General features: G+C 45.4%; 1 protein-coding gene across 1 annotated transcript; it reads right to left on the reverse strand.

The window, feature by feature from the left end:
- Positions 1-10,067: 10,067 nt before the first annotated feature.
- On the reverse strand, positions 10,068-37,778 carry LOC120935550 (extracellular calcium-sensing receptor-like). Its single transcript, XM_040347600.1, has 7 exons — positions 37,564-37,778; positions 32,000-32,291; positions 24,781-25,655; positions 18,565-18,658; positions 16,177-16,404; positions 14,159-14,282; positions 10,068-10,975 (listed from the first exon to the last, which is right to left on the reverse strand). The coding sequence occupies exons 1-7, from the start codon at positions 37,776-37,778 to the stop codon at positions 10,068-10,070; spliced, it is 2,736 nt and encodes a 911-aa protein (XP_040203534.1).
- Positions 37,779-70,457: the final 32,679 nt, after the last annotated feature.

Below are 70,457 nucleotides of genomic sequence, written 5' to 3' on the forward strand. Positions count from 1 at the left end.
ACCCCAGGTGGGCACATCCACCAGACCTATGTCTCGTGTCCTCCAAACGCACCTGCAGCCTGCAGATTCGCCATAACCAGCCCTTAACCCCTCAATCACGAGACAATCCACACAGGTGTTGAGGGTTAAACATGCAGAGTATAAACTGTTTATTAAATACAAGACATACACTTTTACACACAGTTAGGGACACTCCCCTTAGCTTTGTCTTAGAGGGGAGGGGGTAGGGGACAAGAAACAACCAATGGGAAAGGAACACTTGTACATTGAGACTACAGATAAACATGAAGGGATTATGGTAAGGAGGCAGCTTCTCAATACACATCCCCTGCGGAGAGATGTCTCCAGTCCAGACCATTGAGTGAGTGAGTGAGTAACTTGTATAGCGCAACAAATGCGAACTAAATCGCCTCAAGGCGCTTCCCGTCCAGAGTCATTCCGGTCCTTCAGAAGAGGTGGGTCTTTAGTTTTTTCCTAAAGGCCTGATGGTTTTCTTCCAAGCGTATTGTAGAGGGTAGAGCATTCCAGAGCCGTGGTCCTTGGACCGAAAATCTACGTTCTCCCTTCGATTTGTAGCGGGATTTAGGAATTTGGAGAAGGTTTTGGTCGGTTGACCGGAGAACGCGCTTGGTGACGTAGGGTTTTATTTTCTCGCTTAAGTATTGGGGAGCGTTCCCCTGTATACATTTGTGGGTGAGGCAGAGTGTCTTGAATGTCACCCGGTCCTGTATGGGCAGCCAGTGGAGGGATCTCAAGGCCGGGGAGACTGATTCCCATGGCTTTTTACCTGTTACCAGTCTGGCTGCCGTGTTCTGGACGACTTGTAGACGTGAAATCTGGTATTTTGGTAGTCCTAAATAGAGGGAATTTGCGTAGTCGAGTCATGAGTTGATGATTGTTCCCACAACTACTGCCGTGTCCTTTTCTGGGATGAAGGGGATGAGTCTACGTAGCATTCGGAGCAGATGATGAGAACCGCTGACAACTGATCCTATTTGTGCATCCAACGTCATGTCAGAGTCAAAGGTGACTCCGAGACTTTTGGCTTTGTTGCTTGGTGCGATGGTTTGTCCGAGGATGGTGGGTGGTGTCCCGGTGGTCCTAGAAATGGATTTCCTATTTGCGTGAAGGGTGAGTAGTTCTGTTTTGGATCCGTTAAGTTTGAGGGAGTTTTCTGTCATCCAATTGTCAATCAGCGTAAGGCACTTTCCAAGTTCATGAAATTGGTCTTTTTTGTTGGTGATTCGAAGGTAAAGCTGCGTGTCGTCCGCATAGGAGTGGTAGCGCAGGTCCTGTTTGCTGATGATTTTGAGGAGCGGGCAGATGTAGATGTTGAAGAGTACAGGTGAAAGGGGCGATCCTTGCGGGACTCCGCATGTAGTGGTCCGTGATTCTGATGTAAACCCTCCAAGTTTCACGGTCTGAGTGCGATTTTCAAGGAAAGATGCGAACCACGGTAGGGCCGCGTCAGAGACTCCTGCTACTTCTTTGAGTCGTGCGATCAGTATGTTGTGGTCTACCGTGTCGAAGGCTGCACTGAGGTCCAGCAGCACTAGGAGACAGGATTCTCCGTCATCAGCTGCTTCGAGGGCGTCATCCCATATCTTAAGAAGAGCCATTTCTGTGCCGCGGCCTGGGCGAAAACCTGATTGTAGAGGATTTAGGAGTTTGTGCTCGTCCAGGTGGGGCTGAAGCTGTTGTACTACTGCATTCTCCATGATCTTGGAGATCGTGTTGAGGCTTGTTATCGGTCTGCGCTGGTTTGGGTCTTTCGGGTCAAGGTTGGGTTTCTTTAAGAGGGGTTTTATTATGCCTTGCTTGAGGTTGTTCGGAACAATCCCTTCCTTGAATGATTGGTTTATGATGTGCGTTATGATGGGTGCCAAGATGTCCGTGCATTCTTTTAAAAGTTTTGTAGGAATGATGTCATTGGGTGATGTGTTGTCTCGGAGGCTTCTGATGATGTTTTTTGTGGTGTCGATGATAATTGGGACCAGCTCGAAATTCGTTGTTCGTACATTCTTTGTGTTGATTGCTTCTTCTTGCTGTATCTGGGTGGGGTTGGTGTGTTTTTTCTGTTGAACTGTTGCCCGAATCTTTTCGATTTTGTCGTTAAAAAAGTCAGATAGTTCGTTACAGAATTCCTGTGTCTCACTTGCAGGGGCTCCAAGCAGGAGGGGTTCATGGCCTTAGCGACTAGTTTAAAAAGTTCCTGTGGACGGTTGAGGGCTTTGGAGATGGTGTTTGTGAAATGGTCTTTTTTGGCTTTAAAGATCGCTTTGTGGTAATTTTTGGTGAGGATTTTGTACTTTGTGAGGTTTTCTTTTGATGGGTTCCTCCTCCAGGCTCCTTCCGCTCTTCTGCGATCCTGTTTCAGTAGGGTGAGGGTGTCGTTGAACCAGCCTGAGTTATTTTTCCGGCTGAAAGCTCTGCTTTTTGGAGCGACTGTGTCTGCTGTTTGTAGTAACGCTTTGTTTAAAGCGTTGAGTGTTTGTTCCGTTGAGTGGTTCAGATTTGGTACTTCTATTTTTGTCGCTAGTGTGGTTTTGAAGAGCTCAGAGTGTAATTTCTTCTGTGATCTTGTCCAATGTATAGTTGTAGGGGGTTTAGGTTTTTGAAGGACGGTATCGGTGGTTAATATAAATTTGATGGCGTGGTGGTCGGTCCATGGTAAAGGTCTGTTGTCCAATTTGTTGATATTCACGTTTTGCTTGAAGATGAGGTCCAGAGTGTGACCTGACGTGTGCGTAGAAGTCTTTATCAGTTGCTGCAGACCACGTTCCTCGAGTTGGTCGATGCAGGCGGTAGCGATGGGATCCTGAGTTGAGTTAGCCCAGAGGTTGAAATCCCCAAGTAACAGCAGGTTTTTGGTTTTCAGGGTGTATGTAGAGAAGAATTCGGTGAAGGGTGTGAGGAGATGCGTCTTTGGTCCGGGTGGTCTGTAGCATAGTAGTATGTGGACGGTTTCCTCGGGTGTAGCTTGAAGTTGCAGGGTGAGTGTTTCCATAAAGGGCAGTGCGTTCTGTAGGGTAGGTTTGGTGAGAGCGAGGTGGGATTTGTAGATCACTGCAAGGCCTCCTCCTCTTTGACCTGTTCTATGCTCGGTTAGGATGCGATAGTTCTCGGGCACCAATTCTGCTAGGATAGGATTACAGCCGGGTGTAAGCCAACTTTCTGTGATAAAGAGGCAATCTGTGTTGTGTTGGATGATGAAGTCGTGGATTTCCTGTCTGTGCTTGACTGCAGATCTTGTGTTGATCAGGACGCATTCTAAGTGTTGTACTCGCTGCGGTGGCTTATTGTTTTTTGGGTTAGGCTGGCGGTAGATTCTTAGTAGTTGTTCTTTCAGTAGTGTTTTTTGAATGGAGGTTGGTAGCGGTGCGGCCGCCTTCCTTAAGTTGCGCAGGGTGTCCGCTGTGTACTTGAAGATGAGCATGGTGGGAGATGACTTGTTGGTCATATGCTGATACAGTGATCCGGTTGATCCAGCGATGATGAAAATGGTGATCATGGGGGGGGTGATGTTCCCGGAGGGTTTCGTTGAAATCGCTCAGTGCCGGTGATGCGGATCAGGTGAAATTGCTGCAAAAAAAGGTGGTGACCCGGCCTAAACCGCCCCCCTCAGTTGATCCAGAGGTAGGCAAAAATCCCTAGCCTAGCGGCCAATTGCTACAGCAAGGGAAAAAAATTCCTTCCTGACCCCAGAGGCGATCGGAGAACCCTGGATCAAGTGGCTAAATGGGCCCCGGTTTAGACTTACCTTGCCGATGTAGGCTGAACTGTAATGGGCGAGCTAGGGAAGAAAAGTGGGAAAAAAAAAATGGAGAGGGGGCCAAAGAATGGCCCTTACTTACCGGGTTGTAGCCCAGTGCTACTCTTCCAACTGTCTGTAGTACGTGGCCCCCGTGACTGTAGGTCAGTGCCTGAGGGTGGTGAGGAGTACTTGGCCAACGGCTGGGTGTACCAAGATGGCCGCCGGAGCCGAAACTAGGCCCGAGCCGGGGGCCTCTCCTACACTCTTCAGCCGAGATGCAGCTTTGAGGGCATCAGTGCCAGCCTCCGGGTGTTCCTGTGTCAGGGAGAACCCTGTCTGGCTGGAGGCGATGCTGTGGAGGAAGGAGACCAAAGATCTAGTGCGGATGGCTGGGGGTGGGCCGCAGCCGCAGTCTTTCCTGGAGCTCTGCGCCCGAGGACGTCAGGGAAGCCACAGGCAGAAGGCGGCGGCTGCGGAGGGGCAGGAGAGCAGAGGAGAGGGGGAGAAGCTGTCCACGGAGGGACTGAGTGTGCCGCTGAAGGTACTCAGCGGCGGATGACAGCTGGTGGCCGAGGAGGGGGGGTGGGGGCTGGACGGGGAACGCTGATCCTGGTCCCACGGCGCTCAGCTGGAGGGGGGTGCTCGGCAGTGAGGGGGGGGCGGGTGGACACCGAGCGGTGGATGGATGGATGCCGCTGAGGACGGGGCCCCGGAGAAGGAGAAGGGGAGAGAGAGAACCGGAGGTTCGGCACAGGAATCAGCTAAGACTCGGCTGATGTCTGCTGCAACACACGTCCGCACGTGTGATCTATGCTATGTGCCATTTGTCAACACAATTAGACTCAGCAACAAGAGGGGGGGATGGGGGAGAAGGGATGTAGCATTACATTACATTATCCCATAGTTTCTCAATTCCAGTCCTCAGGCCCCCCCAACAGGTCAGGTTTTCAGGATTTCCCTCAGATGAAAAGGCTGTGGTGATTACTAAGGCAGTGAAACTGATCAAATCACCTGTGCAAAATAATGGAAATCCTGAAAACCTGACCTGTTGGTGGGGCCTGAGGACTGGAATTGAGAAACACTGCATTATCCCAATGCCAGCTTGTCCCCGGGTCTCCAGTCTCTTCTGGGCCATAGTCTGTGGATAGGAGGCCCGCCCACAGTCCCTTCCAAAACACACAGTGACAGTGGGTTCTGTCACACAGTCTATGTACATATCCTGCCCCAAGCTCAGCTCTTGGGGCACCCATTGCTCTAGTATTGTGAAGATTCTCCATTGGTGGCCCTTGTATTATCACAGCTGCCAATTTGCTGCCTTTGCATTATCACAGTTGGCTATTAGTTTCGCTAGAATTATCCTGATTGTCTGTTGGTTGCCCTGCTATTGTTATGCTTGCCCATTTCTTGTCCTTGTATTGCCCCTTTTGATGCAAATGTATTGTAAGTATTGTCTATATTTATTGCCCTAATAGTGTCACAATTGCCCATTGGTTGCCCTATCAGTGTCACAATTGTACATCAGTTGCCCTAATATTGTTATACTTGCCCACTTGTTGTCCTTGTATTGTCATGATTGCCCCTTTGATGCCACTATATTGTCAGTATTGTCTATTGATTGCCCTAATAGTGTTGCAATTGTCTATTGGTTGGCCCAGCGGTGTTTTGATTATCCATCGGTTGCCCTGATATTGTCATGCTTGCCCAATTGTTGCCCTTATATTGACACTATTGCCTATTTGCTGCCTTTGTATTGTCATAATTGGCTATTTGTTCCCCTAGTTGTTGCCAGGATTGATCATTTATTGCCATTGTATTATCACGATTGCCTTTTTGTTGCCTTTGTATTGTCACAGTTGCCCTAGAATTGTCACGATTCTCTATCGGTTGCCCCAATATTGTCATGTTCCCCATTTATTGTTCTTTTATTGTCATGATTGTCCCGCCCGCATATGAAAGCATTGTTCAAACCACACATGTGAGGTGTCACCGCCAACGTCAGAGCGAGAGCAATAATTCCAGCCCTAGACCTCCTCTGTAACTCAAAACACGTAACCAGTAAAAAAAAATTAAGCGTTGCCTATGGGGATTTTTTAAGTGCCGAAGTTTGGCGCCATTCTATGAGCGTGTGCAATTTTGAGGCGTGACATGTTAGGTATCTATTTACTTGGCGTAACTTCATATTTCACATTATTTGAAGACATTGGGCTAACTTTACAGTTTCTTTTTTTTGAAAGCATTAAACCTTGTTTGAAAAATTGCTGCGCAAATGCCCGCCATTGTATTCTCTAGGGTCTCTGCTAAAAAAAAATTATAGTGTTTAGGGGTTCTATGTAATTTTCTAGCCCAAAAATTATGATTTTTACAGGCAATCTCATTGGATAACAGAATCAGAAAAAAGCAGGACTTAGTAATGAGGCACCAAATAAAGTGGGTGCACAGGGAAAGTCTTGTTGGTTACCAAAGAAAATAGTTTTCTAGTACTCTTAACTACTTGCCGACCAGCCGCCGCAGTTATACGGCGGCAGGTCGGCTCCCCTAGGCGAGAGCCCTTAGCTATATGTCAGCTCTCGAAGCGGCCACTAGGGGCATGTGCGCGCCCCCTGCTCGTCCCTGACTCCCGTGTGCGTGCCTGTCAGGCAGGATCGCCGCCGGACACCCGCGATTGCTCGTTACAGAGCGGGGACCGGGAGCTGTGTGTGTAAACACACAGCTCCCAGTCCTGTCAGGGGAGAAATGCCTGACCGTCTGTTCATACAATGTATGAACAGCGATCAGTCATTTCCCCTAGTAAGGCCACCCCCCTACAGTTAGAACACACCCAGGGAACATACTTAACCCCTTCCCTGCCCCCTAGTGTTAGCCCCTTCCCTGCCAGTGGCATTTTTATAGTAATCCAATGCATTTTTATAGCACTGATCGCTATAAAAATGCCAATGGTCCCAAAAATGTGTCAAAAGTGTCTGAAGTGTCCGCCATAATGTCGCAGTACCGAAAAAAAATCGCTGATCGCCGCCATTACTAGTAAAAATTTTTTTTTATAAAAATGCCATAAAACTACCCCCTATTTTGTAAACGCTATAACTTTTGCGCAAACCAATCAGAAAACGTTTATTGCGATTTTTTTTACAAAAAATATGTAGAAGAATACGTATCGGCCTAAACTGAGAATTTTTTTGATATATTTTTGGGGGATATTTATTATAGCTAAAAGTAAAAAATATTCATTTTTTTCAAAATTGTCGCTCTATTTTTGTTTATAGCGCAAAAACTAAAAACCGCAGAGGTGATCAAATACCACCAAAATAAAGCTCTATTTGTGGGAAAAAAAGGACGACAATTTTGTCCGGGGGTTAAGTGGTTAAACAACTATCAAAAGTTCCAGTTCGAGTATACTGGATTAGAGAAGTGCTTTTCAACCTCAGGCATCAAGTATCCCCAAAAGGCCATGTTTTTAAAAGTTCCCTTAGTTAAAATAAATTAGTGTCAGGCCTCGTACACAAGAAGCTTGCTGTTTTTTTTTTCTTGCCGAGGAAACCGGTCGTGTGTACATTTTTCAACGAGGAAACCGCCGAGGATCTCGTCGGCCCAAAAAGAGAACATGCTCTCTATTTCCTTGACGGGAATGGGAAAATTTGGCTCGCCGAGATCCTCGGCGGCTTCACAAGGAACTCAACGAGCAAAATGATGTTTTTCGCCCGTCGAGTTCCTCGGACGTGTGTACGAGGCTTCATAAATACAAACCATTGACATTGGTTTAAAGCATTGAGGTGAGGGAAATCTTGAAAACATCATGGAACTTAAAAACCTTGAGGACAGAGGTTGACAAACCACTGGATTAAATGAAACCTATCACTGACAAAGACATATAGGCCGTTCTTGTTTTTGTTTTATACTCAGCATGATTAGCACTTACCGGCGACGAAATAAAACGTTGTCACGTGGATAAATGCAGAAGGTTTCAATGATGTAAGTCTATGGTGTATCCATGTCACATGCTATTACATTGGTTGTATTACCTTCATAAATAGTTTATATAACATGTTGAAAACTCCAGTATCCATTGTGTTATGCCGGCTGAGAGGTAATATGTTATAATAGGCTTCTCTTGGCATTTTGAATTAAGACATAATATTATTAGTATATAGGATTTATATAGTTTGCCCAGCAATACATAATAAATATTGTCAATTTTTTGGGCATTAGGAGAGATACATACAGCATTCCACAATAAGTACTGAAATGTCCTCTGTGACTGTGCTTACATCTCTAAGTAGTGGAAGACGCACTGATATTTATATGGAACCAGTTGCAGGGAGCAGGTGAGAAACCAACACTCTGCGGACACCAATCTGATATAATTACTGGCTTGGTTTCCTCTTCTGAAGGTCTCTTTGGGGTCATCATGCCCAAAGACTTGCCTAGGTAAGCAGTAAGTGATAAAGTGAGATATTGTGTGATTACAGGTATTATGGTGCCATAATTACAGGTCCAGCTCTTCGGTAACTTGGAAAATTGGATGTGAAAAGACCAGGGATTGGGAGAATCAAATTACCGGCTGCATGGTTGCATTTGTCCTGTGACTGTAAGGAAAAGTCCTATTGTCAGCTGATAATTGTATATCTTCACCCTGTAATTAGTTCCTGTGTATGATTAACCACTTAAGAATTGTTTCTCTCGCTCTAACGCACGCAATGATACCTCACATGTGGGGTTTGAACGGCGTTTACATATGTGGGCGGGACCTGCATGCGTGTTCGCTTCTACGCGCGAGATAACGGGGACAGAGGCATTTTGAAAAAAAAACAATTATTTTATTTTTATTTTACTTAATTCTTTTTATTTTTACACTTTCTTTTACATTTTTATGATCACTTTTATTCTTATTACAAGGAATGTAAACATCCCTTGTAATAGCAATCAGTGTGACAGGTCCTCTTTATGGAGAGATGTGGGGTCAATAAGACCCCACATCTCTCCTCCAGGCTTACAAGCATGAAATCGGTGAAAAAAAATCACTGATCACATGCCAACAGCCGCGATTGCGGCTTTGTTTACTTCCGTGTACTGGGCATGATGTCATAACGTTGTGCCCGGGCCTCCGACGGTCATAGAGATGACTGGTGACCATCTGGTCACCAGTCATCTCTATACTTTCCAGCAGCGCCGACCGATTTGCTCTCCGGGCCCCCTATGGCACGGGAGATCACGGAGAAGCACCAGATGGGGACGTCTCCCCCTCCCGCCACCTATAAGAACGATCAAGCGGCGGGATTGCCGCTTTGATCGTTCTTATCGTGCACAGAATCAGTGGCTGAATATAGCGATATCTGAATGATGCCTGTAGCTGCACCCATCATACAGATATCACCGCACAAAGCCGAGGATGTCCCAGGGATGTCCTCGGTCGTCAAGAGGTTAATGGCCAGGCTACTTTTTGCGATTCGGCTATGCATCGCTTTAACTGACAATTGCGCGGTCGTGCGACGTGACTCCCAAACAAAATTGACGTCCTTTTTTTCCCACAAATAGAGCTTTCTTTTGGTGGTATTTGATCACCTCAGTGGTTTTTATTTTTTGTGCTATAGACAAAAATAGAGCGACAATTTTGAAAAAAAAATCAATATTTTTTACTTTTTGCTATAATAAATATCCCCAAAAAAATATATATAGATTTTTTTCTCCTCAGTTTAGGCCGACACGTATTCTTCTACATATTTTTGGAAAAGAAAATCGCAATAAGCGTTTATTGATTGGTTTGTGCAAAAGTTATAGCGTTTACAAAATAGGGGATAGTTTTATGTCATTTTTATTAATATTTTTTTTTTATTAGTAATGCAATTTTTATCATGACTGTGACATTATGGCGGACACATCGGACACTTTTGACACATTTTTGGGACAGCGATCAGTGCTATAAAAATAAGACAAGCCGAGAAAAATCGTTCCCCTTCCATCTGGGTGGATCGGATTGGAGGGCCCATAGAGTAGAAGGGGCTGCGTCCATGTCCGCTCTGCATATGCAGAGTAGACACAGACCTGTCATCCACCCACTCCGCTCATTGTGGCCCACGACCGGTTACCAAATCACTTAAGTGGCCCTTGCTTTTCAAAACGTTGGGCAGGTGGTGTGTACAGCGTGCAAAGTTCAGAGTACAAAGACCACCTCTCTAAAAGACTGCCTAAATCTTTCTTTGTCTGATTTAGGGACACATCTCTCTACACAAAGGGACAGAAATATAAAGGAAAAACTCTAAAACGCAATAGAAATGTATAATTTTATTTGTAGAGTCATCTCTATACAGGAATGTTATAATCAAAATGTTCTCTTCTTTTTATTGCCTGATAAAAAATCTCGATTGTTCCTCTCTGGTCTCAGCAGGATAATATAACATTTCGGTAGGAATATACAGCTTAGTAGTCCAGCACTGGAGGCCAAGATAGCAAATATCTGAACAGCCACTGTGTATTTGCCACTGGTGCTCAGATAGGCCGGGATGAAGGAGATCCAGACACAACAGAAGACCAGCATGCTGAAGGTGATGAGTTTGGCCTCATTGAAGCTTCCTGGAAGGTTCCTGGCTAGGAAGGCCACTAGAAAACTTACCATGGCCATAAATCCCATGAACCCCAAATTAATGTAGAAAAATTGTTTCTGTCCTTCGTTGCATTCAAATATTATCTTATAGTTCTGATTGTTCAGTGTTGGAAATGGAGGCGACCTGTGAAGCCATAATGAACAAATGCTTGTCTGCAAAACTAAGCAAAGTCCTACGACATTACGAGGGATGGTTGGACCCAGCCACTTTCTCAAGGGACTGTTCATTCCAGTGGCTTTAAAGGCAAGGATCACCATTATTGTCTTGGCCAAGACTGAGGACATGCTGATGGAGAAGGCCACACTAAAGAAGGTTTGTCTCAGGAGACAACTGAATTTGGATGGTTGACCAATAAACACCAAGCAACAGAGAAAGCAGAGAATGAGAGACACCAGCAGGATGTAGCTCAGCTCCCTATTGGTGGCTTTGATGATGGGTGTGTCCTGATATTTAATGAAGATGATTAAGATGCAGAGTGTGAGGATAGATAACATGGCAACTGCTATCACTAACACAATTCCCAATGGTTCATTGTATGAGAGGAATTCTATCACCTTCGGGATACATCTGTCTCTTTCCTCATTGGACCACTGATCAGAGGGACATCTGGTGCATTCATCGGCATCTAAACAAGAATGTGTAAATTATTTATTAATAGAGGTAAACAGATGTTGTCTTCAGTCACTGTACCTAAAGAGGAGAATTTATGGTCAGCTTTTTTTTGTAATTGATAATATGTCTTTAGCTTTTGGCTTTATTAGGACATCTATATTATTAGGACGTCTATATCCACACAAGGCGATTTCAGGTGACAATCTCCTGATTAGGGATGAGCCGAACACCCCCCTGTTCGGTTCGCACCAGAACTTGCAAACACACCAAACGCTCGTGTGAACTTTAGAACCCTATTAAAGTCTATGGGACTCGAACGTTTTAAATCTAAAGTGCTATTTTTAAAGGCTAATATGCAAGTTATTGTCCTAAAAAGTGTTTGGGGACCCGGGTCCTGTCCCAGGAAACATGTATCAATGCAAAAAAAAGTTTTAAAAATGGCTGTTTTTTCGGGAGCAGTGAATTTAATAATGCTAAAAGTGAAACAATAAAAGTGAAATATTCCTTTAAATTTCGTACCTGGAGGGGTGTAAAGTTAGCATGTGAAATATCGCATGTTTCCCGTACTTAGAACTGTCTCTGTACAAAGTGTCATTTCTGAAAAAAAAAAAGACATTTAAAACTGACTTGCGGCTATAATGAATTGTCGTCTCTGGCAATTCAGAGCGAATTCATTCATAAAAAAAAAAATAAAATAGTGTGGGGGTCCCCTCAAATTTAATTACCAGGCCCTTCAGGTCTGGAATGGATATTAAGGGGAACCCCACCGTCAATTTAAAAAAAAATGACGTGGGGTTCCCCCCAAATATCCATTCCAGACCCTCCAGGTCTAGTGTGGATTTTAAGGGGAACTCCACCCCGAATTTAAAAAAAAATTGTGTTTTTCTTACAGGAAACATGCAATATTTCACATACTAACTTTACACCCCCCCTAGGTACGAAATGTAACGGAATATTTCACTTTTATTGTTTCACTTTTAGCATTATTAAAATCACTGCTCCCGAAAAAACAGCCATTTTTAAAGCTTTTTTTTCCATTGATACATGTCCCCTGGGGCAGGACCCAGGTCCCCAAACACTTTTTAGGACAATAACTTGCATATTAGCCTTTAAAATTAGCACTTTAGATTTCTCCCATAGACTTTAACAGGGTGTTCCTCGGCTTTTCGAATTTGCCGCGAACACCCCAAATTGTTCGTTGTTCGCCAAACAAGCGAACAGGCAATGTTCGAGTCGAACATGAGTTTGACTCGAACTCGAAGCTCATCCCTACTCCTGATTCAGTTGATAGTTAGAAATCACTTTGACTTGACGTTCTGAAATTTCATATCAGCTATAGTTATAATAGAGGCTCCAAATGTCTTTATTATTGACAGGATACATTAGGTGAACATTAATGCAGAGTTTTCCTAGATATAAGAAGCATAGAGCTGGTGGGATGTAGTAGATGGTATGGCTACCAGGAGCAACAGTAGAGCTGTTACAAAGACAATCCATGATCAGTTTGGTTCTGCTAAACCTGAAAGAACATATACTGTAACTTTAATGGTGAACTCCTGTAAGTCTCTTTTCTTAGGAAATCCCATTATCATGGCATGGAAAATATATGTAGCACCCTCCTAGAATAGGTTGCTAGAAAGGTTCAGGTACATTTAGTCTGTTTGGCTCTTCTGTAAACAGTGGAGAAATGTGTGATTAGTTTTGGCTGCTCTGGGTCTCACTGGCTGCAGGCTCAGCTACTTCTCCCTGCCTTCTAGCAGGTTCTAGAATGTAATGGGCTGGAAGAGACAGAACCTGGCCCTAAAAACGTATGCTGTTTCAGCCAATCTCTGGAGGGGAGTGCCCAGTAGGTGGCTGAGAAGGCGATAAATAGCCAAAGGCCTGGAACAGCAATGTTTTGTCCTGGAGGAGGAGATCCGAGCCTGAAGGGCTGCTGCCCTTACAGCAGGTTAACCAAAGCCTGCAGAGAGCTCACCGAGGTCTCAGCTCAGTGGAAGCTGGGTGGCCAATTTTGCCTAGAAGCAGTTTTGAGCCAAGTCAAGAGGGTGCACTGAGAATCTGGCCTGGACAGTCATCGTACAGTGTCAAGCCAATATTGGACAAGAGGCATCCAAGTATTTAAAGACCTTGGCCCGGATTCAGAACAGAGTTACGACGGCGTATCCCCGAATACGCTGTCGTAACTCTGAGTTGCGGGGTCGTATCTATGCACCTGATTCTTAGAATCAGTTATGCATAGATTTCTATTAGATCCGACCGGCGTAAGTCTCTTACGCCTTTGGATATTAACTGCATATTTACGCGTTGCTAGGGGTGTGTACGCTGATTTACGCCTAGAAATATGTAAATCAGCTAGATACGCGAATTCACAAATGTACGCCTGGCTGACGCAGTACAGATACGCCATTTGCGTTAGGCTTTTCCCGGCGTAAAGTTACCCCTGCTATATGGTGGCGTACATGCTGCGTACCAATGTTAAGTATGGACGTCGTTCCCACGTCAAATTTTTTAAATTTTACGTCGTTTGCGTAAGTCGTCCGTGAATGGGGCTGGACGTAATCTACGTTTACGTTCGAAACCAATACGTCCTTGCGGCGTACTTTGGAGCAATGCACACTGGGATATTTCACGGACGGCGCATGCCAAGGGCGGGTGCCCATAAGGAGAGTAGTCAGAATAGAGTCGTAGTCAGAATAGAGGGTGTTCTCCAAATACTTTGTGTACTACATTTTGGAGTATCCCAAAGCTTCCCCGCACCCCATCCAAGTTTAACCAGCAATAAAGCTTAAAAAGACATCCATTGTGTGGTTATTGTGCGAGAAATAGTACAAGTGTTGTTTGCCTGGCTGCCTGGGGACGGGATGAGAACCTGAAACAAATCAGCGGGACCTGTCAGGCGTCTGAGCTACATATCCATGAACGCTTTCATCTATCCAAGTCATGGTATAGCTAGTAACAGTTCCTAACCTGCACCTGAATTTTTTTTGTATTTGCAGAGTATATTACACCACTTGTCCACCCATTGCTACTCGGGTGAGTGGTAAACTTTTTTCAACACAAGTCCAGTTGAAAACTACTGCTAGCTTTGTGTCAAACATACCTTGATTAGCTCCAAGAAAGGCCCCCAGGGGTCTTTTCATAAGATATTTAAAGTGCCCAAATAAATTAAAAAAACAGCAGCTCCATCATACAATACCTGTGTAATTAGTAATCTCTCCCTCAGAGCAGGGGATACAGTCATAGCAGCAGATAGGTCTTCCTTCAAAAGGGGTTTTCCGGTACCCAGGCCGACAGCTATTGCTGCAGACAGAGATTGGCACCTGCCGAGGAGACAAAATCATCAGCAATTATAGATTGGACATACTTTTTGACATGTTTTTATTATGTGATTTTAATCATGTTGTCAAATAAACTTTGTATACTTTTACAAATTTGAGTACTCTCCTTTTTCCTCATTTGGGATTACAGTTGGCAACCGTTAAAATCCAATATTTCATTTTTTTGCTTTTTTTTGTATCCTATGGATGTGGTCCACAAGCATTGAGGTGCGTCTCTCGATTTTGGACTGTGTAAGGTGTAATTCAGCAGAAATAAGTCTGGTCCCTCATTACGGCCTGGCAGGGCTCTCGGGAGGGTATAGACAAAAATTCAAATTATTTGTATAATATACTGTATTTCAACTATGTGTAACTGGAGTTAAAGGCCCGGATTCAGATACAATTGTGTATCTATCGGCGGGCGTAACGTATCTCAGATACATTACGCCGCCGTAACTTAGGGCGCAAGTTCCGTATTCAGAAAGAACTTGCGCCCTAAGTTACGGCGGTGTAGTGTAAATGTGTTGGCGTAAGCCCGCCTAATTCAAATGTGGATGATGTGGGCGTGTTTTACCTAAATTACTTGTGACACCACGTATTTAAAGTTTTTTATGAACGGCGAATGCGCCGTCCGTGAACGTTTCCAAGTGCGCATGCTCCAAATTACGCCGCAAACTGTCAATGCTTTCGACGTGAACGTAACTTACGTACAGCCCTATTCGCGAACGACTTACGTAAACAACGTAAAATACGACGCTGTTCGTGTGTTTCCGACGTCCATACCTAACATGACTTACCCCTGCTTTATGAGGGTTAACTTTACGCTGGAAAAAGCCTTACGCAAACAACGTAAAAAAAATGCGCCGGGCAGACGTAGGTTTCTGAATCGGCGTATCTACCTAATTTGCATATTCCTCACGTAAATCTACGGAAGCACCACCTAGCGGCCAGCGTAAATATGCAGCCTAAGATACGACGGTGTAAGAGACTTACGCCGGTCGGATCTTAGGGAAATCTATGCGTAACTGATTCTACGAATCAGGCGCATAGATACGACGGCCCGCACACTCAGAGTTACGACGGCGTATCCAGAGATACGCCGTCGTAACTCGTCTCTGAATCCGGGCCAAAGAGTATAACTTGGCAATCCTTAGATATGGTGGCTGCATCAGTATTCTTATTTCATGCTTTTTTCCTTTATTTTTACTCTGTGATCCTCCCACTAACACACTTTCTGTCCTAGGGTGACAACACTCTATGCTGTATTGTGTGTATATATATATATATATATATATATATATATATATATATATATAGAGGAGCAATCTCATCCTAGGTTTGGACTACTGGGAAAATCTTCTAGTTTGTAGTATTCTTCTTTCTTTTCTCAGGAGGAGGAGAAGGAGGAGGAGGAGGAGGAGGAGGAGGAGGAGGAGGAGAGGGATTAGAACCCCTGACAGTTTTTATTGCTGTCAGTTTTTATTGCTGTCTGTTCCCCCAGTGGGGGGATCCACCCTCTCTATTTTTCCCATTTACCATTATTATCGAACATGAAAGAAGTTGAAAGTAAAAGAATACATTTTGGGTTCACATTAGAACAGTTATAGAAGGGAAATCCTCCAATGGTGACACTAGTTCTGGTGACTGGCTCATTTTGGAAGGATTTCCTTTCACTTCCTGTTTTGGCTACAGGACAGGAAGTGAAGGGAAATCTACAAAGTGACAGAGGGCAAAAAAAAAAAAAACCTGATAGGGATCCTCCCTTACTCTATCCAAAAATGAAAAAAAAAATAAAAAACACTTGTGCCTTTAGTTACACTTTGGATCCCTCAACACTGAAGACATAAAGAAAATTAGATACTTAAAATTCAGCATATATCACATATTGGACAATTACCTGTAATACATGATCATTCCACAAGATGGCACTAACATTTAGACTGATCTTCTCCCTGGGGGGTTGGGCCTCAGGGTCGATCCTCCCCACTTTCACCAGGTTGAAACTGCCATTGATGACTTGAATGTTAATAATATCATATGATGCCGGGAGGTCCCCCTCAGAATTAAACTTCATCACCTCCCCGGACTTTGTCTGGAAATTGGTTTTCTTGAGGAAACGGAGCACCTGAAGTATCAAATAATAGGTGCTTGAGCTTTACATTCACAGTTTGGTATCAGTCTGAATTTATTATTCCATATATTATCATATATGGTGTTAGTATAGATCTGTTATGAAAAATAATCGTACTAAAATGTGGTTTCTCAACCAGGGTTCCATAAAAACCCTTGGGTTCCTCCAGAAGTTGCTGGGGGTTCTTTGAGCAATGAGCAATTTGTGCCTCTCAGATAAGTTCCCATTGTAACCATTGGGGTAGATTCAGGTACCTTTTGCGCCCTCTTACGGAGGCGCAGCGTACCGTTTTAACGCTGAGCATCCATAAATTACGTGCGCTACGCTTCATTCATGCACGGGCGCTCCTTGAAAATGCCCGGCGTAAGGGCGCGTAATTGAAATGATCCCGTAGGGGGCGTGGATCATTTAAATTAGGCGCGTTCTCGTGCCGAACGTAGTGCGCATGCTCCGTCGGGAAACTTTCCCGATGTGCATTGCGGCAAATGACGTCGCAAGGACGTCATTTGCTTCAACGTGAACGTAAATGGCGTCCAGCGCCATTCACGATTCACTTACGCAAACAACGTAATTTTCAAACATTGCAACGCGGGAACGACCGGTATACTTAGCATTGGCTGCCCCTGCTAATAACAGGAGCAGCCTTACGCGGAACCCGACAAATGTAAACGACGTAAACTGTGTACGTAGGGCGCGCGTACGGTTGTGAATCGGCGTTAGTATGCAATTTGCATACTCTACGCTGACCACTACGGGAACGCCACCTAGCGGCCAGCGTAAGAATGCAGCCTACGATACGACGGCATAGGAGCCTTATGCCAGTCATATCTTAGGCTGCAGTCGGCGTATCGAGCTCTCTGAATCAGGAGCAGTCGATACGCCGGCGCAACTAAGCAATTGCGCTGCGTAACTATGGTTACGCGGACGCAATTGCTTTCTGAATCTACCCCATTGATCTTTTTTGAATCTGTAATTCTTCCCAATGACCACAAGTGTAAGGAGCATTCTTCCCACTGACCATCACACTAATGTATTATGGGTTGCAGATGTAGTAATTTTTAGCAGGGGCTCCCTGAGACCGAAAGTTATTTCAAGGGTTCCTCTGTGTTGAGAAGGCTGAGAAAGACTGTACTAAAATGTAAACTCCACTAAAGGTTCGAATTCTTTTACTATTAATTTTAATAAATTTTAAGAATAAAAATATCTCATAATAGTAGAGAACTATTGCAACATCTAAAAATATTTAACCGGTTCCCGACAGGCTGACGCAGATATACTGCGGCAGAATGGCTCTCCTGGGCGAAATCCCGTACATATACGGCTTCGCCCAGGAGAGCCACCAGAGGGCGCACGTGCCTACTGCACAGTGGGGAACCCGATATGACTGGCTGGCGGGCACGATCACATCCAGCCACGTGCAATCTCGTGCACGAGCGGCAGCACGGGGGTTTGAGCGCGTAAACACAAAAATCCTCATGATGTCAGAGTAGAGATGACAGAGCGTGTGTTTCTATTAAGAAGAAACCACAAATTGTCATCGCTCCTAGTTAGTTCTATCCCCCCCCACAGTTATAACACACAATAGGGAACACAGTTAACCCCTTGATCGCCCCTAGTGTTAACCCCTTCCCTGCCAGTCACATTTACATAGTAATCAGTGCATATTTATAGCACTGGTCGCTCTGTAAATGTCAATGGTCCCAAAATGTGTTAAAAGTGTCCGACCTGTCCCCCGCAACGTCACAATACTGCAGATCACCACCATTACTGGTAAAAAAAATAATAAAATAAAAAAACGCCATTTAAATGCCATAAATCTTTCCCATAGTTTCTAGACGCTATAACTTTTGCGCAAACCAATCAATATACGCTTATTGCAGGGTTCCCCCCCCCCACAAATAGAGCTTTCTTTTTGTTGTATTTGATCACCTCTGCGGTTTTTATTTTTTGCGCTATAAACAAAAAAAGAGCGACAATTTTGAAAAAAAAAGCAATATTTTTTACCTTTTGCTAAAATAAATATCCCCAAAAAATATATAACAAAACACATTTCTTTCTCAGTTTAGGCCGATACGTATTCTTCTACATTTTAATGGTAAAAAAAAAACACAATAAGTGTATATTGATTGGTTTGCGCAAAAGTTATAGCGTCACTTTGATGAAGTTCATCAAAGAGACCCCACTGGCCTTATCTTTTATGGAATTAATATGGCTAAGGACAATTGGAGGGGAGGTAACAAGCAGACAGCTATATCACAAAACAAAACCAGCTGGATATATAGTTTAGGATCTTTAGTACCATATGGTTTAAATGTGGACATAGACCTAAACTGTTTTCTGGCAAACCCCTAAACAGAACACTCAGATGGTAGGGTATACATATTAATTTTTCCTGGATGAGTTTTGGTTACTATTGGAAGCCTAGTCTTTATATATATATATGTATCCATTAGTATGAGTAAGAACATAAAATATTTTTTTTAGTTGTGACCATGGGGCATGTATACCCACTTTTATATGAGGGGGCTTGGACACCTGCTCCTTAAAAGCAGGGGGAGATGGGGCCTAGGACTGTCCCTGGGATATATTATAGGTCATATTATCCTATGATTGCTGCATAGGTGGGGAATCCCATCTAGGCAACTACCCCCCTTAAAGCGGGGGTTCACCCCAAAAAAATGTTTTAACATTAGATTGAGGCTAATTACGGGAAGCACAATCGGGTGTTTTTTTTTCAAATCAATGCAGTACTTACCGTTTTAGAGATCGATGTTCTCCGCCGCTTCCGGGTATGGTCTTCGGGACTGGGCGTTCCTATTTGATTGACAGCCTTCCGACCGTCGCATACAGCGCGTCACGAGTTGCCGAAAGAAGCCGAACGTCAGTGCGGCTCTATACGGCGCCTGCGCACCGACGTTCGGCTACTTTCGGCAACTCGTGACGCGCTGTATGCGACGGTCGGAAGGCTGTCAATCAAATAGGAACGCCCAGTCCCGCAGACCATACCCGGAAGCGGCGGAGAACATCTATCTCTAAAACGGTAAGTACTGCATTGATTTAAAAAAAAAAACACCCGATTGTGCTTTCCCGTAATTAGCCTCAATCTAATGTTAAAAACTTGTTTTTCGGGTGAACCCCCGCTTTAATATTGTAATTGTAAATTAGGGTAGGTGGCTTTGAGAGTGGCTGGCCAATAGTGCCTCTTGGTTTCCATCTTGCCCTTCCATTCATACATTTGAGAGACTACCTTCCCCGGTTGCTCTAGGCAACTTATGGCACTTTACTCGGATGAACAGCCGGTACTAATTGGTGTGTAGTCCCGTTTTGGGCACACTGATGGTAATGCACTGCCCCTGTATGGCCATCACTTTATCCTGTCTTAGTTTATGATATAGTAATGATATTTTTATACTATTACTATTATTTTCCTATTTCATCCACAGTTTTAGGTTATTCATAGTTTTTTGAGGTCAAGGCTATACTAGATATATTCTCGTGTGTTTTAGACTCATGTATTTGGGAAATGTATTGGTGGTAGGAGCAACTAATAGACTGCTTTTCCATAACGCTTCATTAATGGTGTAGTATATATAAGGGGGAGCACCACAGCGCAACGGTATTATTTATTCCAAGGGTCGTAAACTTTCCAGTTCCATAGTAGTACTAACAAGTGGAGGATATTTCCTAAGCAGGCCCCATTGATTGGCAGACTCCAGACTCCAGGGGAATGGGCGGTTCTGTTGTGTGATGTTTTCCCATATCAATACATAAGTGACTGGTGAGAAACAACGCCTCAGAAAACGTCAATACGAAACGCGCGTCAGGCGGTGTTGCGCATTACGTCACTTCCGGGTAAGCGCAGGGTGGAACGCAGCTGAAGCACACACTGAAATCCCCGTGATAGGCGCTGTTTATTATACCCGGCGAGATAGTTTCATGTACACCTGACTATCTTATACAGCCAAGCTCTTTTATTTTATTTTATGGTGCTTGTTTTTAATATTTTAACTTTCGAGCTGTCACTGTCTATTTCACAGTGCTGCTACATTATTGTATGTACTTGGCATTTTTTGCCTAATAAACCTTGCTTAAGTACTACACTATGGGATCCAAATTCTTTTCTCTCTGAGGGATTATCACACTATTCGGTGCTGGAAAGCCTCTGCCGTAGACGATCCTGAGAAATAAGGAGACACCTGGAGCAGTGGAGACCTAGGAGATCTATACTACATACCGTTTACCCCTGACGGGGATTTGGATCTGGTGAGTGGAGACCCTTGTGGGGGAGCACCGGGACCACTGCAAATTTTTTCCTGCGAATATAGGAACACTTCTCCTCACTGCAAGATTCCGCATCTTTAAAGTCCTGATTGGAACAATTGAACTTTTTCACTAGAGACTATTGTTTACTCCCATGCGATTTCTTTCATGCGACTCATCGCCTGGTGTATTACCTAGCCCAGTATTGAAGTTGCAATTGGACTGTTTTGCACCTAATTAGTTTATTGGTTTCACTTTGTACAAATTTATTTTTTCACTTAATAATAGGTATTAATATTGGAATAATATTGCCAATGCGGGTGGAAGTGTGATCACAGGTTTGCATACACCTGCCAAGGTTTATATAGATTCACACACAAGTCACAGCATTTACCCGTTGATACATATCAACTAATCTGACACATTTACTTTTACACTGGTATTTCAAGTGAAGGTTCACCGATTGAACTATTTTTTTCAGTTCACTCATTAGTAGCTCACATTCTTAGGATCCTAATGTTTTTCCTTTCACCCTATTTTGCACAGGGGGTGAGGCAGAGGCAGCGCCACCACCCCCAATTTATATTCACTACAAAAGTTATAGCGTCTACAAAATAGGGGATTGACATTTTTTTAATATTTATTTTTAATTAGTAATGGCGCAATCTGCGATTTTTATCGTGACTGTGACATTATGGCGGAAACATCAGACACTTTTGACACTATTTTGGGACCATTGTCGTTTATACAGCGATCAGTACTATAAAAATGCACTGATTACTGTGTAAATGACACTGGCAGGGAAGGGGTTTAACACTAGGGGGTTAAGTGTGTCCTAGGGAGTGATTCTAACTGTTGGAGGGATGGGCTACCACAGACATGACAGCGATCACTGCTCCCGATTACTGGGAGCAGTAGATCCCCCATCATGTCACTATGCAGAACAGGGAAATGCCTTGTTTACATAGACATCTCCCCGTTTTGCCTCTCGGTCTAACGATCGTGGGCCGCCGGCGAACATAAAGTTTGCGGGACCCGCGGGCATGCTCCCGCAGCGTGCAGCGGGCGCGCGTGGTGGCATATTCAAAGGGATGTACCTGTATGCCCTTTTTCCTGCCTGTGCCATTCTGCCGACGTACATCTGTGTGCGGCAGTCAGCAAGTGGTTAAAGAAGCAGGAAAAAAAAAAACAATGGTTGGAAGCCCTTGCAACATTATTTAAACTGAGTAAGGCCGCGTACACACGATCAGTCCATCCGATGAGAACGGTCCGAAGGACCGTTCTCATCGGTCAACCGATGAAGCTGACTGATGGTCTGATGTGCCTACACACCATAGGTTAAAAAACGATCGTGTCAGAACGCGGTGACGTAAAACACAACGACGTGCTGAAAAAAACTAAATTCAATGCTTCCAAGCATGCGTCGACTTGATTCTGAGCATGTGCGGGTTTTTGACTGATGGTTTTCCATACTAACGATCGGTTTTGACCTATCGGTTACCAGTCCATCGGTTCAATTTTATAGCAAGTTCAAAATTTTTGGACCGAAGGTTAACTGACCGATGCGGCCCACACACGATCGGTTTGGACCGATGAAAAGGTCCTTCAGTCCGTTTTCATCGGTTTTAACCGATCGTGTGTACGCGGCCTAAGAAAACAGTTTAAAGTGGAGGCCTTTTGTCATTAAAGTAACTAGGGAAGGCCATAGAAAGAGTAATGCCACGTACACACGATCATTTTTGGGCATGAAAAAAACGTTGTTTTTAAAAAATGTCATTTAAAATGATGGTGTGTGGGCTTCACATAATTTTTCGGGTTCTGAAAAACGAAAAGAAATTTTTTCGAACATAATGCATTTTTTAACAACGTTTTAAACGGTGTAATTTTTCGGGTTGTAAAAAATGATCGTGTGTGGGCTAAAACAACGTTAAAAACCTGCGCATGCTCAGAAGCAAGTTATGAGACGGGAGCGCTTGTTCTGGTAAAACTACCGTTCATAATGGAGTAAGCACGTTCATTACGCTGTAACAGACGGAAAAGAGCGAATCGTCTTTTACTAACACGGAATCAGCTAAAGCAGCCCAAAGGGTGGTGTCATCCGCATGGAACTTCACCTTTATAGTACCGTCATACGTGTTTTACGTCACGCGCTTTGCTAGAGCATTTTTTTTAAAACGATGGTGTGTGGGCAACGTTGTTTTAATGATGAAGTTGGAAAAACTTTGTTTTTTCTACATGCCGAAAAACGTAGATTTTTTTCATGCCGAAAATTATCGTGTGTACGCGGCATGACACATTGACATACTAGACACAGGAAATGAGCTTTACAACGCAGTAGTTATTCCTGTTAAATTTCAGCAGAAAAAAAGCGCACTCACTTTTCTCTTCAAGATTGTAAACTGCTGAAAGTGAGTTTATGCTTTTGCTATTCATCAGTTTTGCTCTTTATATATACAAGATGATAAATACAGATCACAATCTAAGTACCGTATATACTCGAGTATAAGCCGAGTTTTTCAGCACATTTTTTTGTGCCCCCCTCGGCTTATAATCGAATCACCTTTTTGCGCCTGATCTTCCGGACTTTGGAGACCCGGTACCGGCTGGCTGTAGATCTCCTGGACCCTAAACTTGGCACACATGTAGCTAGCCCCTCTACAAGTGTGCAAAGTGTGTTGTTCAGGGGACCTACGGCCCGGGGAGCACCGCTTTTCCAAATCCGGGCACCCATTCCATAGACTCCCATGTTAAATGGTAATTTCTCCGGTGAATTTGGGGACCCGGTACTGGCCGGTCGTAGGTCCCCTGGACCCGGAACATGGCACACATGTAGCCCCATTTCTCTTCTACAAGTGTGCAAAGTTTGTTGCCTGGGGGACCTACCACTGGGGAGCACCGTTTTTTCAAACCTGGCACCCCTTCCATAGACTCCAATGTTAAACGTCAGTCTAATCATGGACATAGTGAGGCATGGGCACAGTGAGGCATGGGCACAGTGAGGCATGCACATGGACACAGTGAGCAGGGCCGGCCCTATGATGGGACCGGGTGGAACCATGGGTACCAGGCAGCACTTTTAGGGGGGCAGCATACTGATGCCCACCAGCCCGTTCCGCCACCCAAATAAAATTGATGTCCTTTTTTTCCCACAAATAGAGCTTTCTTTTGGTGATATTTGATCACCTCTGCGGTTTTTATTTTTTGTGCTATAAATATATATATATATTTTTTAACTTTTTGCTATAATAAATATCCCCAAAATTTCGAAAAATAAACAATTTTCTTCAGTTTAGGCCAATATGTATTCTTCTACATATTTTTGGTACCAAAAAAACCCCCACAATTAGCGTACATTGATTAGTTTGCGCAAAAGACATTGTGGCCGCCGGCAATTCACAGGTCCCTTTATACTCCTGGATACATGTATAGAGCCATGGCAGGTCCTTTTATACGCCTATATGCATGTATAGAGCCATGACAGGCCCTCTTTATACATCTATAGAGCCATGACAGGCCCTCGTTATACTCCTTTATACATGTATAGAGCCATGACAGGTCCTCTTTATACTCCTATATACATTTATAGAGCCATTGCAGGTCCTCTTTATATTCCCTTACATGTAAAGAGTCTCGACAGGTCCTCTTTATACTTCTTTATACATGTATAGAGCGGTGACAGGTCCTCTTTATACTTCTTTATACATCTATAGAGCCATGACAGGCCCTCGTTATACTCCTTTATACATGTATAGAGCCATGTCAAGTACTCTTTATAGTCCTATATACATTTATAGAGCCATGACAGCTCCTCTTTATACTCCTATACATGTATAGAGCCATGACGGGTCCCCTTTAGTTATCATGATATAAAATAATGAATGTGGGGGCCTTTTGGTTGGCGTGATTTTTTTTATGGGGGGGGGCAGCATTTCATTCTTGGTCCCAGGCAGCACAATGTCTTGGGCCGGCACTGACAGTGAGGCAAAGTGAGGCATGCAGATGGACACCCTAGGCTTATTCTCGAGTCAATACGTTTTCCCATTTTTTTGTGGTAAAATTAGGTGCCTTGGCTTATATTCGGGTCGGCTTATACTCGAGTATATATGGTACTAAGATTTCATACATAATTTGTCACGCACCTTCCTGGGCTGAGCATCATTAATATTTGAGCATACTCCTTGATGGAAATAACCCTCTGATATAGTTGGACAGCCAAGCAGTGAATGCAGAGCATGTGTGTAGGCATATACTGCCAGGTAGGCATGATAAGTCAAGCTGAGATCATTTGTCTCAAATAATTGAGCAATCTCACTTCTGAACCCTTCCTCACCAGTGCAGGCCACGTCTTCCTTTAAAATGGGAGCATTCGAAGTCTCGCTATCTGGATTTTCAACGGGCCAGTAGCAGCTGAAAGCTTTCTCCCAGAACAGTCTAATAAATGGATATGTTGTGTTAGCATTTGGGTGAAGGTTTAGGAGGAACTCCTCAAACCCTGGCAAAGGGGCAGCACTGGGAACCAGCCCAATTGTCCCATTTAGAACCTTCCAGGCTTTCTTAGAGAAAAGTCCAGGGGTCATAATGAAGGAAGCTGAAGAGATGAATATTTTTCCAGTGACTCCATCAGCAAACATGGCATCTAGCAGGGCCTTCACATGGACTTCTTGGCTGTGGAGAACAATCACATTGACAGAGCTTCTTTTAATGACATCCACCACTCTCTTGATCTTCTGGGTTGAATAACTCAGATGGATTTTCTCCAGAAAAGCAACACAGCCTCCATTTCTCTCTATCCCAGCTTGTATAATCTGGGCACCCTGCTGCCCAACATCATTGTCCACCACCAGCATGCCAACCCAAGTCCAACCAAACTGGCCAACCAGCTGGATGAGAGCAATGTTCTGAAAGAGGTTGCTGGGCATGGTGCGGAAAAAGGATGGAAAATTCATTTTATTGCTCAGAGCTGACAGGGTTGCCCCATGACTGATCTGTGAAGGGAATGATGTAAATATCATTGCTTAGGACTGATTTAAACATAAAGATAAATGTAACAAATGATCATCATTTTAAACATGTAGGGCTTTTCATTTTGCATTTAGGTGTTAGGAAAATATTAGGTAGATTCAGAAAGAGAGTAGATACGCCGACCTAACTCTGAATCTACGTCGACCTAGGTTTAAGTGTATTCTCAAACAGAGATACGCTTAAACCTATCTAAGATACGACGGCTTGCGCCGTCCTATCTTAGATTTCAATATTTCAGCTGGCCGCTAGGTGGCGCTTCCATTGCGGTCGGCGTAGAAAATGCAAATCAGTAGATACGCCGATTCACGAACGTACGCCCGGCCGACACAGTACATTTACGCCGTTTACGTAAGAGATAGGCCACCTAAAGTTAAAGATGCCCCCTAGGTGGCATAGCCAATGTTAAAGTATGGCCGCCGTTCCCGCTTCGAAATTCGAAATTTTTACGTCATTTGCGTAAGTCTTCCCCGAATAGGGATTTACGTAATTTACGTCCACGTCGAAATCAATAGGCCCGTGCGGCGTACTTAGCCGCAATGCACACTGGGAAATGTAGGTGCCCGGCGCATGCGCAATTCGAAAAAAAATTAAAAGACGTAAGGTCAAGCCCCATTAACATAAAACACGCCCCCCTCAAACAAATTTGAATTAGGCGCCCTTACGCCTGCCGCTTTAGGCTACGCCGCCGTAACTTAGCAGGCAAGTACATTGTGAATCATGTACTTGCCTCGCTAACTTACGGCGGCGTAGCTTAAAATCCTTAAGCTACGCCGCCTCAAAGTTGCGGCAATCTTAGTGAATCTACCTATATATGTGGTTATCTGTGCACCATGGATGCAGTCATCATTCTTGATCTACCAATAAATCAATTACAGGTTAAGCGACATACAGAGTTTGTTGTTATCATAAAAGTCTATTGACAGATGATAACTATAGATTTCCATTGGGATTTACAGGAGATTAATAATGCTTTAGTATGAGTCTTATATAACTGAAGGGATAAGTCCATAGTTGCTAACAGTCCCGAAATGCCCGGGACAGTCCTGAAAATCTGACCAATGTCCCGTGCAGAGCTTGTCCCGGGCAGAATCCTGAAAATTTTGCTCTGTCACGAACAACTCTGAGGCCCCATACACACGAGAGAATTTATCCGCGGATACGGTCCAGCGGACCGTTTCCACGGATAAATCCTCTCAAAGATTTCCGCAGATTTCTATGCGATGGAGTGTACACACCATCGCATTGAAATCCGCGCGGAAATCCTCTGGCGATGACGTGTCGCGCCGTCGCCGCGATTATGACGCGGCGACGGCACGACGCTGTCATATAAGGAATTCCACGCATGCGTCAAATCATAACGACGCGTGCGGGGAATGCCTTTGGACGGATGGATCCGGTAAGTCTGTACAGACGAGCGGATCCATCCGTTGGAATGGATTCCAGCAGATGGATTTGTTGTGCATGTCAGCAAATATCCGATCTGCTGGAATCCATCCCAGAGGAGATTTCTCCGCGGAAACAGATCCGCTGGCGTGTACACACCATAGGATCTATCCGCAGAAACCCATTTGCTGGGATTTATCTGCGGATGGATTCTATCGTGTGTATGGGGCCTTAGACATGGCGGTTAACTGGATTGAACCGTTATGGCCCCCGGGCGAATCAAAACAGAGACACACTCACAGTCATAGAGATCCCTCCCCCACCTCCACCGCCTTTAGAAAGTCCCCGTCCCGACTCCCACCCGCGGTCCGAGCCGCCCGACTGCCTGAGGGGGGCCCCAGCCTGGCCCAGGGAACAAAGACTGGCACTTAACCACTCACCAGACCAGTCCAGATTAGAAGGTGAGCAAATGGAACCTATATGTTGCAAGTCAGGTGACAAGTCTGAGCACTGGGGCTGGGGACGGTACAGTAATAAATGAGGCTGACAAAGTGGGGTCCTGCCCTGGGGGGCAATAACAAAATAAAGCTGACAAGTGGGGGAGGTAATAAAAAATGAAGCTGACAAGTGTGGGCAATAAAAAAATGAGGCTGACAAGTGGGGGCAATAAAAAAATGAGGCTGACAAGTGGGGGCAATAAAAAATGAGGCTGACAAGTGGGGGTAATAAAAAAATGAGGCTGACAAGTGGGGGCAATAAAAAAAATGAGGTTGACAAGTGGGGGCAATAAAAAATGAGGCTGACAAGTGGGGGCAATAAAAAAAATGACGTTGACAAGTGGGGGCAATAAAAAATGAGGCTGGCAAGTGGGGGCAATACAAAAATGAGGCTGACAAGTTGGAATGAGCAATAAAAAAAATGAGGCTGACAAGTGGGGGCAATAAAAAAATGAGGCTGACAAGTGGGGGCAATAAAAAAATGAGGTTGACAAGTGGGGGCAATAAAAAAATGAGGTTGACAAGTGGGGGCAATAAAAAATTAAGCTGACAAGTGGGGGCAATAAAAAATATGTTATGTAAAAAATGTATACCACCTGTCTAAACTGGTGACCACTGTTTGCTTTTGTTTTTCTGAAAATTGGAAAAAAAAATAATAAAAAATTTTCTTTTTTTGGGCTGGCGCGAGAAGTTTGGAGAAAGACGGCTAGATTGGTTTGAGCGTTAATGTGCATTGTGTTGGGGTAGCGCATTAATTTGAACTGGCTGCCCAACCCACCACAACAAATCAAAAATCATGCATGAAGCATTCTTGGCAGTGAAGGGTAGAGCAGCTCACCACAGTAGTTCATTGCAACGCAAGTGTGCTGGCAAGGTGCATTGGGGTCCCATTCAGAATATGGTCCCCTATATCCTCCCCCACAGGATTCCAAATGCATGTTATATTACATTGGGATATATGCAACGCTGTATCCTGGCATAGGCCAACAAGGCCCAGGCCTAGGGCAGCACTTTGCAGGGGGGGCAGCACGGAAAGAGTTCCCGCTGGCTTGAGCCACACTGTAAGTGTAGCGCCAGTCTTATGGGGCAGACTGGGCTGAGAGGCAAATTAGTCTAGCGTCCTCATAAAGCGGCCGCACTGCTTCCGGTATGCGGGCAGCCTGCATTCCACAACTGTGGGGAGGGTGGCGCTGCTTCTAATTTTGACTGTCCTATCATCATGGACTACAAACCTTCCTCACTGTGCTATATGTTTTCTGCTGCACCACTGGCATGGTTATATCTTCTTAGTCCTCTCCATAAAATTATGGGAGGGTTATAGCCCCTATCAGTTTATTCTTTACCATCCCTGTCCCATTGCAGAGATTTCCCTTCACGTCCTGCCCCATAGCCAAACAGGAAATGAGAGGAAATCTATGCAAATGTAGGGAATCCATTGCCCCCCAGGCCCTCAGAACTATCGTCCCCACTCAAAAAATTCAGGGCGGGTCCTAAATGGAAAGGGGTGTAACCGTGACAGGAAGGGGTGGGTCATATTTAAATTAGGGGGTGCACAAGTTTAGTCAGGCCTAGGGCAGCACAAAACCTAAATACACTACTGGATATATGCATTTTCAAGGAATAATCTGTGAATGCTCACATAACTAATCTTTACAATTTCGGTGAGCAGAAAAGCAATTTAAAATGCACAACGGGTGAAACCTCCAGATGGATAAGTTACAAAAAGATGAAGACCATGCCGGGTTTCCCTTCTGCCAGTCGTGAACAGGGGACTGGGGGTTTCCGGTGAGCACAGGAAAGCCAACACTGAACAGTTAAAGACTGGAAAATTGTAGCCTAGGGGCGTAGCTTGAAGCTTGTTGGCCCTGATGCAAAAGTTGACCTGGGCCCCCCCACTACCTTCCACCACTTTCACTATGCGTGTAGATACACCCACCGCACGTAGAGTGACCACGTGTCCCGGATTGCCCGGGACAGTCCCGAATTTTGCAGGTCTGTCCCGGGCACATTCATACCAGGACAATACAGTGTCCCAGAATGAAACTGACACAGCCACCCCCGGGCCCGATCTGATGCCCCCAAAAAAGGGCACCACATGACAGCTTTACTCACTGACAGTACTTGTCCTGGCCGGGAACGCCTGGAGAAGCACAATCCTGCCCCCTGCTTGTGATTGGAGAAATCATAAATCCCGCCTCTTGTGTCCAATCACTGTGCTGTGATTCTTTACAGCACAAGCTGATTTTTGGGAAGGGAGGGTGTCCCTGAATGGTAGTTTGGAAATGTGGTCACCCTAACCGCACGCCAAGATACCCAAAGTGGCTTAAGAGTTTTGGGTTCCCAGAGTCCCTCCTTACATCAGAGGACAGGGATTACCGCTGGAGGACCAGAGGACAGGGATCACCGCTGGAGAATCAGAGGACAGGGATCACCGCTGGAGAATCAGAGGACAGGGACCCCTGGCAGGTCACTTGGCAGAGCTCCTTTCCCATCCCAAGCACTGTATACAGCTCCCCCCCCACACACACACACACTACACAGGGCTGAAATCACATTCCTTTACACACAGTCTGTCAGCCTTCACAGGGTGTATCTGGCTTGTATGTTGCCCTTCTGACCTGTGAAATTCTCTGGTCGGAACAACAGGGTAGTTGCAGTAGGCAGATACACCCTGTACAGATCTTGGCTGTGTTGTAAAGGAATGTGATTTCAGCCCTGCAGATGAGGAACAGTATAGAGTGATGTAATGGGAAAGGAGCTCAGCAGCCGGGCATATAATCCAGGGTGGAGGGGGGTGGTCAGGGGGGGGGGGGGCGCAACTTAGATCTGGGGTGGCAAAGCCATGTGACACAGAATCCCTCAGTGGTCCCTCAGGCGGTGTTAAGGGATATGTTTTAGCAATTTTTGAAGGTTTCCCTATCAGTGTTGGCAGGTGTTGGGGGAAGGTCACCTCCCGGAGGTGCGTGTCTTTTCCCCAGCTCTCAGGGAAGTGGGGTAAGGGGTCATCCCCGGGTGGGGGGGGGGGTACAGAGAATCTCAGCTAGTGACTAGGAGACACGGAGCGGTGTCTTACCTAATCAATAACATTGGTCCCATAGTAGCTACAGGACGGCACTCTCCTCCTCTTAACTCACTGAGCTCGGTTACCATTCCAAACACACAGCACAGACACTTCAACCATCCTGGGCTGTTCTCACCCCATGCTCCTCTCCATTCAGGAAATAGCTCACAGCTTCTCCCCAGCCAATGAGAAGTGTGGACTGTGGAAGGCAAAGTGGAAGCCCAGTTCTGGAGCCTGGCTGTGGGGCCCTAGGGCAGATCGGAGCTGGACTTTGTGGAGGATATAATAATATGACAGGGAGGCTTCAGGGGCCCCCTGGAGCTAGGGGAGGGGTTGCGATTGTGACCCCTGCAACCCCTGATGCTACGCCCATGGCCTGGTTTATGGAATCTCAATCTATGCTAAGGCACACAAATGACTGTCTAGTCAATTAATCTAAATCCAATAGAAGACCTTTGTGATGTGGTAGAATGGAAGATTTACAGCCTGTGGGCCGGATTCAGAAATGCGACTGATTCAGAGAAACAGTTACGCGTTGATATCTGTAAGATCCACCAGGTGTAAGTGTCTTAAACCGTCGGATCTTAGGCTGCAATTTCAGGCTGGCCGCTAGGTGGCGCTTCCGTATTTTTACGCAAGGAATATGCAAATTAGGATTTACGCCGATTCAGAAACGAACGACCGCCCGGCGCTTTTTTTTTACGTCGTTTGCGTTCGGCTTTTTCCGGCGTATAGTTACCCCTGCTATATGAGGGGTAGCTAATGTTAAGTATGGCCGTCATTCCCGCGCCAAGTTTTGAAATTTTACGTCGTTAGCGTAAGTCGTTCGCGAATACGGCTGGACGTAATTTACATTCACTTCGAAAGCAATGACGTCCTTGCGACGTCATTTAGAGCAATGCACACTGGGATATTTTACGGACAGCGCATGCACCGTTCAAGTAAAACGTAAAAAACGCGGGGTCAACACAAATTTAAATAAAACACGCCCCCTACATCCCCATATGAATTACGCGGCCTTACGCCGCAACACGTACGTTACGCCGCCGTAAGTAAGGGCGCAAGTTATTTCTGAATAAAGAACTCACGCCCAAAGTTAGAGCGCATAACGTATCGGAGATATACGCTGATACACAGATATACAGATACGCTGGGATATCTGAATCCGGCCCTGTATGTGCAGCTGACATATTTGCAGAAGTTCCATCATGTAATCATGCCAACATGTATCAAAAATAAATGTGGATTATGGAGTTTACGCAAAAAGTTTAGGGAGTTTAGGGAAGCCCTACATCGTTTTAGTATAGTGTTCCTCATAAATTACTTGTTGAGTGTACAAATCTAAAGAACCTTAACTTTTACATACCTGTGGGTAATGTAGAGCACCCAGCATTTGGGCAATGGGAAGAGATAACGCAGAAAAATGTTCACCTACAATCCCGACCATGACTGAAGGTGCGTGACAGTCATATCCTGGAAAGGGGTTTCCAAGTCCTGACAGCAGGGACAGAACTCCTCCAACAGCCCGGAGCTCAGACATACAGGAATCCACGAAGCTGAAGCCAAGAGTGATATTAGGCAGGAGGTCCGGAGAATTGTTAATTTCATCCACTGCAAACATGAGGCCCAGAACATCCCGATAGTAACGAATGTGGAACCTACACAAGATGAGAGATCTTCGAGAGATGAGGGTATATTTACATTATGTTACACACAATCACCGGTTTAATTAAAAATGGCCTAGGCAGAGGCGACTCTAGGCTTTGTGAGTCCTTAGGCAAAGCCTAGACATGAGGCCCCACTCGTGCTTCGGCTGCTGGAATTTCCTCTCCTTCTCTAGACAACACAGCGCTGGCCCCGCCTCCCCAAAACACAGCCACTCTCCAACCCCTCTTTCCACGGCTTTGCCGTGGAGCTCACAGGCAATGGTAACCCACTGCTGGCCATAGCTTAAAGCCACGGCTACATTGTTGTCAGCAAAGGCGGCTCTTCAATTAGGCAGTTGCGGGGCCCCTGTTAGTGCGAGGCCTTAGGTGACCGCCTTATTTGCCTAATTAGAGAGTTGCCTCTGGGCCTAGGTTTGGCTCGAGGGAGGATTAGGGAACCCATCGAAATCTATGGCAGCCGAATCTTCAATTTTTTTTTACTTGTTTTTTATCAAGGCCAATTTGCAAGACTCTGGTAAAAAGGACATATGGAGCTGGGTACTGCCAAGAAGTAGATGTACCAATGCAAAAACAATATTGAAAAAAAAATTCAGCGGGAAGCAGGTTTTGTAACATGACCTAAAGTGCAACATTAAAAGTATACTTATGGAATGCCTTAACCACTTCAATACCAGGCATTTTCACCCCCATCCTGCCCAGGCCAATTTTCAGCTTTCAGCACTGTCACGCTTTGAATGACAATTGCGCAGCCGTGCGACGTGGCTCCCGAACAAAATTGGCGTCCTTTTTTTCCCACAAATAGAGCTTTCTTTTGGTGGTATTTAATCATCTCTGCGGTTTTTATTTTGATGCGCTATAAACAAAAAAAGAGCGTCAATTTTGAAAAAAAAACACAATGGGCCGGATTCAGATACCTGAGCGTATCTATCCGGCGGGCGTTACGAATCCTAGATACGTTACGCCGCTGTAACTTTGGGCACAAGTTCCGTATTCAGAAAGAACTTGCGCCCTAAGTTACAGCGGCATAACGTATGTGGGCCGGCGTAAGCCCGCCTAATTCAAATGGGGATGTTGGGGGCGTGTTTTATTTAAATTTGCTTTGACCCCACATATTTTAAGTTTTTTTGAACGGCGCATGCGCCGTTCGTGAAAAAATCCCAGTGCGCATGCTCGAAAATCTGCCGCAAAACGTCATTGCTTTCGACGTGAACGTAAATTACGTCCAGCCCTATTCGCGAACGACTTACGCAAACGACGTAAAATTTCAAAACTCGGTGCGGGAACGACGGCCATACTTAACATTAGCTACGCCTCATATAGCAGGGGTAACTATACGCCGAAAAAAGCCGAACGTAAACAACGTAAAAAAATGCGCCGGCGGGATGTACGTTTCTGAATCGCCGTATCTACCTAATTAGCATATTCCTCTTGTAAACATACGGAAGCGCCACCTAGCGGCCAGCCTGAAATTGCAGCCTAAGATACGACGGTGTAAGACACTTACACCTGTCGGATCTTGGGGATATCTATGCGTAACTGATTCTCTGAATCAGGCGCATAGATATGACCGCCCGCACTCAGAGATACGATGGCGTATCAGGAGATACGCCGTCGTATCTCTTTTCTGAATCCGAGACAATATTTTTTACTTTTTGTTATAATAAATATCCCATTTTCTTTTTAAAGACATTGGCACCCGTCTCATTTGTAAGAATCTCCTAAACCATGGAGGTATTTCTTGCACCTACAGGTAAGCCTTAATCTAGGCTTACCTGTAGGTAAAAGTGGTTGTAAAGGGTTTACAGCCACTTTAAAAGAATTGGACATTTTTTAAAGCATTGAAAGTCTACCTCCAGATTTAATTTACCACTAAATAGTTTCTGTTTGGACCCCGATGGTACAAACAATTTTTTCCTTCACTAATACATGTGGGCACTGTCAGCCCTGTATGAACTCCATACAGTGTGCAGCACTATTTTCCGGCAGAATTACAGGTTAGTCAGGCTGAGCACTGCTCAGCCATTCACAGGAAGCCTTTTGATTTATGAATGAATTTAAGGCTTCCTCTGATTGCCGGAGGTCAGGGTTGTAACTAGAACCTTTAGGGCTCCGGTGCAAGAAACAATGAAGGGCCTCCCTGACCCTCTCGAAGGGCCCTTCCCACTGATCCTGGGTACCTTTTACTTAACCATCCCAAACAGAGGCGCAGGATCCCATTAAAAACAAATAGTATTTATTGGTACAAAAAATATAGCACACTTACATTCAAGCAGCTGTATATTACCAAGGATGGAAGGGACTGAGATGTGCGCACAGGCAGGCAGGGCTGAATGAAGCAGAATCAGCTGGCGATCCTGACTTTGGCATAGGGGGACATGCTCAGTGTAGCAAACAGTGTCCGCATCAAGCAGCTTTACCCACTGCCACTCCACCTCTGCTCTACGTCTATCCAGATGGTGGTAACGTGTTTCCAAGGTGTACCTTCTTTCTTAAAGCGGAGTTCCACCCAAAAGTAGGGTAATAAGCACTCCTCGCCCCCTTATGCCCCGTACACATCGGCTTTTCCGATTGTGTGTATCCCCATCTGAGTTTTTATCATCGGAAATTCCGATGAATTTCATTCGGAGTTTAGATATAGAACATGTTCTATTTTTTCCGATGGAATTCCATCAAAATTCCGATGTGATTTGGCCGGGCAAAAGCCTGATCATGTGTACGCGGCATTACATGCCACATTTGGCGGGGGAGTGGGGGCTTCGTTAGGAGTGGAACTTCCTGTCCCACTTCCTATTTCCACCCAGGGACCGCCTAGGCGACTCCTCCTATGCCCCTAGGCGGACCCTCCCTCTAGGCGACCTCCTGGGACACGTGACAGGTCCCAGGAAATCGCCTGTCCACTCCGGGAGCGCAGCGCAACTTGCGCATTCACAGTGCGTGCCCGGCCATGAAGCCAAAAGCTGGCACGGCCGGGTGCCCAGAGTGTGGATGGAGGCGCCGAGAAGAGGAGCGGGGAGAGGAGCAACGCTCCGTGCGGCCGCATCGATGGACCCTGGAACAGGTAAGTGTCTGTTTATTAAAAGTCAGCAGCTGTTCTTTTGTAGCTGCTGACGTTTAATAAACATCCACTTTAAAGGTCTTTAATATGGTCCCACAGTGGGACCCTTCCTGCTGTCTTGCTCCGCATGCCCACCCCCCTGGGTGGAGGAACTCGAAAGCCAGGTCACAAGTACAACCTTGGAAAATATGTCACTGCCTATGGTAAAAAAGTGGGCAGATAACTTTACGATCTCCACTTCAGCCAATCTGAGGAAGCCTTATATTTATTCATAAAATAAAATGATTCCTGTGAATACCTGAGCAGGACTCATGACATGTTAAGGACTAATCCTAGTGACACTTACCCACTATTTACAATACCCCAAACCCCTTTATACCTTACCCCACAAAACCCAATGATACCAGGGACCACGTTGTGGAGTAAAATTGGCCTTCCGGCCTTCTTTATTTAGCCATATAAAAATTTTACATAAATAACCGTTTAAATAACTTTTAATTAACTATATACACATTTTCGAACACTTAGTGGTCTAGAAGACCACACCTCTCAACTTGGACACTGGGACAGCAATTATTATTACCTAGGCCTCAGTCGCGAGACACTGACTCAGAGGCAGCATAACCGTCCTCAGTGACCTAACACTTTAACCCCTTCCTGGTTAACCCACGTCAACCGAAAGGTACCCAATAACCCCCATACCACGTATGGGTACAACCTTTTTCTACCCCAGCTTCCAGACTTTTCCCGTCTTACAGAGACCAAAAACCGCCCAGAACAAAGGCCTAAAACCAGGGAGGGTGGGTGGGCAGCTTCTTCCCCTTGTTGAAATGGAGGAGTGACAAAACATCACTTCCTCCGCGCCAGCCACCTCTGCCGCCCCCGTCCACACAACAGCCTACCCCTCCCCTTACATCTGTAGGAGCCTATCACCTACGGCCAGTCCACCCTGTCATGCCGGCCCTCCCCTAACTTTGCTCCGTGCCTTTCTGTCTGACTGTATTTTATTCCAGTAAAGGGACAGGAAGTCCCCATACTGCTGCCAGAAGATAGCACTGTATACGGTATGTAAGCAGTTCTATATACAATTTATACAGCGCTGCCAGTGAGCACATGTGTTACTTAAATAGTTAGTCTGGCTGAAAGGACGAAGTCCATCTAGTTCAACTAAATGAAAGAAAAAAAAAACACACACAAATAGAAAACTTCCATATCCATGATCTTATAAGCAAAGTTGATCCAGAGGAAGGAAAAAAACAATAAAGCATGATCCAATTTGCCCCAATGGAGAAGAATATTCCTTCCTGATCCTCCAGGAGGCAATCAGATATTCCTTGGATCAACCACCACCGGGGTTTATTACTTATAAATGTCAGTATCTAGTTCTATTTTGTGCATTTAGGAAAGAAGCCAGGCCTTTTAAACAGTCTACTGAGCTGGCAAAAACTAGTTCTTGAGGGAGTCTGTTCCACATACTGAAGGAAATTGTTTGTTTGGACTAGCTTGGTACATGGAACTTTGAGTTATGTCGCGTACATGCGATTGGAAAATCCGACAAGAAAACTGTGGATTTTTTTCTGACGGAATCTTGGCTCAAACTTTGTTGCATACACAGGGTCACACCAAATTCCGACCGTCAAGAACGCGGTGACGTACAACACTACGACGAGCCGAGAAAAATAAAGTTCAATGCTTCTGAGCATGCGTCGACTTGATTCTGAGCATGTGTGGTTTTTGGTGCGTTGGAATTGCATACAGACAATTGGAATTTCCTCCAAGAACTTTTCTTGTCGGAAAATTTGAGTTCCGACAAAAATAATTCTGATGGAGCATACACACGGTCAGAATTTCCGACCAAAAGCTCACATCGGACTTTTGCATTGGTACACGTTCCTCAGGGGAGTGGCCCACCCATTGTACCACCCCTGGTTTTTGATACCTCTTTGCTCATTAGCCTGGGAAATTGGCATTTTTTATTTGGCAGAAGCAACACTTGGGAGATTTCTATGAGGTTCAGAAGCTGAACTTTGAAGTTCACCAACAACGTTCAAATTGAATCTAGGGAAATTCAGCTCCTCCCTAGTATTGATAATTAAAAGCTCATGTAACAAATCATGGTAACTTTGTCATACATTCTACACATACATTAGATGACCACAACCACATAAATATCACTTTGGCCTTTAGGCATCTGCCTCTAGAACTTACCCTGTACAAGAAACTGGCTTTGGCTCCTCCTGGAAGGTTGGTAGATGAAAGATGAATCCAGAGTGAACTACAAAAACTGCTCCAATCAGAATATTCCCAAATTGTGATAAGGTATCCATTGGCCAACCCTGGAGACTACAGCTGGGACTAGATTGAACCTCATCCAGCCATGAGAGGAGGAGGAAGACTTGCAGCAGTCTTCTTGTGATGGCCATTATTGATATCTTGTTGAACTAGAGTTTCAGAGCCCGATTGTGCTCAGCCAGTCCAACTGAAAGATAAGGAGGCCAGAGAGTACAGTATTATTAGGCTTAGAGGCAAAAGCTGGCCGTACACAGGGAAATTTCCCTTGTTCGGCCCCCATGAGATGAACAGGCAAAATAACTTGATTCCTCCATCCATGTTACACTGTGTCCATTAGAATATCTGATCAGTGCTTGAAGTAGTCGTCCTGAGAGATGCCCATCTCACTGTTGACTGTCAGAAACACATATTCTGAACTACTGTGGCTTTGGGTCTCCTAGACCCATTCCCATCTGACTTTCCACCAGTCTCTGGATGGTGTAGGATGCTGTCCTTAGGCCCCGTACACACGACCGAGTTTCTCGGCAGAATTCAGCCAGAAACTCGATCAGAGCCGTATTCTGCCGAGAAACCCGGTAGTCTGTACACTTTCGGCCGAGGAAACCGTTGAGGATCTCGTCGGGCCAAATAGAGAACGTTTTGCCCGTCGAGTTTCACGGACGTATGTACGGGGCCTTACTGACAGCTGGAACTTCCTAGCTATTTCTTTAATGAAAAGACTTTCGAATTTTAATTTTGGGTACCTAAGCTTTTTATCCCTCAATGCGTTGGGAGCCAGAGAGTTGTCAATCATATGAATAGCTCTCATTGAGTCTGGAAAACCAACCAGGTTTCTAGATGTGCCTGAAGTGTCTTGATACATTTTCCTATCCAGTTCTTCAGGAGAGTGGAGGTAATATGAATCAAATTTGTTGCCCCATGTGTCATAGGTGTCACAGTTCAAAGGCTAAAAGCCCCCATATGTGAAGGGGGACCCATAGAGGGAGCCAGTGAGAGTCCAGAGCCAATAGGGAGGGAATCTGAGCCTTCCAGGAGTTCCTCCTACTAGGTGTAAATTAGGAATACAGGCAGGAGAATTCTGTTGGGACTTTCTCATAATTGTCTGTAAGCCTTCACTGCATGCAGGCCCGGACTGGGACAAAAAATAGGCCCGGGCATTCTAAGCTGAGCAGCCCATTTTGTTAAAAACCAAAATTGGGGGGGCAATTTATCAGGGAAATTACTAATGTTAGCGCTTCAATGATCATGGCACCATGGTTGTTATGGTATCAGGATGATTGAAGAGCATTATTTCTATTATTACCTTGTAATATAAAATTAATTGGTTCAACTCACCATAATATCGAATCAGTGGGAGCCCCGAGTGTGCCACTTGCCACGTCACTTGCCACAAGTTGCGGATTGTCACTTGCCACGTCACCTGCCACAAGTTGCTGATTGTTACTTGCCACATCACCTGCCACACATTGCGGATTATCACTTGCCACGTCACCTGCCACAAGTTGCAGATTATCCTTTTCACGTCACCTGCCACACATTGCAGATTGTCCCTTTCACATCACCTGCCACAAGTTGCAGATTGTCCTTTTCACGTCACCTGCCACAAGTTGCAGATTGTCACTTGCCACATCACCTGCCACACGTTGCGGATTGTCACTTGCCACGTCACCTGCCACAAGTTGCAGATTGTTACTTGCCACATCACCTGCCACACGTTGCGGATTGTCACTTGCCACGTCACCTGCCACAAGTTGCGGATTGTTACTTGCCACATCACTTGCCACATGTTGCGGATTGTCACTTGCCACGTCACCTGCCACACGTTGCAGATTGTCACTTGCCACGTCACCTGCCACAAGTTGCGGATTGTTACTTGCCACATCACCTGTCACAAGTTGCGGATTTTTACTTGCCACATCACCTGCCACAAGTTGCAGATTGTCCCTTTCATGTCACCTGCCAAAAGTTGCGGATTGTCACTTACCACATCACCTGCCACACATTGTGGATTGTCACTTGCCACGTCACCTGCCACAAGTTGCGGATTGTCACTTGCCACATCACCTGCCACACGTTGCGGATTGTCACTTGCCACGTCACCTGCCACAAGTTGCGGATTGTCACTTGCCACATCACCTGCCACAAGTTGCAGATTGTCCCTTTCATGTCACCTGCCAAAAGTTGCGGATTGTCACTTACCACATCACCTGCCACACATTGTGGATTGTCACTTGCCACGTCACCTGCCACAAGTTGCGGATTGTCACTTGCCACATCACCTGCCACACGTTGCGGATTGTCACTTGCCACGTCACCTGCCACAAGTTGCGGATTGTCACTTGCCACATCACCTGCCACAAGTTGCAGATTGTCCCTTTCATGTCACTTGCCACAAGTTGCGGATTGTCACTTACTACATCACCTGCCACACATTGTGGATTGCCACTTGCCACGTCACCTGCCACAAGTTGCGGATTGTCACTTGCCACGTCACCTGCCACATGTTGCGGATTGTCACTTGCCATGTGACCTGCCACTTGTTGCTGATTGTCACTTGCCACGTCACCTGCCACATGTTGCGGATTGTCACTTGCCATGTCACCTGCCACTTGTTGCTGATTGTCACTTGCCACAATTTGCGGAATGTCACTTGCCTGCCACCAGATGCAGATTGTCACTTGCCACCTCACCTGCCACACCTTGCGGATTGTCACTTGCTAAGGTGGTGTTTTGCTTGTCAGAGTCAGGTAGCAGAGAGATTATGTAATCTCCCTGCTGCCTGCACAGTGAGGGCGAAAATTACTGCCGGTATGCAAGGCGGGCACGGGGCGGTGAGAGATGATGTCATCTCTCTGCTCCCCCGGCCGCTGGCTTGTTGATTGGCCAGCCACCCACACACCCACAGAGCCGACCAGCTGACCGCCCACTCTCTGACTCTCACTCACTGCTGAACCGCCCGCTCAGACTCTCTGGTGCCAAATTCCGCAACTAAAACTAATTTCTCTCGGGAGTGGCAATTTCCCTGCGTCCGCCTATTGAACACGGCCAAATTACAGTACCTATAAATCTCCATAGGCAACGCTTTTAAAGTCTTTACAGTTACCAGTTTAGAGTTACACAGGAGGTCTGGTGCTAGAATGATTGCTCTCACTATGTTTGCGGCGATACCTTACATGTGTGGTGCTATTGGCATTTATTTATTTTTCCTTTTGTCATTTTTTCAACTTTTTTTTTTTGATCAACTATATTGCTGTTAAAATGGCATTACAAAGGCATGAACAACATCCCTTGTAATAGCATGGGCCGTGACAGTTCCTCTTTTATGGAGAGATCTGGGGTCTATTAGACATCAAATCTGTCCTCTGGCCTCCAATGGAGCCAATCAGTCTGATCGGTAATGGCCAGGTAACCAAAGAGCCAGAACAGGAAGTGACTAAACCCTCGCTCCTTGTTTCTGACGTCACAAGGTAAGAGGAATAAGATCAGTTCCTCTCACTGTGTGCCTAGAGCTGGATGCCACCAGTTGCATCCTTACTGGGTTGCCCACTCACACAGGAGAGCCTGGTGAAGGCGGCGGTGGGAGGGGGTATATATATGTGTGTATATGTATGTGTGTGTGTATATATAATATATATATATATATATATATATATATATACCCAAAAGGTGTCCCAAAGTCGGACTGCATTGCATTGCCGGTTTGAAATCATGCGAGTTCAGATGAACTCGCACAATTTCAAACCGGCAATGCAGTCTGACTTTGGGGGAAGATTTGTCTATTCAAATTGCCCCCGAAGTCGGCAAAAGTAGTACAGGAACTTCTTTTGGGAATTGGTGCGGCGCTGCAAAGTCGATGACACACTGATTCGGACAGTGCTATTGCCGGCTATAGCCGCTGATTTGGTATGCGATTTGACATGTCAAATCGCATGCCAAATCGGCCCAATGTGAATGCAGGACGCCTTTTGGGTACAAGAACTGTCCTTATCTCACACAATCTCTGACACCATCACTTTGCCCCTTTTACACTAGAGGCGCTTTTCAGCCCTTTTCAGGCGTTTTAGAACTAAAAATAGTGCCTGAAAAGTGCTAGTAGGGTGCTTTTAACCCCCGCTAGCGGCCGCGGAAGGGTTAAAACCGGCCGCAAAGCGCTGCCCCTTTGATTTCAATGGTCAAGGGAACTTTAGGAGCGGTGTCCTGCTAGCAGCATCTTTGAGGCGCTGTAAGGAGTGGCAGTGCACCGCTCCAGTGTGAAAGCCCTCTGGCTTTCACATTGGAGTGAAAGGAACGGCTCTTTCAGGGCGCTTTGCAGGTGCTAGTTTTAGCGGTATAGTGCCTGCAAAGTAACCCAGTGTGAAAGGGGTACAAGAGCATTGCTGGTTGGTTTGGAGAGTTTCGTAACCTGTAACAACCAGATTTCATGATTCTGCACTTAGGCTTCTTTCACACTGGGGTGCTTTGAGGGCGCTAAAGAGCTAAAAATAGCGCCTGCAAAGCGCCCTGAAAAAGCGTCTCCCAGGGCTTTCACACTGTAGCGGTGTGCTGGAAGCACGCTCAAAAAAGTCCTGCCAGCTGCATCTTTTGAGGCGCTGTAGGAGCGGTGTATCCACCGCTCCTAAAGCGCTCCTGCCCATTGGCGGTTTTAACCCTTTTTTGGCTGATAGCGGTGGTTAAAAGTGCCCCGCTAGCGGCCGAATAACGCCACAAAAAGGACAGTAAAGCGCCGCTAATAACAGCGGCGTTTTACCGCCGACAGCGCACCGATCCAGTGTGATAGTAGCAAGTTCTGATTGGCAGCTGTGGAGAAATACCTCCTGCTAGTAAATATATATATAATTTCATTGATATCATGAGACTGGCAGACTTTATCAGCTTCTTCTTGCTAGTGATCCAACTAGCAAGAAGAAGCTGATGAAGTCTGAAAGTCTCATGATATCAATGAAATTAAATATATATTTACTAGCAGGAGGTATTTCTCCACAGCTGCCAATCAGATTTCAGGGTCGTTTAGGCATTTTTATTTAACTGCTTATTAAAAACATTGACAGGCAAGCTATTAAAAAAAAAAAAAAAAAACATTGGCAGGCTGCCATACTGTGTCACTTACCTTTCTAGACGTCGAGCTCCCTTTAAGACACCAGGCCTCCTCCAGCAGATCCTCCCCCTTCACAGTCACATGACCGGCCTGACGTATTGAAGCCCTTCTTGCTCCTTCCTTCTAAGCCTAGAACAGAAGGCTGGCCGGCGGCCGTGGAGGCGGCTGTGGAGCCTGCCGTGGTGAGCGGCGCAGCCATGCCAGCACAGGGAGAAGCCCAGACGCTGCCTCAGAGTGTGGGGGGGGACCCGGCCGGACACCTGCCTAATAGAAATGCGGCCGTCTCCGCGGAAATCGGCCGCGAATTCGGCCGCGATTTTAGCGCAGAGAGGCCGGCCAAGCAGCTGAGCATGGGGACATGTTAACTGTCGGCCTGGCTGCCGAGGCCCACCGGGCATATGCCCGGTGTGCCCTATGGCCAGTCCGGGCCTGTCTGTCATAGTGCAAGTCCTTTACTTCCCAATAGCCAATCCTCTACTGAACTTTCTGGGGGACTATTAAATATGAGGTGGATGAGGTGTATACTGTATGTTATAGGTGTCATGTTCAACCCCTAATAATAGTCCACAAACTGCGTCTCGTTATCTGGATGTAGGCATTTTCCTGCCTTTATCCGGCCTGCATAGCACCGTTTTTTTCCAGTGACACCAATGATGGGGCATAATTCCTCCCACCGATGCCATAGATTGAGCACTAATTCTTCAACCTACACCAACGATAGGGCACTATTCCTCCCACTGATGCCAATGATGGAGCACTAATCCTCCCACTGACACCAACAATGAGTACATATTCCCTCCACTGAAACCAACAATAGGGCATTATTTCTCTCATTGACACCAACAATAGAGAACCAGTTTGCCCACTGACACCAACATGGGCCATATTTTCTACCAATGGCACCAACAAAGGGGTATGATTCCTCTCAAGCACAGGCGTATAACACGCACCCCATGTTTAGGAGGGAAGTTTAAGAAAAAAAAATACATTTTAAATGCCCATCAAAGCAGCCTTATCAGTGTCCATCTGCAGCCTTGCCCATCAGTGTCCATCTGCAGCCTTGCCCATCCATCTGCAGCCTTGCCCATCCATCTGCAGCCTTGCCCAGCAGTGTCCATCTGCAGCCTTGCCCATCAATCTGCAGCCTTGCCCATCCATCTGAAGCCTTGCCCATCCATCTGAAGCCTTGCCCATCCATCTGAAGCCTTGCTCAAACAAGGCTGTGCAAAATGTTTTCAAATCAGAACATTGCAGGACATACATACAGTGTCTTTGGCAGGTAAATCAAATCCCTGAGGGAACGAGCGCCGCTGCGATAAACAGAGCCGGCTCCTCTCGTCTCGTCTCGCAGTCCCACCCCTTGGCCCAGCTCCTATGATGGATATAACACCAGTCCAATGGCGGGAGGCAGGACTGGACATGACTGCGAGCGGAGCCGAGCGGAGCCGAGTACACAGTACACTCAGCTCTGTCTATTTTGGCGGCGCTCGTTCCCTCCGAGGCAGCCATTCGGCGTATAACACGCACCCACGATTTTCCCCTGATTTTAAGGGAAAAAAAGTGCATGTTATACGGCGATAAATACAGTAATTCATCCAACTAATACAGAGGCGGCTCTTTAATTAGGCAAATTAGGCGGTCACCTAAGGCCTCACAGTCACAGGGGCCTCGCAGCCGCCTAACTTACCCGATGCAATGGCCCAGTTTTGAGGGACATGGGACCTTAATGTTGCTGTGCTCAGGCAGCGTTAAGAGGACTGACTCAGGAGTGGGGCCGCCAGCATCCCTAACAACCAGTGAATATCGGTGACACTACCCTTTGTGACATCAATGACCCAGCATGCCCTCAGTCAATGACATCATGAGGGGGCGGGATCAACAGGTGACATCACTGGGTGGCCCCTCCCCTTAGGTTTTAAAGAGCAGGATCTGGGGCCACCTTGTTAAAGGGGGCTTTCAGATTCCGATAAGCCCCCGTGCCCACAGACCCCCGCAACCACTGACCAGGGTTGTGGGGAAGAGGCTCTTGTCCTTGAATTATTTTTCCCATCATGGGGGCGTGAGTGGGGCCCCATGTCAAGTTTTGTCTAAGGCCTCACAAAGCCTAGAGCCACCTCTGAACTAATACCAACAATGTCTCTATTCCTTTCCCTGACACCAACAATGTCCCCCTCCATCACTCACAATGGGGCATTATTCCTCTCTCTGCATCAACAATGGTGCACTATTCCTTCCACTGACACCAACAACGGTGCACAACTCCCCCCACTGACACCAACAACGGTGCACAACTCCCCCCACTGACACCAACAATGGTGCACAACTCCCCCCACTGACACCAACAACGGTGCATAGTTCCTCCTATTAATAACAATGATGGACCCCTATTACTCCCACTAATACCAATGATGGGGCCCACTTCCTCCCACTTATACCAGTAATAGGCACTATCTCTCCTCCTACTGACCATAGGTGCTATGTCATTTTTTATCCCCACTGACCACCAAGGCTGAATCAGTGTTTACTCCAACTGTCAGCAGAGCATTTTCTACTCCCATTGGCTGTGGTCAAGTCTCAAGTCCTTGTTTATAAAGTTTTTTGGGGGAGGGGGGCAGCATAAGTGCAGCATCGGGCCATATTCAGGGGGAGCATACTCAGGGCTGTCTTTAATATTGATTGGACCCTGGGCAAAAATGTTCTTGGGCCCTCCCCCCTCCATGCAGTTACGCTCTCGATCGATCAATGGAAATGCTGATTTTTTTACAGACTACCAATATAAAGAGCAGTTTCAACACTGGCCACCAATGTAATAGGGGTTTACACTGACCACCAATGTAATAGGGGTTTACACTGACCACCAATGTAATAGGGGTTTACACTGACCACCAATGTAATAGGGGTTTACACTGACCACTAATGTAATAGGGGTTTACACTGACCACCAATGTAATAGGGGTTTACACTGACCACTAATGTAATAGGGGTTTACACCGAGCACTAATGTAATAGGGGTTTACACTGACCACCAATGTAATATGGGTTTACACTGACCACTAATGTAATAGGGGTTTACACCGAGCACTAATGTAATAGGGGTTTACACTGGCCACCAATGTAATATGGGTTTACACTGACCACTAATGTAATAGGGGTTTACACTGACCACCAATGTAATAAGGGTTTACGCTGACCACCAATGTAATATGGGTTTACACTGACCACTAATGTAATAGGGGTTTACACTGACCACCAATGTAATATGGGTTTACACTGACCACTAATGTAATAGGGGTTTACGCAGAGCACCAATGTAATAGGGGTTTACACTGGCCACCAATGTAATAGGGGTTTACACTGACCACCAATGTAATAGGGGTTTACACTGACCACTAATGTAATAGGGATTTACACTGATCACTAATGTAATAGGGGTTTAAATTGACCACTAATGTAATAGGGATTTACACTGACCACTAATGTAATAGGGGTTTACACTGACCACTAATGTAATAGGGATTTACACTGACCACTAATGTAATAGGGGTTTACACTGACCACTAATGTAATAGGGGTTTACACTGACCACTAATGTAATAGGGGTTTACACTGACCACTAATGTAATAGGGGTTTACACTGACCACTAATGTAATATGGGTTTACACTGACCACTAATGTAATAGGGGTTTAAATTGACCACTAATGTAATAGGGGTTTACACTGACCACTAATGTAATAGGGGTTTACACTGACCACTAATGTAATAGGGGTTTACACTGACCACTAATGTAATAGGGGTTTACACTGACCACTAATGTAATAGGGGTTTACATTGACCACTAATGTAATAGGGATTTACACTGACCACTAATGTAATAGGGGTTTACACTGACCACTAATGTAATAGGGGTTTACACTGACCACTAATGTAATAGGGGTTTACACTGACCACTAATGTAATAGGGGTTTACACTGACCACTAATGTAATAGGGGTTTACACTGACCACCAATGTAATAGAAGCAATTTGCTTACCTTTGCAGAACATGCTGATGGTAGGTTTAATGACCACAGTAGGCAGGACTTTCAAGCATGCCCCTTTATTTCCCCAGTGGACAGCATTCAGAATAGGTGATGGTGAATATGACCTCAGGGAGGCATGATATACTTATGAATACCACCCCTATTTACATATTAGTGCTGACTCTATTTACATATCAATGCCGGGATTCAGATACATTGGCGTATCTGTCCGGCCCGCGCCCGCGTCACCGGAGTCAAAGCCCTCTGTGGGCACTTTGGGCGCGAGTTCTTTATTCACAAAGAACTTGTGCCCTTAGTTAAAGCGGCTTAGCGTATGTGTTGTGGCGTAAGGCCGCGTAATTCAAATGGGGATGTAGGGGGCGTGTTTTAGTTAAATTTCCCTTGACCCCGCATTTTTTACGTTTTACTTGAACGGCGCATGCGCCGTCCGTAAAATCTCCCAGTGTGCATTGCTCTAAATGACATCGCAAGGACGTCATTGCTTTCGTCGTGAACGTAAATTACGTCCATCCGTATTCGCAAACGACTTACGCAAACGACGTAAACATTTCAAAACTCGGCGCGGGAACGACGGCCATACTTAACATTAGCTACCCCTCATATAGCAGGGGTAACTATACGCCGGAAAAAGCCGAATGCAAACGACGTAAAAAAAAGCGTCGGGCGGTCGTTCGTTTCTGAATCGGCGTAACTCCTCATTTGCATATTCGTTGTGTAATAATACGGAAGCGCTACCTAACGGCCGGCCTGGAATTGCAGCCTAAGATCCGACGGTGTAAGACACTTACACCTGTCGGATCTTAGGGATATCTATGCGTAACCTGATTCTATGAATCAGGCGCATAGATACGACCGTCGGAACTCAGAGATACGACGGCGTATCAGGAGATACGACGGCGTATCAGGAGATATGGTCAGTAGGAGGAGATACGCCGTCGTATCTCTTTCTGAATCCGGCCCAGGGTCTGCAGGTGAGATATCTGTACACAACAATAGGGCAGAGCTGGGCAGCAGTAGTAACAGAACTTCACACTGAAATATCAGGACACAGCACGGGACTAAAACCTCAAGGGACAAGGGAATTTAAACTGGGGTAGTGAGCAGGTATGGCACAGCTGCTTTGGGCCCCACAACAATGACAGGGCCCAGGGCAGCTGCCCATTTTGCCCTATCTTAAAAACGTCCCTGAGCATACTGTAGGTGCATATATGAAATAATGGTTTTAATAATGCGTTAATAGAATGCTTAGTTTTTAATGAATTCACCATTGCATTTTTGGTTGACAACTAAATTTAGGAAGATGAAAATGTGCTTATGGTTAATCTCCAATATAATCCAGGATGTGCAACTCCACCAACAGTTGATAAATAAAGTTTTTTTTTTGGATATTTCCCTCCTTTAGTAAAGTATCACTGCCAAATTGTGCCCAGCAAATGACTATATCATATAAAACCACAAAGCTCACCTTTTCCTAGTGAAGTATAGCACTATCAAGATTGGATTACAGGCTATCTCCCAACATAGAGCACAACAAAACAGATCCATAAAAAAATCTCAAGTGTAATAAATATTTTCTTATATTTCTTAGTTAAAATGTATATATAAGATGCCGGAAACTCCCACAATCCTTTGTGCCTCACACCACCCTCAGACATAATATACAGTATAAGTTGTATAGGTGTAATGAGAACTGCATGTAGACTTACACAGCACTTAATTCCTATAAATAGAGCCAGCGGCAGGGAGCAGCTGGTGAGACGGCACTCCGCGGATGCCAATCTGATATAATTACCGGTTTGGTTTTCTCCTTCGAGGATCTCAGTGGGGTCGGGAAGTAAGCGGTATAATAAGAAGTTGTGTTATTACAATGGCGTCATAATTACAGGTCCTAAATTGCCAAGAAATCCCAGTGTTTCTTCAATGAACCACCACAAAAGCACCCTGCTTCTGTGGTACATACACCCACAAATACAGTTGCAAGAAAAAGTATGTGAACCCCTTTGGAACGATATGGATTTCTGCACAAATTGGTCATAAAATGTGATCTAATCTTCATCTAAGTCACAAAAATAGACAATCACAGTCTGCTTAAACTAATAACACACAAAGAATTAAATGTTACCATGTTTTTATTGAACACACCATGTAAACTGTAACGGAATGACCCGTGACACCCAAAGACTTTGTGAGGATGGAGGATACTCCTGTGTCAGCGTCACTGATAACTCTTGGGTCTGAGTCCACCCTGTGCCGTTTCGGCATGGGGTGGCAAGTGAATCATAATTCATGTATTACATGAGATTTGACATCACTGATAGTTCGTATTGCAGGATTTTGAGATACTGCAGGATGTTGGCCCAACCAGTCAATAGTGACTCATTCTCTGATTAGCCCTGACTAGTGACATGCTAATTGAGTCAGGCTCCTGGAAGACATTTAATTGTGTGATAACACTGTCTAAAACCTATTGATGCTCAGAGGTGTGAATAGGTGTCAAGCTGTATGCGGAGACGAAACGTCTGCCTAGGAAACTCAGTGTGTGAAGGTGGTTTGTTTGTTATGCTGTTAATTAAGGAATGTGCAGTGATTAGACATGATAATTATAGGCCGGTGCCGACCTGTCTAGAATGTTTAAGTAATTAGCCTTAGTGTGTGATTAGGTGGGTGGAGATCTCATTGTCCCTTTGAATACTGTCACATGGTTGTACTGTATATAAGACTGAGAAGAAACCATTAAAATTGTCTTCATTTGAAACCAGAGAACACGGAGCAAGTCTTGTTATTCTGGGAAATGGGAGGCCTGCTGGTTTGTCTGTGTGTCAGATAAGCTGTCGTGACTGGGATGGAAGGTCGTAAACGGTGGTGACCGTTACATAAACATTGACAGTGCATGTGGAAAAAGTATGTGAACCCCTCGACTAATGACATCTCCGAGAGCTAATTGGAGTGAGGTGTCAGCCAACTGGAGTCCAATCAATGAGATGAGCTATGAAGTGTTGGTTGCAGCTGCCCTACCCTATAAAAACACACACACCAGTTCTGGGTTTGCTTTTCACAAGAAGCATTGCCTGATGTGAATGATGCCTCGCACAAAAGAGCTCTCAGAAGACCTACAATTAAGAATTGCTGACTTGCATAAAGCTGGAAAGGGTTATATTATAACAAACATTTACGTTGACAGAATGGCATGGACAGGCAAAAGGGCGTATATATACATCCCCTTTTAAATGCCGACCGTGTCGCAAGCTCCGTGACCACGCCCGCTGGAACCGATCGCCATCGGTGTCCTGCGATCGGCTCACAGAGCTGAAGAACGGGGAGATGTTAGTGTAAACACAACATCTCTTCGTCCTTCCCCTGACACTGTCACTGATCGTCTGTTCCCTCTCACCGGGAACAGTGATCAGTGACGTGTCACGGCAAACCACACCCCCTAACAGTAAGAATCACTCCCTAGGACACACTTAACCCCTTCAGCGCCCCCTAGTGGTTAACCCCTTCACTGCCAGTGTCATTTTACATAGCACTGATTGCTGTAAAAATGACAATGGTCCCAAAAAGGTGTCAAAAGTGTCCGATGTGTCCGCCATAATGTCGCAGTCACGATAAAAATCGCTGATTACTAGTAAAAAAAAAATATTAATAAAAATGCAATAAAACTATCCCCTATTTTGTAGACGCTATAACTTGCACAAACCAATCAATAAACGCTTACTGCAATTATTTTTACCAAAAAGAAGAATACGTATCGGCCTAAACTGAGGAAAAAAAAATGTTTTATATATTTTTTGGGGGATATTTATTATAGCAAAAAGTAAAAAATATTGATTTTTATTCAAAATTGTCGCTATATTTTTATAGCGCAAAAAATAAAAACCACAGAGGTGATCAGAGGTGATCAAATACCACCAAAAGAAAGCTCTATTTGTGGGGAAAAAAGGACGTCAATTTTGTTTGGGAGCCACGTCGCACGACTGCGCAATTGTCAGTTAAAGCGACGCAGTGCTGAATCGCAAAAAGTGCTCTGGTCATTGACCAGCAAAATGGTCCGGGGCTGAAGTGGTTAAATAAAAAACAAAATTCTAAAATGTACTTTAACTTATTAAGCCCAAACACAATCCAGTCACAATGGAATAATATCCTCCTCCACCTTAGTGTGCACTGTGCAGCTTACCAGATTATATGGACCTACAAATGAAACGGTCATGCAGTGCATGGGTCGCAACCACAATAGGGCACCCATCCATCTCCCTGAAAGTCTCTTACTTCTTTAAGGGTACGTAGGGTAGATAGGCCAGGAAGTTGCAGAGTAGCACGTAGACCATGCGGTCATGTGAAGCACGCAACTTTACCCTATTGGTGGAAAAGTGAAGACCAAAGGACCCCTAGTGGTAGTTTTAGTGGTTCAAAAGACTGGCTAGATCCTTAGGCCACCCAATATCTCTAGTGGGATTTGATCTAGACCTTTTGGCCCTTTAAGAGGGAGTTTGGTTGTAGGATACACCCACCCTGTCCTCGGGGCAACAGGGATCCAATCCACCTCCCTGAAGGTCTTTTGCACTGGATCTGGATGGTATTTACACTATTCTGGATGCCAATGGATGGGATGTACCTTTGACCACATCAGTGCCTGATTTCACCAATGCGCTTCTGGAAGAACGGACACACGTTCCCATAGACACACTCCTAAACCTTGTGGACAGCCTTCCCAGAAGAGTTGAAGCTGTTATAGATGCAAAAGGGTGGGCCAACTCAATATGGAACTGGTATGCCATTAAAGTTCATGTGCGGTGTGAAAGCAGGTGCCACAATACTTTTGACAGTATAGTGTATCTGACCTTCAAAACACTGAGAACGCACACAAGGTCGTGGCCTATGCTGGTGATTTGAACTTCTTCGTAGCATCCCCTACTACATCCTTACCTGTACTGTTAGAGGATTTGAGCAGATATGGGACTGTAGTCCCATAGTCGGGTTCTTTACTGAACTGCTTTTATTCTTTATGTTTATTAACAATTTGTAGGATAAAGCAGTAACACAGTATAGTTTGTAATGGAGATGATGAAAGATACAGTGTGGTATACCTGGGGTATTACATTTAGTCAATTTAGGTATGGTGGATACCATACAGTATCATAATTGAAAACAAAGTATATCGATATCATAGAAAAGAGGAAAGGGGTTGTAATGCACATTAGAATATCTGAGGGTAGGCCTTGAGTTATCAGGTTGATAGGGTCAAAGGGGACTAGCGGGTGGCTATGATTGCATATTAATGTAGATCAGGGAAACTGGGGGAGGGGGGTGACAGAAGGGAGGGTAGTGTTAATGGCAGGATACGTGCCTCCTATGGGCATGCTCCCTCTCAAGGGGCTATGAAAGAGGGTCTGATTTCCACTGCCTGATGATGAGGAGCAGGAAGTAGGACATCCGACCCTTCTACCTTTTTCTCCCAAGGTGTGAGTGGAAGTGCCTCCAAGTGATTTAAAGTAACCAAATAACATGGATCCAGTGCAAAACAACATTGAGGAAGTTATTGGATTCCCTGTTGCCCTGAGGACAGGATGAATGTTACCTATCGACACATTCTATCTTAAAGGGGCAAAAGGTCATGGTCAAATCCTGCTGGAAGACATTGGGTGGCCCTGAAATCTAGCGTGTCTTTTCTTCTACTAGGGGTTCACTGACCTTCACTTTTCTCCCAAAGGGAAAAGCCCCTCATGCACTACGTGACCACTACATAAGATGCACAAGATGCTCTCCAACTTCCTGGTCTACAGACCCCCACCTACCCTTATAAGAGTAAGAGACCTTTAGAGACCTTTAGGGAGATAGATGAATACCCAGTTGCCCCGAGGACAGGGTGGCTGTGTTCTACAGGTACACTCCCTCTTCAAGGGCAAAAATGTCATGGTCAAAACCTGTTGACAAATATTGGGTGGCCCAAGGATCTAAATTGGATTTTTTACCACTAGAGGACCTCTGGCCTTCACTTTTTCCTTGAAGCGGAAAAGCCTGCATGCACCACATGGTGCTGCTCTTCCTGGCCTACAGACCCCCAACTATCCTTATAAGAGTAAGAGACTAGATGAATGCCCTGTTGTGGTTGTTACCCATGCTCTAAATGACCCCTTTATCTGTGACGTTGTGATGGATCAGGTAAAATGCCCATTTTCTATGCCAGGGATATTCAATTAGCGGACCTCCATCTGTTGCAGAACTACAAGTCCCATGAGGCATAGCAACACTCTGACCGCCACAAGCATGACACCCAGAGGCAGAGGCATTATGGGACTTGTAGTTTTGCAACAGCTGGAGGTCCGCTAATTGCATATACCCGTTCTATGCATTCTTTTTATAGCACAAAGCCTATATTTTTGTATATATAAAAGTGCTTTCTTATTCCCAACTAAGAACTGACCGCTAGCAGCTTTTCTGACTGCCTGTGTGAGGTATCATGTTTCAGTACAGCAGCGGACTCTTATCATTAAAGGGGAGGTTCACCCTAAAAACCACTTTCCCTTATTACACTGGCCCCCCACATTACAATACGATTAGGCCTGTTATGTTTTTTTTGATGCTGTACATACCTTCGTACAGCTATTCACCCGTGGCTTTGGGGTTGCGAGTCCCGCGGGATTGGGCGTTCCTCACATGCTGGTGATTGACGTTTTGACAAAAAACCATCTCCCCCCGTCGCGTATGCTGCGTCACGACTGGCGAAAGGAGCCGAACGGCGAGTCGGCGCTATACTGCGCCTGCGCATCGCCGTTCGGCTCCTTTCGCCAATCGTGATGCGGCTTACACGATGGGGGGAGCTGTTTTTTTGTCAAAACGTCAATCACCAGCATGTGAGGAACGCCCACTTCCGCGGGACTCGCAACCCCGAAGCCACGGGTGAATAGCTGTACGAAGGTATGTACAGCATCAAAAAAAACATAACAGGCATAATCGTATTGTAATGTGGGGGGGCAGTGTAATAAGGGAAAGTGGTTTTTAGGGTAAACCTCCCCTTTAAGGCCCCTTTCACACTGGGGCGGGAGGTGCGCTGATTGTATTCTGCGGCAATTCCGATGGTATAGCGCCGCTAAAAATAGCGGCGATATACCGTCGGAATTGCGGTGTATTCGGCCGCTATCGGTGCGGTTTTAACCCCCGCTAGAGGCCGAAAAAGGGTTAATACCGCCGACAATGTGCCTCTGCAGAGGCGCATTGCCGGCAGTATTACCGCGATGTCCCATTGTTTTCAATGTGAAGGAGCGGTAAACACACCGCTCCTCTCACCGCTCCAAAGATGCTGCTAGCAGGACATTTGGAGCGGTCCCGCCAGCGCATCGCCTCAGTGTGAAAGCCCTCGGGCTTTCAAATTGAGACTACAGGGCAGGAGTTTTTCTGGCGCCTGAAAAACTCCTCAGCGTGAAAGGTCTTACTTTTTACATCCCTGGCTCAGCTTGCATACCAGCCAGCTTTCTTCTGTGTCTTTTTCACAGCAACAGGTGATTTTAGCGTCACAGCCTCTCCAGCAGCACCCCTCCCATCGAATGAAGAATGTGTAAATAAGATGGCGCCTCCGACTAGGACTTAGTGACCTGGTGACACACAGATCCTGGACGAAGTTCACCTTACATGGAAACTACTAATACCTAGATAACATTATGCTAATGATACATATGCTCGTCGCATTAGTAGCTCACCTATTAAACCCCCCATGTATCCGGATGCAAATAAAGAAGTAACACATACCTTGACGGCTTCAATGTGGTTTCTTCTCGTGCATGCACCTAACTACATCAGGACGGAAGCAGATACTCACCAGACGATTGGTCTAATCCAAAACAGGGTCATACAATTTGGTAAGCTGAACAGTATGATCTTAGTTGATGTTGGATACATTGCCCTGGACGAGGAAGCCTTTTTCATCAGGATTGGGATTGTGTGGACATCGCAGCCATCAGAAATATTGGGGCCCCTTACACAGCTTTAGCCCCCCCCCCAAGTCTAACCACCAACATTCCCCCGAGGTCAGCCACTGGCCTCCTTACCGAATCTGCCATCCCCATATATTCAGAAAAGAGACAGCCAATTCCAGCAAAGAGACGGCCCTATCCAGCAGAGCCATCCCTATACAGTCAGCAAAGAGACATCACAGTCCAGCAAAGAGACATCCCAATTCTGCAAAGAGACAGCTCAATCCAGCAGAGACATCCCCATACATTCATCAAAAATACATCCCAATACAGCCATGAGACATCCCCATATAGCAAAGAGACATTCTCATATAACAATGATACGGCCCAGTCCAGCAAAGGGACATCCACACCCAGAAAAGAGACAGCCCATTCCAACACAGAGACCGCCACATCCTAAACCCACAGACAGTCACATCACAGGCCCACATTCAGCAACATTGTCATTCAATTTACTAAACATGTGATGTCTAACAACTTGTCTCCAGTCCACAATGAGCAGTCAGTCAGACGGGCTACATACAGCGCAGCCCTGGTTGGCACTATACAATAAGTTAACAACTTGTTGATTTGGGGGCCCCAGGCCCGTTCCAATGACTTGTACTAAACTTGTTTGTTGGGGCCTGGGCCCCCTTCATGTGTATGGGATGCCCCCCCAAGGTAGCCTTATGTGTAGACTTCAAAATTATTTTTTCATTTTTTAACCACTTCCCGCCCGGTCAATAGTATATTGACGTCCGGGAAGTGGTTCTGAAATCCTGACTGGACGTCTATTGACGTCCTGCAGGATAATAGCCGCCACGGGCGCGCAAAGCGGCGATCGGTGATCCGGGGTGTCAGTCTGACACCCTGCATCTCCGATCTCGGTAAAGAGCCTCTGGCGGAGGCTCTTTACCACGTGATCAGCCGTGTCCAATCACGGATGATTACGATGTAAACAGGAAGAGCCGTTGATCGGCTCTTCCTCACTCGCATCTGACAGACGCGAGTGGAGGAGAGCCGATCGGCGGCTCTCCTGACAGGGGGGGTTCGGGCTGATTGTTTATCAGTGCAGCCCCCCCTCGGATCCCCACACTGGACCACCAGGGAAGCCACCATGGCACCATAAAAACAATAAAAAAAAAAGCACAATAAATGCCAATCAGTGCCCACAAATGGGCACTGACTGGCAACATGGGCACTGACTGGAGTGATGCCCAGCAATTCCATCAGTGCCACCCCTCAGTGTCTATCAGTGCCACCCCTCAATGTCCATCAGTGCCACCTCTCAGTGCCCATCTATGCCCAGTGACCACCTATCAGTGCCCATCTGTGCCACCCATAAGTACCCCTCAGTGCCACCCATGAGTGCCCATCATTGCCGCCTATGAGTGCCCATCAGTGCCGCATACCAGCGCCGCCTATCAGTGCCCATCAGTGCCACCTATCAGTGCCCCCTCATCGGTGCCCATCAGTGCCACCATATCAGTGCCCGTAATTAAAAAAGTAAACGTACTTATTTACAAAAAAATTAACAGAAAAAAATAAAAAAAAAAATTCAAATTTTTCAGTCTTTTTTTAGTTGTTGCGCAAAAAATAAAAATCGCAGAGGTGATCAAATACCACCAAAAGAAAGCTCTATTTGTGGGAACAAAATGATAAAAAATGTGTTTGGGTACAGTGTAGCACGACCGCGCAATTGTCATTCAAGGTGCGAAGGCGCTGAAAGCTGAAAATTGGCTTGGGCAGGAAGATGCGTAAATGCCCGGTATGGAAGTGGTTAAGATCATTTAAAAAAAAAAAAAACACTTTTTGGATTTTGTTTAAAGAATGATTTATCGTATTTATCGACATATAACACGCACAGGCGTATAACACGCACCCTAACTTTAAGAGGGAAGTTTCAGGAAAAAAACGTATATAACACGCAGGTACAGTTTACCCTCTATTTTCAGGGTACAAAAGTGAGTGTTATACGCCAATAAATGCAGCATATGTTTTTTATATTTTATGTTTATATGGCTTATAGTTGTAGCGGGCCGATAATTTTCGTCACAGACATACAGGTCCTCCTCTGTGACTCTGAAAATCGGAAGATTGTTTAGGATGAAGAGAGGTACAGAATTTGTAGAAATGAAATAACACAGCTCCATTTGTCCTGCGATTGCCCCGCTGTTAATTTAAAGGAGAAACCCCTTGTGAGCTGTTGATGATATATCTTTACCCTGTAATTAGTTCTTGTGTATGAGCTGTGATCAGCAGAGGCTCAGCTTCTAATGACTTCCAGCAATACATAATGATATGCTCCGCTCACCGTGTGCGTGTCATCAGCTAATTCCAAGACTTCATTTAAAGTACACCTGATGTCACCCTAAGGACACTGAACACTCTCCAGCTCTTGCAATGCAAGCACCCAGTAGTGCCTTCACACAGTTTTAGTAGCTCTCTTGTACAGCCCAGCAGCCCCCTGAACCCCAAGCCATTGTAGTCTGCAAGGTTCAATAATGCAGGTAATGCACCTCTGACCCCTGAACTATGTACATTACTGTAACAGAATGTCCCGGGACACCCAGAGACTTTTGAAGGATGGGGGGTACTCCTGTGCCAGCGTCACAAATGACTCTTGGGTGTAGGGCCATCCTGTGCCCGTTTTGGGCATAGGATGACTGAGAAATAATAATTATAAATTACATCAGATGGGACATTACTGATAATTCATGTTTTGCAGGATATCTTGGAATATTACAAGTTGTTAAAGTCTGACTCCAAATGGAGTGTTTTCATTCAATGTGGGGACACATGCTTTTGAGGTGTTAATTGCGTCTGCTTCTAGACATTACATTGTGTGATGCTAATACTGTTTTGTGTCCATTGTGCGTCTGCTCCTAAGACCTTTCATTATGTATGCTAATAACACTGGGGCAAACCCACAAAAAACCTGCCTAACTTAACTTTTAGCAGTTAAGTTACACTGGCGGAAAATTTCTACCTAAGTGCCCGATCCACAAAGCACTTACCTAGAAATTTTCGGCTGTGTAACTTAAGTGCCTCCGTCGCAAGGCGGTCTTCTCATCCAAGGGGCGATGACAATTTAAATGAGGCGCGCTCCCGCGCCGGACGTCCTGCGCATGCGTGTGACGTCATTTTTCCCGACGGGCAGCGCGCGAAATTACGTTACGTCGGGCTTTGTGGATTGCGACGGGACAATAAAGTTGCGTCGGGTAAAAAAAAAAGTTACGCGGCGAAAAATTAAATTTGAAATTTAAAAAAAATAGCGGCGATCGAAAAAAAGGTATGTTTTTACAAGGTGTAAACAGTTTACACCTTGTAAAAGCATCCATAATTTTACGCATGCAAAACGTAACTTACGCAGAAAACACAAAGCTAAAAAGCTTTGTGGATCTGCCTAAGTACTCATTTGCATACGCAAAGCGGCATTTCGACTCGAAATGCCCCCAGCGGCGGATGCGGTACTGCATCCTAAGATCTGACAGTGTGAGGCCCCATACACACCATAGAATCTATCCGCAGATAAATCCCATCAAATGGGTTTCTGCGGATAGATTCTATGGTGTGTACACTCCGGCGGATATTTATCCGCGGATAAATCTCCCCTGGGATGGATTTCCAGCAGATGGATATTTGCTGACATGCTCAACAAATCCATCTGCTGGAATCCATTCCAACGGATGGATCCGCTCGTCTGTACAGACTTACCGGATCCATCCGTCCAAAGGGATTCCCCGCACGCGTCGTAATGATTTGACGCATGCGTGGAATTCCTTATATGACAGCGTCGCGCCCGTCGCCGCGTCATAATAGCGGCGACGGCGCGACACGTCATCGGCAGAGGATTTCAGCGCGGATTTCAATGCGATGGTGTGTACACGCCATCGCATTGAAATCTTCTGAAATCCTCGAGAGGATTTATCCGCGGATACGGTCCGCTGGACCGTATCTGCGGATAAATCCTCTCGTGTGTATGGGGCCTTAGTGTCTTACAGATGTCAGATCTTATGCCTATCTTTGGAAAAATCCTTCTGTGGATCAGTTCCAAAGATAGGCACAGGGATACGCAGGCTGAACAGCAGTTCCGCCTGCGTATCTCTTTTGAGGATTTGGCCCACTGTTTTGTGTGAAAAGTATAAGATGTGGAATGTGACTTGTCAAGCTGTATGCGGAGACAGGCTGTCTGGATAATGACTAATAATTAACTCAACTGAATGTCATTGTCTAAGAGAAGGTGCATTGAAGCCCCCCATTGTGTTATGTGTGGGTGGAGTGTATCTTTGTCCCTGTGATTAACTGTAACATGCTTGTACTTTATATAAGAAAGCTAAGATACCATTAAAAGTATTCAGTCATTCATTTTGGAACCAGTAACAGAGCTATGTGTGGAAGTCTCGTTATTCTGGGAAATGGGATGGATCATGTCTGATGTCTGTTGGATGGTTGGAGTGTCGGATAAGCTGTCGTGGGGCGATGGAATGGCATATCGTAAACGGTGTTGACCGTTACAATTACCCAATCCTACCCCTGCATTCTCTACATTACCCACCCCTGCACCCTGTACATTACCCACTCCTAACCCCTGTACTCTGTAGAAAAAGGAGAGCTGTGGTACCCGGACCGATATGCAGGCAAAGGACCTTGCCCCTTTTTGCGATTCGCACTGCGTCGCTTTAACTGATAATTACGTGGTCGTGCGACGTGGCTCCCAAACAATATTGGCGTCCTTTTTTTCCCACAAATAGAGCTTTCTTTTGGTGGTATTTGATCACCTATGCGGTTTTTATTTTTTGCGCTATAAACCAAAATAGAGCAAAATTTTGGAAAAAAAATCAATATTTTTTACTTTTTGCTATAACAAATATCTCCAAAAAAGATAGATTTTTTTTTGTTTCCTCAGTTTAGGCCGATACGTATTATACTACCTATTTTTGGTAAAAAAAAATCGCAATAAGCGTTTAACGATTTGTTTGCGCAAAATTTATAGCGTTTACAAAAAAGGGGATAGTTGTATGGTATTTTTATTACTATTTTTTTTTTACTACTAAAAATAGTATTTTTTTTCGTGACTGCGACATTATGGCGGACACATCGGACAATTTTAACACATTTTTGGGACCATTGTAATTTTCACAGCAAAAAGTGCTATAAAAATGCATTGATTATTGTGAAAATGACAATTGCAGTTTAGGAGTTAACCACTAGGGGGCGTTGCAGGGGTTAAGTGTGACCTCATGTGTGTTTCTAACTGTAGGGGGCGGGGCTGGACTTGTGACATCACTGATCACCTTTCCCTATATCAGGGAACAGACGATCAGTGACACTGCCACTGTGAAGAACGGTGAAGGTGTGTTTACCCACGGCTGGGCACTTAAAGAGGACGTACAGATACGTGATTGTGCCCAGCCGTGCCATTCTGACGACGTATATCGGTGTTAGGCGGTCCTTAAGTGGTTAAGTGAGGCAACCGCCATGTCAGATATAGACAGAAACATAACATTTTCAAGACATGATTTATTGTTACATTGTAGAAAAATATTGTATCAAATAAATAGGTAGTCACATGACTTACACTAGATATGCTGTTACATAGCATGCAATACAAATGTAAATTCACATAATAATTGTACATAAGATAAATGGGTTTAAAAACATAGTAAGAACAGGTAACTTAGGGCATCTAGTGGCACTCAATGGGCCAGATTCAGGTAGATCCGCGCAATATTTGCGTGGGCAAAGGGCAACGATTTTTGCTCTGCGCCCACGCAAATATTTTGATATGCCCGCGATTCACGGAGCAGTAGCTCCGTAAATTGCGCGGGCGCTATGCTAAATAGCCCGGCGTAAGGGGCGCCTAATGTAAATGATCCCGCCGGGGGCGGGAATCATTTAAATTAGGCGCGCTCCCGCGCCAAGCGAACAGCGCATGCTCCGTCGGGAAACTTTCCCGACGTGCATTGCGGCAAATGACGTCGCAAGGACCTCATTTGCTTCTAAGTGAACGTGAATGGCATCCAGCGCCATTCACGAATCACTTACGTAAACGACGTGAAATTTAAATTTCACGAGCGGGAAGGGCGGCTATACTTTAGCATTGGCTGCCCCTGCTATAGCAGGAGCAACCTTGCGCTAAAGTCGCCGTACGGAAACTCCGTACCTTGCGTGCGCAGGGCCCGCGCAACTTTTGTGAATCGGTGGTAGTATGCAATTTGCATACTATACGCCGATCACAATGGCCGCGCCCCCTAGCGGACAACGCAAGAATGCAGCCTGAGATATGAAGGCATAAGGAGGCTTATGCCTGTCATATCCTAGGCTGCAGTCCGCGTAGCGATGTTCCTGAATCAGGGGCATTCGCTACGCGGGAGCAAAACAGCTATTGCGCCGCGCAACCTATGGTTGCGCGGGCGCAATAGCTTCTTGAATCTGGCCCAATGTGTTTACTGTCATTACAGACATTCATCAGGAGTGTTGTAACGTAATATACTGGATAGGAATTGGACAAGAATTAATAATGATGCCCTTAGAATAAGTGGGAACAGAAAGACTGTGTCCCACCAAGGCGGGGGACAGACTGATACCCACTACACAGCCCCAAGGCCAGGCCCGGTGTCCGCCAGGGAGGATGGGGGTAACAGGCATGATGTCTCCCCTGGGATTGAGACAGGGGAACTCTGTACATTACCCAATCCTGACCCCTGTACTCTGTATATTGTACCCTATGTATTCTGGGGATTGGCCAAGCTCCCCTGAGTATGCAGATCAATCCTCCTGGCCTCCACCCTCTAACCTCTAGAAGTTTCTTCAAACTTCCAGACAGGGGGGGCACCAGTGACTTGCCTGCATGAGTCATCCAGCCTAACACAAATAAACCCTGACCACGATTCCATGACTCATGCTTAACCATGCGAAAAACGATGTTTTGCCTACTCTCACATTAGTAGAACACAAAAGAAGTGTCCTGTGCTAGCAATCTCTTTTGTTTTGCATTTCCCCCAAACAGTACAGAGACCAACATCCACCCAAGCAACAGTCCATTTGCTCAGGCTCCAAGAAACAGTCCAGGGGTTGTCTTTTTGTGATTTATTGCTTGTAACAGGACAGAGGAACCAGTCATGGGATACTCCAAAATGGTTATTACTTAGAAATTAGAGGACAGTCTTCTCCTTAAAGCGGTGGTCCGCCAAAAAAAAAAAAATCAATGCCAGCAGCTACACATACTGCAGCTGCTGGCTTTTATTAATATGACTCTTACCTGTCCTGGAGTCCAGCGATGTCGGCACCGCAGCTGATGTTTCCATCAGCTGTTGTGTACTACTGTCGCCATTGCGTGTAAGGGAACCCTACTGCGGATGCGCGAGGCCCCGCTCCTCTCTCCTACTGGCCCGACGACTGCCCCGCTCCTCTCTCCTACCACAGTGATGTATCCCTCCCCCGGAAGGTGCCAATTGTGGCACCAGAGGGGGAGAGGAGACAAATGAGCGGAAGTTCCACTTTTGGGTGGAACTCCGCTTTAAGCAACTGTGAATATTTGACAGTCTCTTTGGCATCTTATTACCCTCTACCACTGTACAGATATTTGTACCAGTACCATCTCAGGAAAACTGCACAGTACAGGAAGGCACTCTTTTCTAAGCTCACAGTCCAGGACTGTGGGCTAAGGATTGGGAAAAGCCAGTATCTGAGACTCTATGAGAGCAACCCCTGGCACTAATATCCCAAAAGCACACAGTCACTAGGAATCAATTGGCGAAAAAGAACAGGAAGGAAAGAAAGACAACGCTACGTGCTCGGAGCATCTACCGGAAGTTTGGAACACACACCGGAAGTGACGTCACCAGAAGGATAGAGGACCCGATGAGAAGAAAATGCTATGTGCTCAGAGCATCCAGCTCCTTCTAGAGGCCTGGGGGAGTATGGCTATGTATGGTAGATTCATACTTAGCCATACACCCCAGGCCTCTAGAAGGAGCTTGATGCTCTGAGCGCGTAGACTTGTCTTCTCATCTGGTCCTCTTTCCTTCCGTTAAATATCACTTCCGGTGTGCGTTCCATGCTGGTTGGCCTGGCCTACTGGGGTTCCTCCAGGCTCCTGAGCAGGCTATTCTCCTCTCCCAGCAACCGGAACACTTACAATTCATTGTTATTAAAGCATCTAACTGGGATACTGCACTTAGCTGGCGCTTCCTTCCTTTGTTCTTTTTCCCCCAATGAATCGCACAGAGCCAGTCACAACTCTAAGGGTAGCAGCCGCAAGTGGACCCAATTTTGTTCTCCCCTCTGACTTTACAGATCTTGCCATCAGTGGTTCCATATACATTCTATTATCATTGGACTATATAATCTCGGAGCGCCGGATTATCTCTCTCTCTTCTAGAAATCAATTCAGGGTCATTGATTGCAAGTGTAGAGGCCTGCTACTTTTTAGCCGCCGCTCCTTTAAATTTAGAGGGTAGTCTGAGAGTTAGTTGACTCAGATCGTATGATTTTTCTCAATTTGGTCCTCTGTTCCAGCCATGGCTGTACTGTGAGTGACCACCCCAGGCCAAGGGTGGCAGCAGTTAATCAGTGGGAGTTGATCGCCCCGCTGTGCATGCTGGGGAGGAGTACTTAAGGAAAGAGGCCATTGGACCGGGGTCGTCGATCCTGAGTCTGTCGTCCCACCACCCCCTGTAAGTGGCCCTCCTGGCCGGGGGTGCATGTTCAAGTGTTCCTGGCTCCAGGACCACGTTGGTCCGGGGTTTTGATCTACTAAGTAGGCCTGGTAGTCAGACTGGGTCTACGTTTGAAGAGTGATCCTGTGCTGTCCGTCCTGAGGGAGGAAGCCACTCGATGAAGAACCTGTCTTGGAGAGCACCGAGCACGAAGCTGGTATCTCAGGAGAGGCCTTGAACTTCATCGAAGGTCGCACCATTACTGAAAGGCTTACACCATTACTGAAAGGCTGAATGATGGTCGCCTGTCAGTTCTAAGTTTCTAAGAAGTTAATTGGGAGAGATCCGGGTGCTTAATCCTTAATCTTAATCCAATTTAATGAAAGCATAAAGATATTCAGACAGCGGTTTAGGCCATCTCTAAATTTCTCTGGCACAAAAAACTACCACACATAGCTATAACCCAGCTATATCTTCCCAAAAGCAAAGGGGGTGCAAACCTTCCCAATTTCAGGTTATATAGTGTAGTGTGTCTGCTCCGAATAGGCCTAGATTGGATTCTGGAGGCTTCTCGCTATTCTATCTGGTCTCTCGAATCAAATTTGATTAATTCCTATTCACTAGCTGCCCTATTACACTGCAAATATAAGTCTCTCCAACCAGCTATACAACATGACCTCCTATTGCGAGATACTGCTATTGCCTGGAGGGAAACCCCCAAAAAACAGGATCTCTCCCCTTTATTTGCAGACATCTACCCATCCAAGGTAAACCAATGTTCCCTTCAGGACTAGACCATGAAGCCTTTGCAACATGGACATTTCAAGGTCAAACTTTGCTTTTATCCCTATTCCATTTAGAATCCAGAGCACCTCACACTCTTATGGAGATTGCCAAGAAAATTATCTTTACCTATATAAAACTATTGGCAATGTATCAGCTTCAGCTACACTACCGCCCAATGCTGGGACCACCATAAGAGGTTTTGTTTATCTACACTAGATTACTTGCTTAACCAACGCTCTTACTCCATCTCGGACCGTTGCTCTGTAAATGGACTCCCCTTTCAACTCTTCTTCAGCTGCAAACTGGAATAAGGGTTTCCCCACCAAAAAGATCACTGACAAATTACTTCCGAGATATAAGAGTATAATTCACTTGATACCAAATTAATCCTGGAGGGAGATGCAATTGAAACTGATTCATCATCTTTTCATACCCTTTCTATCTGAGAAATACAATCTACGGTCCACCCTATGCTCGCTTTGGTCGCAGCCGAGACCCTCTCTGGCACATCACCTCTGGTCTTGCACATATGTCTCAACCTTCTGGGACCAAGTGACATCTTTTATATCTGGAGTTACCCTCATCCAACTTTCAAAGGACCCAATCCTGTTGGTCTTTGGCTACTGGAACATCCCTCCTCGCTCCCAACCGCCAACCATTGAGATTCATCAGCATACTCCCTGGATTTGAGTCTGTCTCCTAGTAGCCCAGAGAACTATCCTAAAACAATGGACTACCACATCACCCCCAAAAATCTTACTAGTCAAAAGAGAACTAACTCTACTAGTATACCAAGAGAAACTCACATCAGACTTTACCAGGGCCTCATCTACACTTCCTTTCCATAGGGGATGGCAAGCTTTTATTTCTACAACCATGTCTCCGGGAAATACAAGTCCCTTTCTGGATCTTTTAACTACTTCCAAAGACTTAAAAAAAAAAGAATCGCCCCCCCCCCCCCCTTTTGCCTTTAGAGTTGGTGCCAGTACGTACGTTATTGGCCAAGTCTACCCTGTTCAACGTACGTAGGTGTGCAGTACTCCCTTATTACTCCACTTCTCTTTCACCTCTCCTTGGTTTGTCATATCCTTTTCTTACCTGTGTGATTATGGCAGATGTTAAATCTTTTACACTTACCTTTGTCATTTACCCCTAGGATGTTCTCTGTTATGTATCGACAATATTATTATTGTTATTACTCCACATACCCTTTTGTTAATGATATGTAAAACGATGAGACCAGTGCGACTTCCCTCTAGGGGGTGACATTATTTATCTTTTGCATTGTGAATTAATTCAATAAATTCTATGGAGAAAAAAAAGCGCGTAAGTGTAATCTATCCTGGGAGCTAGAAATATCTTATGGAGGGCTCCTTCTTGTATGAGCAATACTCTTTTAGGCAGAAGCACGAGAGGCTTATGAACACCAGAACATTAAATGTAATAACTCTCTTTTAGCGAAGGCTTAAGATCACATCACTTTTTATAACGTCCAATGACGAAACGCGTCAGTTGACCACATCACGTGAGCACGCATGCACGCACGTTCACCTGTTTGAACGGCCACGTCCCCGCCGGCTTGGAGGCTGACCAGGACATACGGAGACATACGGCACTCTCAGCCGTCAGCCGTTCCAACCCGCCTAGGACAGCAGGTCAACTCTGTTTATATTTATTTTTCTGTTTTTATTTTTATGCTTCTTTTTTTTCTGTTATCATATTTTTCAATCATCTGGCGGTTCCCTACCTTTGGGGCCACCAGTTGCTGCATGTAATCTTTTATATGCTACTAGCATTTAAAAAAAAATAAACCTTTCTGGTTACCGGATTTAAAAACACATTAAAACTAACAGGACCAAGGACACTGGCTAATATTCAACACAGGACCCATTGGACATCAGGAAAGATCCAGGTACCACTGCCAAAATGCTTTATACCCCGGCTGGGGCATCTACCTCTGGTAAGTGGGGACCTATGAGGGGGAGCACCAAAGTCACTCTGTCATTGGATCAACATACCCAGCACTGAGTCACCATTATAGACGTCCCTAGGAATCTATCTGTGTTTACCACTGTGACTATTTATTTATTGGTTTACATCCTAGAGGCTTATGGGACTAACCTAATTTAGGGGGTGTGCACCTCCATATTGACAATCATTGGCATTGTTTTATATTTGCTGTCTGATATTATTTACACTTTGGTTTAGCAGGTGTTTACACCACTTTGGTCAATACAGCAATCCAATTTACTTCTTGTATGTTTGGATCACTTATGCTCTGTGCAGTTCAAGTGCAGCTACATACAGTATCAGGCACTAATTACTGAGGTAGCAAGTACATCGCCCATCCCTTGTATACCAATCAGCTGCAGCTTAATCCCTCAGTAGATTGGTGAATAAAGTTAGGCTGTTGTCCTGCACAGTATCCTGGCATTTTCCGTTTTGATCTCCCTTTTTTTCACCAAATCATTTGGTTTGCCTCTGGTCTAGTGATACACTTTGGATCTGACAGCCAGTGGAGGCTGAGGTCCCAGCATATTTTCTAACCTGGTCTATGTGACACTCTGGTCACCAGCAGCGCCAATCACCCTAATTTTCTATTTTATTCTTCTTCAGTCTCTTCACAGGGACTTTCAGGGAGGCAGCAGCTTTTTAGATACCATCAGCACGGATTATTATTTGTGATTTTTAAGATCACACGTTACCAAGGTACTGCTACAGCCTGGGGATGTAATGGTAGCAAGGTAAGAGTCATCTCACATGACCCACCACAACTGAAATTTTTTTACAAATATTTTCCAATTTACTCTTCATAATTGTGCTGCGCACACACCTGATGTCAAACCCCAGTCCTAATTACTGTATGTCATAACTATAGTATGCTACTCATCCACATTCCCTTTTTGTTAACATTCGGTTGCCCTATGTCCCCATAGATGGCTCTGTAACTGATGTTCTTAAGCTTTGGCTGGGTGTTTTTTTGCCTCTGTCATTCTGGGGTTTAAAACTTAACCCAAACCTATACCCCTACATACCCTATATATTGTATACATGGATATACAACTCAATAGAAAGTGGTGACAACCGTTTCCACACAGGGCAACATCTACAGTATACAGTATATGTGTCATACAAAACAGAAGAAAAAGTTCAACAAGTCTCTTGGTCAGGGTAGTGTAGCGCCCCCTTACTGTCAGTAATGGACGCTATTTAAATTTAGAGGGGGGGGGGGGTGAGAGAATTACATTGCTCTCATCCATGTTAATTGTATAAATTGTGTTTCGGGCTGGGCTGCCTGTGGTCCTATTTTCTGTTCTGGGGATGTGTTGTCATCCTTGGGCAGCAGATGGCGCCAGAGGGGTTCCAGAACAGAGCTGCCTTTCCTCAGCAGCCAATCAGAGGAGTTTTTCCCTTGTTGGGCATGCTGGGAGAGGGTATATCTGGCGCAGACGCCATTGGTCCGGGTCTTCTACCCGGGTCTTCTACCCGCAGCTGGTTCCGGGTGCGGCACCCACCTTTAGGGTGTGCGCACATCACGGGCCCCACCACTATGGCCTACCAGGCCGGGGTCGCGTGCTACGCAGAGTTCCTGACTCTGGGCTCTCATAGCCGGAGCAACGTATGCTGCAGAGGGGCCCCAGTGACTTACTGGGTCCCTACTTCTATTGAGAGGATCCCAAGCTGGGTGCTGTTCGGTGGGGGATCACTCTGAGGAGAACCCGGAGGCAGGTGATCCAATAGGGCTGTAACGAACCATCGGGATCTGGGTAACCGGACACTGACAGGTCACACTTAAGCTGTCAGTCGGTGACCCCAAAGACATACTGGGAGGATTTGCTCTATCGTTCTAACTTCCAAGCACTAGGCCTGTGGCAGTGGTCTCATCTGGACATCCAAATCTAAAGTAGAGCCAAGTCTGTGGCAGAGACTTGTTTCTCCCAGAAGCTGTAAGTGGCGCTCTGGCTGCCAGGCCTGTGAGAGAGGTCTGTCCAGGGACACTTCTACCCACTCCGGCTGGAGTGGCGACGCATTCAACTACTATTGCTAAAGGGCAGGACTGCCTTTATTATCCATAGCCTGATACTGTGAAGCTGCTCTACCTTCATCAACCTATCCTGTCTACCTCAAGTTACATGTTGGTCGTGTTTGACCGGGAAAAATAAAGCATTTGAAAACGCAGCCGACGGTCCTGGACATTCTGTTATTGCTCTTGACACTACCATCACCCCTAGACACAGAACAGAGGTAACTTAAACACGCCAATCCCAAATCTAACCAGCGGCTCCTCCGGGGGTAGCGCTACACTTATGACAAACTAATAGGCCTTCCTGTGAAGTGCAGCTCTGTGTGCTAGCACATGCAAGAGAGGCAAAGTCTACACATCTGAGGGATGTGCTAATGGGAATTGATATTGAAATAAAATCCTTACACACTTATTATATTTGTTCTTAGGTTTTATTTTCAGCAAGTATATCAAGGAGTGGCTTGGGTCTTGAAAAAGGTGATGCATTGACCAAAAGATTTGTAATGTTATTTATAATCGGTTATGTAATAGACATGTGCGTTCGTTTTCATCCAAATGCATTTTCTTCCGAATTTCGGGTATTTTCTTAGTCATTTTAACAAACGAAAACAAACGCGCAGAATCCGAAATCCGAAAGATCCGACATAAAAAAATGCTTTATTTTCATTTTCGTTGACAATAACAATCTGTGTCTATCGAACCTATTGTCGAATGTGCCTAACCTAACTCTATTAGTCCAAGATTATTCAACATAGAGAGGAAAGATTCGAAATAGAGAGAAAAGATTTGACATTATAGAGACAGTGTTGGGGTAGACCATTCGACATGAACGACGCAGATTTGACAAAGCAGCGAGAAAAATACAAGCGTTGAATCTGTCAATGAAGGCTTATGGTGTCTGTCGAAAGTTCTAAGAAGATTCGACAAGCAGCTAAACTGTACGATGCCGCAATCGTTAATTTCCGGTCAAATGCTTCTCCCATAGGATATAGAAGAATTCGAATGTTGCTTGACTAGTAATAATAATTTATAAATATAATTATTACTAGTGTCATACAACATTAGAATTCTTCTATAGCTTGTAGGCGGAACATTTGATCGGAAATGCACGATTGCGGCGTCGTACAGTTTAGCTGCTCCGTCGAATCTTCTTAGAACATCCAACAGACACCATAAGCCTTCAATGACAGATTCAACCTTAATTAATTTGGATTTTTGGACGAATGCATGTTTTAATGAAACAAAATAATTAAAAACGAATTTCGGGAGTAACTAAATAATTTTTTTTTTTGGACGAAAACAAAGTTCCGGAACAAAATATTTCAGTGTGCACATGTCTATTATGTAATTTGTACTTCAGAGAAGATATAGTAAGTACCCAAGTAAATCTGTGTTTCTCTGATTGGGTAAACCCAAAAAAATAAAAAAACTTACCGTATATACTCGAGTATAAGCCGACCCGAGTGTAAGCCGAGGTACCTAATATTACCCCAATAAACTGGGAAAATGTATTGACTCGAGTATAAGCCTGGGGGGGGGTGCAGCAGCTACCGTAAGCAAAAAAGAGGGTCAACAATGCCCATTTGCATGCCTCACTGTGACCATTTGCATGCCTCACTGTGCCCAACCTCACTTTGCCTATTGCAACCTCACTGTGCCCATTGCCAACTTACTGTGACCATTTCCACCTCACTGTGCCCAACCTTACTGTGCACATTGCCAGCTTACTGTGCCCATTGTCACCTCACTGTGCCCTACCTCACTGTGTCCATTGCAGCATCCCTGTGCCCGAGTCAGTGTACCTGAAATTCTTCTTAGACTGCTCCGTGCAATATTTCCCTCATGTTTATTATGCTGAGAATGGCTGAGAAACCCTTTAGCACCCATTGCATAAACAGAAGCAAAATACAGCAACCAATGACATGATCATTTACTGGCAAACAGAATATACTAAGGGTCTTTCTTTGAGTTTTCATACCTGATCAGCAATTGTCAAAGTTGAGGTCCCCACAAATAACATCAAAGGCCACCAGCTCCTTCGCAATTCTTCTTAGACTGCAAGCGTCCATTGTTTAAATATCGCGGCTTCCTCCTGGTCCTGTTCCGTGATAGGCGTTTCCAGCAAACACTGTGTTGAATGTTCTGCCTATCACGGAGGTCCTCTCATTCTTGGACTCCGTTTCCCAGCAGGCACTGTGTTCAGTGTTCCACCAATCACGGACGTCTTTTCATCCTCGGACAAGAGAACGTCCATG

Source organism: Rana temporaria, chromosome 4 (genome assembly GCF_905171775.1).
Source record: "Rana temporaria chromosome 4, aRanTem1.1, whole genome shotgun sequence".
NCBI classification, from domain to species: Eukaryota; Metazoa; Chordata; class Amphibia; order Anura; family Ranidae; genus Rana; species Rana temporaria.

What these genes read in the sequence shown, in the direction of transcription:
- LOC120935550 (XM_040347600.1), bottom strand. Translation starts at nt 37,778, where the DNA reads ATGGCCATCACAAGAAGACTGCTGCAAGTCTTCCTCCTCCTCTCATGG. An exon ending in GTGCTCTACATTACCCACAG is followed by an intron (nt 25,656 to 31,999) that starts GTATGTAAAAGT and finishes TTCCCTTCACAG; the next exon opens with ATCAGTCATGGGGCAACCCT. An exon ending in AGAGATTACTAATTACACAG is followed by an intron (nt 10,976 to 14,158) that starts GTATTGTATGAT and finishes ATTCTTGTTTAG; the next exon opens with ATGCCGATGAATGCACCAGA.